Raw genomic sequence first — 72,089 nt, 5'->3', positions numbered from 1 at the left:
GAATTCCGATGATTCAGTTAGTTTCGGGGGATGATTTAAGGCCTAGGAGCGCAATCGGAATTAATTTTGGAGGTCCGGTGAAGAAATTAGCTCATTTTGACAAAGTTAGTATTTTGGCGATTTCCGGTTGATAGGTGAAATGTTGATCGGACGGTCGGAATGGAGTTTCGAGAATTTCTGTAGCTTCGTTATGCCATTTTGGATATGTGTGCAAAATTTCAAGTCATTCAGACATATTTTGGTCGAGTTTTGATCGAAAGCGCGTTTTGGAAGTTTTAAAGGAACTTAGACTTGAATTCGGTGTAATTCAATAATTTTGGTATTAGTCGAGGTATTTTGATAATTGGAACAAGTTTGAATAATATTATAAGATGTATTGGTATTTTTGGTTGAGGTCCCGAGGAACTCGGGATGATTTCGGATGGCTAACGGGAACTTTTGAAGTTGGAAATTTCATAATAGACGAAAGTTGTAAATGAGTGCGCGCAAGGCCTCAAGTTGAACGATAATATCTCTCGTTATATAAGGAGTTGTGTGAGCTACAACCTATTAAATTAAATCCCTTTGAGTCTAGTTTCCAACGAAACAAACTGTTAGTCATTTGGAAGTGTATACAGGAAGTTATGCCCATTTCACGGGTCAGGTGTCAGAGCGCGCGAAGTATCGCGCGAAGTCGCGCATTTCGCGCGTCTGAGGCAGAATGCTCAGCAAAACGCGCGAACAACGCGCGAACTACGCGACTGAAGGTTTTCAAGTACTCTAAAAATCGGAAATTAGAGGAATTGAGTCATTCTCAAGCCTAGGGCTTCCCCAACGCCCCAATTCGACCAAGGCACCCAATTGCACTCCTAAGGTAAGATTTTTGGAGTATTTTGAGTTGATTACTACTCCCAAACACTTATATTAACATGGATTGATCTTAAAACTCCTTATATTTTCAAGAAATTCCTTCAAGAAATCAAAGAAGGGTTTTGCAAGATTTCTTCCAAAAGGTAAATCCTACACCTTAGACTCACATAAATGGATATATTATGGAAATATGAGTATGAGTCAAGTATTACAACTTATTGTATGGTGGTTGGAAGCCATAAATTCCCTATTTAAATACATGAACATGGTAGGGATTTAGAGGTGTTTATTAGATGGAATTTTTGTTGGTTTGGGTGTGAATGGTTGATCACACATGTGATGTTAGGAGTATAAATTGTTAAAGAATAATAGTGTGATGAATTGTTGGTTAATGGTGATAGTTGGAGGAACCAATGCTATAGTTAAGAGGTGTAAATATTTATACCTACAAGATGTTTGATAATATGCCTAAATGGCATAATTTATGGGATCTAGTACTAATATTGGCCATATTGAGTGTTATATTGTAGATTGAAGTTACATAACTGTATGGGATCATTATAGTATCATTAAGGGGCGAATTTCAGATATGTATGGTTAAAACCCCGTCTTTTAGAAATCGAACTTCATCGAGGTTTGTGTGATTTTTGGCAGATTCGTCACACGAGGAGGCCAATTAGAGAGGCAAGGGCATAGCGAGCTAGAGGTGAGTAATAGATGTAAATATTGTTCTGAGGGTTTGAAACCCCAAACTTTCACATCGTAACGCCATGTTAAGGCATGACACGCACTCCATGGCGAGTGTGGGGTCGAATACTACTGGGGATTGTGACTTGGTCCACCCCGTGTGATGTTTATACTATACTGGTGATTGATACACATACTACATTGATATTACTGGGCTTGATGCCATGTTTGGGGCCTTGTGCCGATTTGTAAAATCCTTCGAGGATTGATATTACTGCTTAGCATGATTTGCATATCATTTAATTTCAGTCCAAGGTTTTAAATGTTGTTTTGTAAACTCAGCCATAATTCTAAGTGTTGAAAACTTAAATGATATTTTTAAATGTATTCCGGGTTGGGAACTTCTGTTTTGTAAATGCCCAAGGGGCTTATTATATTATTTTCTGGACTGATTATAAAGTGACTTGAAACAGTGGTAACAATGACACTGGATGATATACTTGAACAGTGGTAACAATGGCACTGTATGATATAAATTGGTCAGGTAACAATGGCTGACCGGTCAGGTAACAATGGCTGACCGGTCAGGTAACAATGACTGACCAAGATATTGCGCTTGGGCTGTAGGAGCCCCTCCGGAGTCTTTACACACCCCCAGTAAGCGCCGTCGATTATAAATAAATAGTGATGGCTCGGGCTGCACGCCGCAGTGGGTACGGGAATGTACCATTATATGCATTGCATTGTATTCGTGTATTTGTATCTATACTGTTGTTTAGCTGCTCAGTTCCATATGTTGCTGCATATTTGGATTTTAGCTTACTTTGTGTATTTACTGGGTTTTCTTATCTTCGGACTGTAGTTACTTTTATTACTCACTGGGTCGGAGTACTCACTTTACTCCCTGCACCTTGTGTGCAGATCCAGGGCAGTCTCAGGCACAGTAGATCCAATTGATCAACGGATCCAGCATTTTGGGGAGTATCAAGGTAGATGTACGGCGTTCGCAACATCGATTTCTTCCGTCCTATCCTATCCTATCCTATCCTATCCTATCTTTTTCTTTTTTTCTTCCGCATTATCAGACTTTGGATACACTATGTATTAGGATGATATTCTGTACTCTAGAGGCTCAGATTCGTGACATCGGATCCTAGTGAGATTATGTTGTGTATTTTGTTAAACTCTTTAGTACTTTGATCTTGAATTAATTAGTATTTCCATCTGCTATTTTTGATAAATTGGGTTAAGTGTTGAATAATGGTCGGGCTTGCCTAGTAGTGTGTTGGGCGCCATCATGACCGGGATTTGGGTCATGACAAGTTGGTATCAGAGCCTAGGTTACTTGGTCTCACGAGTCATGAGCCGGTTTAGTAGAGTCTCGCGGATCGGTACGGAGACATCTGTATTTATCCTCGAGAGGCTGCAGAACCTTTAGGAAAAACTTCATATTCTTGAATTCTTATCGTGCGTCCTTGATTCAGCTTGAAAAAGTAACTTTTACAATTCCTTCCACGTATTTGTATGCGCACATGAGCGCTCAGTATCAGATGTGCCTTGATGGCTTGTGATTCCCTGAATGAGGGGAGAGACATGATCTCTATTAGTTGATATTGGGCCAGTCTGAAGGACTTAATGCCGAATCTTCGCCTATGGCTTGAGCATCGAGGTGCTGATTTTGTGAGCAAGTACTTTGAACTCATATGTTCATTATTGTCCTTATTAGCCGGAATGGCGGTTGGATATCCACGTCATGAGTAATATGTATGGTAGTGGAAGGTATACCAAAAATAGTAACTAAAGGTAAAGCTAATGGGTGATTGGCTTATGAGGGAAATCTATTTGTCATACTAGTTAGATAAGTCTAGGAGCTGAGATCGCTTCTGTAAATGTATTATGACGAAATCTATGAGTCGAGGAGACCACCTTGAAGGTCGAAAACATTTAAAGAAAGAATATGTTCTTACTCGGTTGAATAGCCCAATAATGGAGGATTGAAAGGTATTTTCTATGTGTTATGATTCAAATAGGTACAACACATGTCCATGTATCAATTTTGATAGTATAATACATGTAATATTTATATTAATGTAATTGATATACGTTGTGATGCTTTGTCAAGTTGTGGATGTGTTGTTAGGATGGTTTTGGTGATTCTCTAGCAGGTGGATAAGCCCAATTACAAAGGAGACTCTACCGAAATTTTTGAAAAATTTGGGACTTAGTAAAAATTTGGTCCCCTAGAGAGTAGGCTTAACTATTATGTGAGTGAATGAAAGAAAATGCAGAAGAGTTAAAATTTCAGATGAATTGTGTTTCCACAAGCTTATGAAGAAGTGAGTTTAATCTCACTATGGTATTATCTCAGTCTGCCACACAGATGCCTCTGTCTTATTTGATCCGGAATCCACATATTCTTATGTGTCTTTATATTTTGCCCGTCATTTGAGTATGCCCTGGGAGTCTCTTACTTTACATGTTCATGTGTCTACCCCGGTGGGCGATACTATTGTTATGGACCGTATGTATCGGTCATGTGCTGTGATTATTGGGGGTCTGGAGACCCGAGTTGATCTACTGTTGTTGAGCATGGTAGATTTTGATATTATTCTGGGCATGGATTGGTTATCTCCGTATCATGTTATTCTAGACTGTCATGTTAAGACAGTTACTTTGGCTATTCCGGGTGTACCGAGGATCGAGTGGCGTGGCATAACTTATTATGTCTCTAGCAGAGTAATTTCTTTCTTGAAATCCCAGTGTATGGTTGGGAAAGGTTATGTATCATATCTGGCTTTTGTGCGGGATGTTGGAGCTGAGACTCCTAGTATTGATTCTGTCCCAGTTGTGAGGGACTTTCCTGATGTATTTCCTGCAGACCTGTCGGGCATGCCGCCGGATAGAGATATTGATTTTGGCATTGACTTAGTGTCGGGCACTCAGCCCATTTCTATTCTGCCATATCGTATGGCACCAGTAGAACTGAAAGAATTGAAGGAACAACTTCAGGAACTCTTAGATAAGGGGTTCATTCGGCCTAGCGTGTCCCCGTGGGGTGCACCTATTTTATTTGTGAAGAAGAAAGATGGCACAATGAGAATGTGTATAGGCAGTTGAATAAGGTAACAGTGAAGAACAAGTATCCTTTGCCTCGCATTGATGACTTATTTGATCAGCTTCAAGGAGCGAGGGTATTTTCTAAGATTGATCTCCGTTCGGGCTATCACCAGTTGAAAATCAGGGAGTCGGATATTCCCAAGACTGCTTTCAGGACTAGATATGGTCACTATGAATTTTTGGTTATGTCTTTCGAGCTGACCAATGCCCCAGCAGCGTTCATGCATTTGATGAACAGTGTATTTCAGCCTTATCTGGATGCATTTGTTATTGTATTTATTGATGATATCCTAGTGTATTCGCGTAGCCAGGAGGAGCATGCCCAGCATTTGCATGTAGTGTTGCAGAGATTGAGAGAGAAGAAGCTTTATGCAAAATTCTCCAAATGTGAAGTTTGGCTAAGTTCTGTGGCATTTTTGGGACACATAGTGTCCAGCGAGGGTATACAGGTTGATCCAAGGAAGATAGAAGCAGTGCAGAGTTGGTATAGACCGTCCTCAGTCACAGAGATTCGGAGTTTTCTTGGGCTAGCAGGCTATTATCGCCGATTTGTTCATGGGTTTTCTTCTATTGCATCGCCTTTGACCAAGTTGACTCAAAAAGGTGCCCCATTTGTATGGTCCAGCGAGTGTGAGGAGAGCTTTCAGAAGCTCAAAGCACTTCTGACCACAGCTCCAGTGTTGGTGTTACCATTAGCTACAGGTTCATACATGGTATAGTGTGATGCTTCCGGAGTTGGGATTGGTAATTCCTTCCAGAATTCGTTTTCCTTTTGTGACACGTTCGAATTAGTATCCTATTGGCATATTGGGGCATCATATGCAGCTTTTGATTATATATGAGGTGGCTTATTGCCTGGGCAGTTCGTAATGGGTGAGACAAGATCATTGAATTCGAGATCAGTGCAATCTGAGTATATAAAGTAAATTAAGGGGCTAAGACTATTGTCTGGTTCAGAATGAGGTGATAGTTTTTGCCAGAAGTATAGACCCAATGAATTATTGATTCGGCAGTGTTATAAATTTATACAGATCTTATCCGTCGTGTCGGTATTGTAAGAATTTGAACAAGACCTATATGTGTCATGCAGAGCATGGGATGTGTAATGGTTTTTCTTCTAGAGGGGATCAATGAAAGTTCTTGACTAATTGAGTACGTAAACATTCCTGATTTGGAAGGGGAGGTGAGGTCCTCATGTTACCTTAGGATGATATGGTATATGCGATATGTTGTGAAGGATTGAGAATTGCGTGTGTAAGGTCATGGTTCAGTCCTGAATGGAAATTCATAACATTCTTAGGCAGTACAGGCAACTTTGGGTGATTAGATAAATGAGCTTCAGATGATTAGGGCGAATGATTTTCAGATGATTAAGGAAATTTTATTTCTAATCATAGTGATTTGTAGAGGTTACATGTTTCAGAAAAAGGCCAATGTGATTAAGTTGATGGCACTTCAATAGTATTGGGGTAAGGTATGATGATGCGTGTGCTACATGGAGTTGGAGACTGGGAGTTCTCATGTACAGGCTATATTGTGGTTGTGGATCGTGTGCGTCGGTACTATTTAACGGCTATCAAAATTTGGAGGTTCGAGTAGATCTTTACTTGCTGGTATGTTAGATTTTGTATGTGATGTCAGAATTTAGACTGGTTGTCTTAGCGTCAGGCAATTCTGAACTATTGTGCCATGGGCTATGCCGGGAATGCCACGGGTTGAGTGGCGAGGTGAGTTGGATTATGTTCTATCAGGTTTGCGTAGTAGGTGTTATTTGTATCACCGTGGGTGTAATGATTTGCTCTGGCTCCAGCTATAAATTGAGCATGGTTGTCGATTTCAAGCATTGTGACTTGAGGTGTTTCATGTGGAGTGGTATTTGGATAAGATCGTGCGTTGCAGCAAAGATGTGTGGAAACATGACCTTGCTGGTCAAATTTGTGTGTCTTATTTCTATGATGTGAGACCGGGTCTCAGCCTTGTGTTGTGGCAGTACTAGAGTTTGAGGTACAACTCTCTCAGTTGAGTCATATTCATGATTTGAGTATGTTCGGACTGTTTCTTATGGGTGCGCGTATTATGCAAGTTGTGGCTTAGGCATGTATTGGGGTGTTATAACACCAGAGTGGTATGTTGGATTCGAGGTGATCATTAGGGGCAGTGATGAATACGAACAAAAATCGATTCCGGCTTGTTAGGAGGATAATATCGAGGTTCGGCTCGGAGATCTGTTGCGATATTAGTAAAAGAGGAAATGACTTTATAAATGGTTGATCTGAGAAATGGTTACGTTTTATCGCGTGTTTTATTTATAGTTGGCAGTATATGAATGTGTTGGAATAAGACTTTAGCTAACAAGAGGTTTCCTATCGGTATTTGGGTATTGTGGGCAACTGCTGTGAATAGAGACTATCGTTCCGAGTGTTGGATTGTGGGTTATTACAGCTGGTTCGTGTTAATTCTGGGTATGACTTCGGAAAGTACAATGTGGGTCTACGGTTTATGGTCTAAATGGCTATGAAATTCAGTTTTATTGTATTATCAGACCTACGTGAGATAGGATGACGTGAGTTCATCCCCAGATTTATACATGGTAAGGTTATTCAGCAATTGTTGGGCTTTTGGAACAAGTCTGGGCACGTTTGAGGACGAACGTTTGTTTTAGTTGGGGAGAATGTAACGACCCGAACCGTTGTTTCCTGTATTTTCGTCCTGTATTCCCCGTTAAATACTTATTCATGTTTTAATATGTGTACTTGGTGAATTTGAGTCAATTCGGATCGAGTTTGGTATGAAATGGGACAATTAGTCTCTTTAAGGAAGAATTAGCTTGGAAAAGTCAACCGGACGTTGAGTTAAGAGTTAGAGGGCTCGAAATTGAATTCTGATGATTCGGTTAGTTTCGGGGGATGATTTAAGGCCTAGGAGCGCAATCGGAATTAATTTTGGAGGTTCGGTGAAGAAATTAGCTCATTTTGGCGAAGTTAGTATTTTGGCGATTTCCGGTTGATAGGTGAAATGTTGATCCGACAGTCAGAATGGAGTTCCGAGAATTTTTGTAGCTTCGTTATGCCATTTTGGATATGTGTGCAAAATTTCAAGTCATTCGGACATATTTTGGTTGAGTTTTGATCGAAAGCGCGTTTTGGAAGTTTTAAAGGAACTTAGACTTGAATTCGGTGTAATTCGATAATTTTGGTATTAGTCGAGGTATTTTGATAATTGGAAAAAGTTTGAATAATATTATAAGATGTATTGGTATTTTTGGTTGAGGTCCCGAGGACCTCGGGATGATTTTGGATGGCTAACGGGAACTTTTGAAGTTGGAAATTTCATAATAGACGAAAGTTGTAAATGAGTGCGCGCAAGGCCTCAATTTGAACAATAATATCTCTCGTTATATAAGGAGTTGTGTGAGCTACAACCTATTAAATTAACGCCCTTTGAGTCTAGTTTCCAACGCAACAAACCATTCATCATTTGGAAGTGTACAGAGGAAGTTATGACCATTTCACGGGTCAGGTGTCAGAGCGCGCGAAGTATCGCGCGAAGTCGCGCATTTCGCGCGTCTGAGGCAGAATGCTCAGCAAAACGCGCGAACAACGCGACTGAAGGTTTTTAAGTACTCTAAAGACCGGAAATGAGAGGAATTGAGTCATTCTCAAGCCTAGGGCTTCCCCAACATCCCCAATTCGACCAAGGCACCCAATTGCACTCCTAAGGTAAGATTTTTGGAGTATTTTGAGTTGATTACTACTCCCAAACACTTATATTAACATGGATTGATCTTAAAAATCCTTAGATTTTCAAGAAATTCCTTCAAGAACTCAAAGAAGGGTTTTGCAAGATTTCTTCCAAAAGGTAAATCCTACACCTTAGACTCACATATATGGATATATTATGGAAATATGAGTATGAGTCAAGTATTACAACTTATTGTATGGTGGTTGGAAGCCATAAATTCCCTATTTAAATACATGAACATGGTAGGGATTTAGAGGTGTTTATTTGATGGAATTTTTGTTGGTTTGGGTGTGAATGGTTGATCACACATGTGATGTTAGGAGTATAAATTGTTAAAGAACAATAGTGTGATGAATTATTGGTTAATGGTGATAGTTGGAGGAACCAATGCTATAGTTAAGAGGTGTAAATATTTATACCTACAAGATGTTATACAATATGCCTAAATGGCATAATTTATGGGATCTAGTACTAATATTGGCCATATTGAGTGTTATATTGTATATTGAAGTTACATAACTGTATGGGATCATTATAGTATCATTAAGGGGCGAATTTTAGATATGTATGGTTAAAACCCCGTCTTTTAGAAATCGAACTTCATCGAGGTTTGTGTGATTTTTGGCAGATTCATCACACGAGGAGGCCAATTAGAGAGGCAAGGGCATAGCAAGCTAGAGGTGAGTAATAGATGTAAATGTTGTTCTGAGGGTTTGAAACCCCGGACTTTCACATCGTAACGCTATATTGAGGCGTGACACGCACTCCATGGCGAGTGCGGGGTCGGATACTACTGGGGATTGTGACTTGGTCCACCCCGTGTGATGTTTATACTATACTGGTGATTGATACACATACTTCATTGATATTACTGGGCTTGATGCCATGTTTGGGTCCTTGTGCCGATTTGTAAAATCCTTCGAGGATTGATATTACTGCTTAGCATGATTTGCATATCATTTAATTTCAGTCCAAGGTTTTAAATGCTGTTTTTGTAAACTCAGCCATAATTCTAAGTGTTGAAAAACTTAAATGATATCTTTAAATGTATTCGGGGCTGGGAACTTCTGTTTTGTAAATGCCCAAGGGGCTTATTATATTATCTTCTGGACTGATTATAAAGTGACTTGAAACAGTGGTAACAATGACACTGTGTGATATACTTGAAATAGTGGTAACAATGACACTGGATGATATACTTGAACAGTGGTAACAATGGCACTGTATGATATAATTGGTCAGGTAACAATGGCTGACCGGTCAGGTAACAATGACTGACCAAGATATTGCGCTTGGGCTGTAGGAGCCCCACCGAAGTCTGTACACACCCCCAGTGAGCATCGTCGACGATAAATAATTAGGGATGGCTCGGGCTACACGCCGCAGTGCGTACGGGAATATACCATCATATGCATTGCACTGTATTCATGTATTTGTATCTATACTGTTGTTTAGCTGCTCAGTTCCATATGTTGCTGCATATTTGGATTTTAGCTTACTTTGTGTATTTACTGGGTTTTCTTATCTTCGAACTGTAGTTACTTTTATTACTCTCTGGGTCGGAGTACTCACTTTACTCCCTGCACCTTGTGTGCAGATCCAGGGCAGTCTCAGGCACAGTAGATCCAGTTGATAAACGGATCCAGCATTTTGGGGAGTATCAAGGTAGCTGTACGGCGTTCGCAACATTGATTTCTTCCATCCTATCATATCCTATCCTTTCCTATCATTTTCTTTTTTTCTTCTGCATTATCAGACTTTGGATACACTATGTATTAGGATGATATTCTGTACTCTAGAGGCTCAGATTCGTGACACCGGATCCTAGTGAGATTATGTTGTGTATTTTGTTAAACTCTTCAGTACTTTGATCTAGAATTAATTAATATTTCCATCTGCTATTTTTGATAAATTGGGTTAAGTGTTGAGTAATGGTCAGGCTTGCCTAGTAGTCTGTTGGGCGCCATCACGACCGGGATTTGGGTCGTGACAATGAGAGTATCCTTGCGCAACTAGCCTTGCTTTGTTTCTGTGACGACCCAGCCAGTCGTCTCATGAGTTACCTCTCTGTTTCCCCCATTTTTGCTTCTTATTGCTTTGTCTATTGGTTCTAGGTATGATTGGGTTAGTTGGCTCGGGTTCGTAAAGGTTTTGAGAAGGTTGAGACACTTAGTCTCTTTTGAGAAAGCTTAAGTTGGAAAAGTCAACCGGATATTGACTTATGTGTTAAAGGGCTCAGATGTGAGTTTTGATGGTTCGGATAGCTTCAGCATATAATTTGGGACTTAGGAGCATGATCGAAATGTGTTTTGGAGGTTCGGAGTAGATTTAGGCTTGAATTGGTGAAATTGGATTTTTGGCATTTTCCGGTTGATAGGTGAGATTTTGATATAGGGGTCAGAATGGATTTCCGAGAGTTTTAATAGTTCCGCTGTGTAATTTGGGATGTATGTGCAAAATTTCAGGTCATTCGGACGTGGTTTTGTTGGTTTTTAATCAAAATCGTAATTTAGAAGATTTTGGAATTATTAGGCTTGAATCCGATGCGAATTCAGTGTTTGATATTATTTTGAGCGTTCCAAAGATTGGAATGAGTTTGAATAAGGTTATGGGTTATGTTTTTGTTTTTGGTTGACGTCCCGGGGACCTCGGAGTGATTTCGGATGGTTGACGGAGAGATTGGGAGTTTGGTGAAACTGCAGATTTTTGTTGTTTCTATTGTTTCCGCACTTGCGGATTGGGGACCGCAGGTGCGACGCCGCAGATACGGGAAAACCAGTCACAAAAGCGGAAGAGCCTAGGAAGGCAAGGAATGCAGAAGCGGTTGGGGAGCCGCACCTGTGATGGCGCAGGTGCGGGCAATGCATCACAGATGCGATTTTGGCCGCTTAAGTGAAAACCGCTGAAGCGGTCCATTGACCGCAAAAGCAGTACCGCGGGAGCGGGATTTTGGCCACAGATGCGAAATCCCTAGGCCAGAAGGTATAAATTATTTCCTTCGCGGTTTTTGAGCTATTCCACCTTTTCTAAGTCGGCTTGTAGAGCTTTTTGGGCAATTTGAAGAAGGATTTTAAGAGGGTTTCATTGAGGTAAGGATTTTGGACCTAAAACTCGTTTCTATGGTATTATTTCACGGATTAGAGCTGTAATTAATGGAATTTAAGGGTTAAAATTTGGGAAAACTAGGGCTTGGTATTGGAGACCTAGACTTGAAGATTTGAGGGACCATTTTTGGTCGGATTATGATACTTTTGATATGTATGAACTCGTGGGGAGATAAAGAATCTATTTGTTACACCCCACAATATTACATCAATATTACGTCTCGTAGTATTACATTACGACAATGTTACCTCTGCAGTAATATACGATGATGTTACGTCTAGCAGTATTAAGTTACGATAGTGTTCTACCCAGCAGTATTACATTACGGTGATGTTACCCTTCGCAGTAATAAGTTACGACAGTGTTGCACCCTGCAGTATTGTATGTTGAACCATCTAAATCTTCCCCCATCTAAATCTTAGACGTTCTTAGACGTTCAAGATTTGTACTACCAGTCCTTGGAAATTATTTTGTATTAAAATTCAGTTGTCTCATCTTTGACTCACATCAGTATTATTATATTTTATTTTATTGTTAATTGGCTTACCTAGCGGGTTGGGGAAGGTGCCATCACGACTAGTTGGATTTTGGGTATTGACAAGTGGTATTTTGGAAATCGTCTAAACACTCTGCAATAGAGGCTAAAGTTATAGTACTTAAACAAGGCCGTTGAAGAAGCTGAATGGCTTCAAAATTTCTTGAAGATATTCCATTTTAACCCACAATATTGGCACAGATATGCATACTTTGCGATGATCAAGCGACAATAATATGGGGCTGGAAGCAAGTGTGATTTTCTCTGTTGATTGCGTTCGCTGAAGTTCTGTGATTTGTAATGCTGCTATTGCAGAATAGTTGTTATGTTCTATCATGTGAGGAATTAATCCAACAACCTTGGGCAATAGTGAGGTGATTAAATACCTTCAGGAAACACAGTTTTCTTTTGGGCTAGAAACTTTTTCTCTTTTTATTCATCAGCATTTCTATCTCTTTTTTGTTTTTTAGTATGCAGAAATTTTATGTTTTCGAGCATAGTTTTACTAACAGTATGCACGGCTGGCAATAAAAGAAACACCCAACTTTATTTGGCAGTTATTATTTAAATAATATTGTGTATATGTTGTGAACAAAAAGAAAAAAATTTGAGGTGGTCATACTTTTTTTTAAGTGAGTAGAAAACGGCACGTGCTTCAACTTCGAACTAAAGGCGAACAACCGGCTTCGCAAGCAAATAGAAGCCCTATCCATTAGAGCCGAAAAGTGTACTGGTTGTTTGAATCGTGAAATGGTCGCATCACCTTATACTTCAGACCCATGGCAAACCTGATAGATTTTCATCAATCACTGTTATAAGCTATGTTTGTACATAATTGACTTGTCCTTGACTTTTTTGATTTTGAAACACAATAAACAAAAATTCATAACTAACGCAGGTTCGGTCGAATTCAGTAGCTTTGGTTCAAATTCTATATTTGTCTTAAAGTTTTATGAAATATACATCAATTATTAATTTAGAACCCACTAACTTAAAAGAATTAGAATTCTGAACCCATAAGGCTCAAATCCTGGCTCCGCCTCTGAACAAAGTATTAAATGTAGGTAATAAGTTTTCTAATGAATCCTATATATATATATAGTAGGGGAATAAAACCCAAAATATAGAAAAATAAAAGGAAAAGTCTAATATGCTAAAACATAAACCAAAATACAGAAAAATAAAAGGAAAAGTCTAATATGCTAAAACATAAACCAAAAACCCTAAAGATTACATAAACAAAGACATAATTAAGTCTAATCAAGGGATTCATGGAACTCTTCTCCATCAAATTCCCATTCATTTTCTTCGAACGGCATCTTCTTCCTCCTAAGTGTAATCACATTCAATATTGAAAATATTTCGAACAGCCACGTGCGACTTGTTCTTTATATCTTGTCAGCAACAGCCTGACCACAATGACTGAACAAAGCCTTAATGTGAAGGAAATTCGCAGCAAATATGATGTTGACGAGTCTTTGCATCTTAACGCTAACGAATTCCTTATCAAAGTCCTTGCTTTTTGTTTTCTTAATTTCTTCTTCATCTGAACCCGAGATTTCTGCATGCTTCTTGAGGTACTCGATAATCTTGACTAGGGTTTCAGTGTCAACGTTGGGTATGTTGAATTATGTCAAATTTCCATCCCACATCGGTGGGTTAAGGAGTTGGTGGGAAACTTTTCCCCTATAAAAGAAGGCTTAATGTTTAGGATTTAAATACACCTCTCATTTGCCTTCTCATCTGTTTAAGGCATTTGTATCTTCTCTTTTTAGTATTATTTCACTTGTATTTTTGGAGTGAAATAAAATATTGGTTGTGTCCGAGGAGTAGGCAAAATTAGCCGAACCTCGTAAATTCTGGTGTTCCCTTTATTGTTGTTTTATTGTCTTATTTATTATTTGGTGGCTGTCATAATTTTTGGTATAGTAGTTGTGACTTATTCACACTATATACATTTGGCTTCCGCAACAATTGGTATCAGAGCCAAGGTACTGTCTAAGTATGCTCTGTGGTTGCAGCATAGTCTGATCTTCCACATCAGAAAAGATTTATCTTGGTAACTGAGTCAAGGTTCTGTCTGAGTATGCTCTGTAGTTGCAGCTTAGTCTGATCTTCTACATCAGAAAGGAAATAATCTTGATTTGTGTCGTCAGCTATTAAATAATATTTGTGTCAAATATGGGGGACAATAAACAAGAAGAATCTACATCAAGTGTCAACAATACGTCATCACTAGCATCTTCGCTTATGACAAGAATTGTGTCAAATGCGAAATTTGCGGTAGAAATTTTTGACGGGTCCGGACATTTTGGGATGTGGCAAGGCGAGGTTTTAGATGTCCTTTTTCAACAAGGGTTAGATCTGGCCATTGAAGAAAAGAAACCAGATGTTATTGGAGAAGAAGATTGGAGAATTATCAACCGTGTTGCTTGCGGTACCATTCGATCCTACCTTGCTAGAGAGCAGAAATATCCATACACAAAGGAAACTTCTGCAAGTAAATTATGGAAAGCACTGGAGGATAAATTTTTGAAGAAAAACAGTCAAAATAAATTGTACATGAAGAAGAGACTGTTTCACTTCACCTATGTTCCTGGTACCACGATGAATGAACATATCACCAGTTTCAATAAGTTGGTCACAAATTTGCAAAATATGGATACAACTTATGATGATGGTGACTTGGCCTTAATGTTGTTGGCGTCACTTCCTGATGAGTACGAGCACCTTGAAACTACTCTACTCCATGGAAATGACGAAATTTCTCTCAGAGAAGTTTGTTCAGCTTTGTACAGCTATGAACAAAGAAAGCGAGAAAAACAGAAGGGCGGAGAAGGAGAAGCACTATTTGTGAGGGGTCGTCCTCAAAATCAAACGAGGACAAAGAAGGGAAGATCCAAGTCAAGATCCAGACCCAGCAAAGATGAATGTGCCTTTTGTCGAGAAAAAGGGCACTGGAAGAAAGACTGTCCGAAGTTGAAGAATAAGGCCAAACATAACAATGGAAAGGCCATTATGGATTCAAATGTAGCTGATTGTGATGATTCAGACTTCTCATTAGTTACAACAGAGTCATCAACATCATCAGACATATGGTTGATGGACTCGGCTTGTAGCTATCATATGTGTCCCAACAGGGACTGGTTCGTGGAATTTCAAGAAGGAGAATATGGAGTCGTCCACACAGCGGATAACAGCCCTCTTACCTCATATGGCATTGGTTCAATACGATTAAGGAACCATGATGGAATGATCAGAACATTGATAGATGTTCGATATGTACCGGATTTGAAGAAGAATCTCATCTCTGTGGGAGCCCTAGAATCAAAAGGGTTCAAAATCATTGCAGAAAATGGAGTGATGAGAGTATGCTCCGGTGCACTAGTGGTAATGAAGGCTAATCAGAAGAATAATAATATGTACCGCTATCGTGGCAGTACAGTTATTGGGACAGCGACAGTAACATCCAGTGACGACAAAGAGGCAGAAGCAACCAAGCTATGGCACATGCGCTTGGGACATGCTGGAGGAAAATCCTTGAAAACTCTATCAGATCAAGGATTGTTAAAAGGAGTAAAGGCTTGCAACTTGGAGTTTTGTGAGCATTGTGTTAAAGGGAAACAGACAAGGGTTAAATTTGGTACAGCGATCCATAATACTAAAGGCATTTTGGATTATGTACACTCTGATGTTTGGGGTCCTTCCAAAACACCTTCATTGGGTGGGAAGCACTATTTTGTAACCTTTGTTGATGATTTTTCCCGAAGAGTATGGGTGTATACAATGAAGAGCAAAGATGAAGTGTTGGGAATTTTTCTCAAATGGAAGACGATGGTGGAAAATCAGACAGGCATGAGAATCAAGTGTATTCGCACAAACAATGGAGGTGAATACAAAAATGATCATTTCAATAAGGTCTGTGAAAATGATGGCATCATCCGACACTTCACTGTTAGACATACACCACAACAGAATGGAGTGGCAGAACGTATGAACCGGACCTTGCTGGAGAAGGTACGGTGTATGTTGTCCAATGCTGGCTTGGGCAAAGAATTTTGGGCTGAGGCAATTACATATGCATGCCACCTCATTAATCGTCTACCATCTGCTGCTATTGATGGCAAAACACCATTTGAAAAATGGTACGGAAAACTTGCTGTAGATTATAACTCTTTGCACGTGTTTGGCTCAACTGCATATTATCATGCGACGGAGTCAAAATTGGATCCAAGGGCAAAGAAGGCTATTTTTATGGGAATTACTTCTGGAGTCAAAGGATATCGCTTATGGTGTCCTATGACAAAGAAAGTAATATTCAGCAGAGATGTTACCTTTGATGAATTTGCTATGGTAAATAAGGTAACAGAAGATACCAAACAAAATGAAGGTGCTTCTAAGCAGGTGGAGTTTGAGGGAAAATTTATTTTTCCTACACAAGAAGCAGAGGAGGAAACAAATGAAGATTACCCTCTGGAAGGAGAGCCAGTAGAGGAGATTCCAACTCAGGAATCTCAACAACAACTTGAATCAATAGCAACCAGCAGGCCAAAAAGAACAATAACGAAACCTGTTCGTCTCATAGAGACGGTTGCTTGTGCAACCTCAATTGTAGCTGATGATGTTCCTACTACTTATAAAGACGCTGTCCAAAGTTCAGAAGAACATAAGTGGAGGATTGCCATGAATGATGAAATACAGTCCCTTCATCAGAATCATACATGGAGATTGGCCAATCTCCCGAAGGGAAAGAAAGCAATTGGGTGCAAATGGGTATTTGCAAAGAAGGAAGGATTTCCTAACCAAGTAGATGTTCGCTACAAAGCAAGATTGGTGGCCAAAGGATATGCTCAAAAGGAGGGAATTGATTACAATGAAGTGTTTTCTCCAGTTGTAAAACATTCCTCCATTAGAATTATGTTGGCTTTGGTAGCACAATTAGATTTGGAACTAGTTCAGATGGATGTAAAAACTGCGTTTTTACATGGAAACTTGGAGGAGGAAATCTACATGACTCAGCCAGAAGGATTCAAAGTTGCTGGAAAAGAAAATATGGTGTGCAAACTTGAAAAATCATTGTACGGATTGAAACAATCTTCTAGACAATGGTACAAGCGATTTGACGAGTTTATGTTGCGGCAAGGGTACAAGAGAAGCAAATACGATCATTGTGTGTATTTGCACAAGCTTAAAGATGGTTCCTTTGTATATCTTCTCCTATATGTTGATGATATGTTGATAGCTTCCAAGAATTTGGAAGAAATTGATAAGTTGAAGATTCAACTGAAGAAGGAGTTCGAGATGAAGGATTTGGGTGAGGCAAAGAAAATTCTTGGCATGGAGATAATTAGAGATAGACGTTCAAATAAACTCTGTTTATCTCAAAAGGAATATTTGAAGAGAGTACTTCAACGTTTTGGCATAGATGACAAGACTAAGCCAGTTAGTACTCCACTTGCTTCCCATTTTAAGCTAAGTACTACTATGTCGCCAATGGATGAAGTTGAACGAAAGTATATGTCAAAGGTACCATACGCAAATGCTGTTGGTAGCTTGATGTATGCAATGGTTTGCACAAGGCCTGACATTTCACAAGCTGTTGGAGTTATTAGCAGATATATGCACAATCCAGGGAAGGAGCATTGGCAAGCTGTGAAGTGGATTCTACGGTATATTCATAATACTGTAGATGTCGGGTTAGTTTTTGAGTAGGAAGACAATCAGTCTGTAGTTGGGTATTGTGACTCAGATTTTGCGGGTGATCTGGACAAACGAAGATCAACTACTGGTTATGTGTTTACTTTTGCAAAGGCACCAGTTAGTTGGAAGTCTACTTTGCAGTCAACAGTTGCTTTGTCTACAACAGAGGCAGAGTACATGGCTATTACAGAGGCTGTGAAGGAGGCAATTTGGCTTCAAGGATTGCTAAAGGAGCTTGGTGTTGAACAAAAAGGTATCACAATTTTTTGTGATAGTCAAAGTGCTATTCAATTAGCAAAGAACCAAGTTTATCATGCAAGGACGAAGCACATTGATGTTCGGTATCATTTTGTACGAGAAATCATAGAAGAAGGTGGAGTCACGATGAAGAAAATTCATACTACGGAGAATCCTGCTGATATGCTGACAAAGGTGGTGACTGCGGTCAAGTTTCAACATTGTTTGGATTTGATCAACATTGTTGAACACTGAAGATTGAAGATGAAGACACAACCAAAATTTGTTACCGAGAGAAAATTGAAGATGTGGAATTTTGCCAAGGTGGAGATTTGTTGAATTATGTCAAATTTCCATCCCACATCGGTGGGTTAAGGAGTTGGTGGGAAACTTTTCCCCTATAAAAGAAGGCTTAATGTTTAGGATTTAAATACACCTCTCATTTGCCTTCTCATCTGTTTAAGGCATTTGTATCTTCTCTTTTTAGTATTATTTCACTTGTATTTTTGGAGTGAAATAAAATATTGGTTGTGTCCGAGGAGTAGGCAAAATTAGCCGAACCTCGTAAATTCTGGTGTTCCCTTTATTGTTGTTTTATTATCTTATTTATTATTTGGTGGCTGTCATAATTTTTGGTATAGTAGTTGTGACTTATTCACACTATATACATTTGGCTTCCGCAACAGGGTAGTGGTATGATTTTGGATGCATCATGATGTTCTACCATGTTCTTGAATGTTACAGACACGGCCGACTCCAATGTTATGGAAGGTAAGGCTTATGCCTTAGGCTGGGCCTATTTTTAAAAAATAATAGGTTTAAACTATTTAAAAAAATAATATTTACTACTTTTAATATAAAAGTTTAATTATTAATATAAAAAGAAAGAAAACTTGTTAGATATATAAATAAAGTAATAACTTAACTTACTTAAAAATGGCAGATGAATAGTTTTCCTAACGTTTCAATTTTTCACTTTTTACTCCTTCGTTAGATAATGTGTAAAAATCTTACTCTTTCTTATATTCTCCAAGTCAATCTTTCTTATTCCCAATCTCTTCATATTTCAAAAATCCTACATATTTTCTTTCTTTCTCTTTGATATTCTTACTTACCTTCTTTCTCCAAGATTTCATTAGTTCAAGTGCTCAATAATACTTTTAAGCTTCCAATAGTTTTATAAAATCTTATTTAAGATCAATAATTTTTCAAGAAAGATTAAATGATGAATTGGCTATATTATCAACTGAAAAGGAATAATCGATTTTAAAATGATTATTAACAATTTTGTATCTTAAAAAGTAAGAAGAATAGACTTTAAATAAAACCAATCTTATAACTTGTTTTTAAATATTTAGGCCCCATACTAAATTTTGGCTTTAGGCCGCCCCACATGTTCTTTAGCCACCTCTGATTACATACCCGATGGCGATGGATTCTTCTAGTTGGAACTCGTTGCCGTCGCTACTCTTCAAGATTCAAACCTTATTCTCTGTTGCAGGTGTTGTTGAAGATGAAGCCATGAGAAAGTTTTTCGGAGGAGAATATTTGAAGAAAAAGCTCCAAAGGAGTGAATGATGAGGAATTGGTAAATATAGGGCTAAAGCTAAAGCAAAACATATTTGGCTTTAGTTCTTGGTTTTTCTTTAACCAACTTGGTCTCGGAAACCAACTTTATAACTGACTTCAGCCTAAAAAAAATCCAAAACTAGGTTTTTTTCCTTTTCATTTTTCTCAAACCAATTCAGAACTAAATATTCAAAACCAAATTCAAACACGTTCTGGAAAGAAAACTAAAACCAACAAAGATGCCCAAGTTTGAGTTATTTCTTTAGTATTTTAGATCTATAAAGACAGTTATGATTTCCTCCTACTACTTATGCAGAAAAACAAAACCTCATATTTTCTTAAAATGGCCTTTCATTAATTATGCCCTTTTGGACCATTATTATAACTACCAATGCCTTGGGAAATGCTTAAAGGAGAAATATATATGAATTTTCCATTCATCACATATTTATTGCCATGCATGAAAACCATAGGAGTCGTAAGTATGAGGAATTAGAAAATTTGATAATAAAGTAAAGTCGTAAAGTATCAGAAATGGAAGAAATATAATGTTCGATTCAATTTCTTTAATCCCATAAAGTTACCCAAATAATACAAAAATCAACCCACCCACCCCCACCCTCCAAATGCTAGCACTACGCACCCTTGACATAATATCACTAATATATTTCCCCTATTTTTATCTAAGATGGTCAATCTTAGATTAAATAGTGAATTGAACAGAACCCTCAGCAGCTACTGCTTGCAGCAACCTTCAAATGGGATTTATGAACTCAAAAACTTATGTCTGAATCTATTTGCATCTGTTGGAATATAAAGCAAGATATAAGCAAAGGAATAAAGGAGATATGAATATTCTGGTCATTAATTTTATTCAATAATCAAAGCCATATTTATACAAGAATTTATAACTGAAAAGCTCTAAAGAAAAGCAGAAAAATCAGCAACAGATTATCCCTAACAACTATATCCTAACAAATAGCAACAGAAAGATAAGATTCTGCTAACAGTTACAAGGCTTATTTATCTCAACAACTTCCTTGCTTTGAGCAGATTTTGAACTTCAGCAGTTATGCAAAATTTTCAGCTGTTGAGGCAGTAATTTCAACACTCCTCCTTGACTCAAAAGCAGCAACACCAAGTTTTTCTCTAAGAAATTCAAATCTGGATCTAGGTAGAGCCTTAGTTAAAATATCAGCAATCTGAAATTCGCTTTTGCAATATAATACTACCTCTCCATTCTTATGCACTTCTCTTAAGAAATAAAGCTTGATCTTGAAATGTTTTGTCTTCCCATGGAACACAAGATTATTTGTAATAGAAATTGCAGCTTGATTATCAACAAAGATTCCAGTGCTTTTCTTTTGCTCCATGTACAAATCTGCCAGCAGTTTCCTATCACAGCTGATGTAGCTGCAATATACTCTGCTTCAGCTGTAGATTGAGCAACTACATCTTGCTTCTTTGAACACCAAGAGAATGCACCGGAACCAAAACTGAAACAATAACCTGAAGTGCTTCTCATATCATCTAAGCAGCCCGCCCAATTGCTATCAGAATATCCACGAAACTGAAAGTCTAAGGCTCTTTTGAACATGATTCCAAAATTAACAGTACCTTTGACATATTTAATAATACGTTTAGCTGCTTGAAAATGAATTTCACTAGCACAGTGCATATACCTCGAAAGTAAGCTCACAGAATGAACAGTATCTGGCCTTATTGCAGTCAAGTACATCAGGCAACCTATCAAGCTCCTGTAAAGTCCTATATCAATCTTTTCAGCTCCATCTTCTTTGCAAAACTTCTCCTTTTGATTCATAGGAGTTGTCATAGGCTTGCAATCCTCCATTTGAACTTTTTCAGTATTTCTTTGGCGTATTTCAGCTGGCATATAAAAATCTCATTTTGTTTTTGCTGAACCTCCATCCCAAGGAAGTAGAACAGCTCACCAAGTATGATTTATCTTTTTGCAATGAGGGCAGGGTGGATGAGCTCCTCCCTGATTGTTATTGTTATTGCTTTGCCTTTGCTTCCTGTTCTTTTTTCTGCCTTTATTTGAATCAATGTTCTATGATTTAGCTTGAAAAGCTCCTTTGACAGAACTTTCCTTCCTTATTATTCTCCTTTGCGCCAATGCCTGCAAAGCTTTAACAAGTTCTGTCAAGGTGATACTTGACAGATCTTTGGAATTCTCTAAAGAAGAAATCGTGGCTTCATATTTCTCAGGCAGTGTTACAAGAATTTTTTGAACAAAATTCCTTACCAAACAATCTCACCTTGTTGGCTATGTTAAGCAATTGGTCTGAATAGTCCTTTATAGTTTCTGATTCTTTCATTTTCTTCATTTCAAATTCTCGAATTAGATTCATCACTTGCATATTCTGCACTATTTCATTTCCTTTGTATTTTGTTTTGAGATACTCCCAAATTGCTGCTGCAGACTGCATTTGCATAATTCTAGTGAGAATTGACTGTGATACTGTAGAGAAAAGACATGTTTTGGCTTTGGCTTTCCTTGTCTTTTTCTCCTTGTGAATTGTTATCTGATTAATTGTTGGATTATTTCCAAGAGGAGTTACTTCGTTATCCTCTTCTACTGCTTCCCAGAGATCCAGTGCTTCAAGATGAACTATCATTTTAATTGCCCAAGCTTAATAATTTTCACCATTGAAGACTGGTGGAGTTAAGAAGCTCGATTCAGAATCCATTTTCTATAAACTATTTAAAATAACAGTTTAAAGAATGTATTGTGATGTGCTTTGAGTGGAAGAATTGATATTTGGTTTACTCTCTACTCACAAGTCCCTCAAGATGGCAGGCTCTAGATACCAATATGTTGGAATATAAAGAAAGATATAAGCAAAGGAATAAAGGAGATATGAATATTCTGCTCATTAATTTTATTCAATAATCAAAGCCATATTTATACAAGAATTTATAACAGAAAAATCATCAGCAGATTATCCCTAACTGCTATATCCTAATAAATAGCAACAGAAAGATAAGATTTTGCTAACAGTTACAAGGCTTATTTATCTCAACAACTTCCTTGCTTTGAGCAGATTTTGAATTTCAGCAGTTATGCAAAGTTTTCAGTTGTTGAGGCAGTAATTTCAACAGCATCTGACATCTGTAACAAATGGTGGATATGGGGCGCATACCATTTCACCCTCTCGACGTGTTCTTTTTTTTTTAACAAGACTCTTGAAATCCTATGAGTCTATATATTAGGGTTGCTTGGAAGTTAGTCCACCCTAAACCTTAATTCACACCTATATAAAGGGATACATATTCCCTTGAAGAGGCATCTCAAAAATCTCATAAACTCTTGGGATATCACAAGAAATCAAAATATGGCCAGATACTTCTTGACAATCAAATAGTTCAAGAGGAATAACGGAGATAATGAGGAGAGAAGAATCAAGAGAATTGTACTCGCAATTGAATAGTAAAAATATTTTTCTCTTATTTTGTGATTGCACTTTATTTTTCATGTCTTAAAAATTTATTGCAAACATATTTAATTTTATTAAATCCAATCACTCATGTTCTCAGTACGTGAGGTGTTGGGGGATTTGGCGAGACCCCTACCATGTCTATTCCCATAAAAACGATTACGTACAATGGAGGGGGACATGAACCTTACCTCCTCAAATGATGATATGAAAGGCTAAGCAATGAAATATATATATATATATATATATTCCTGGGAACTACTGGAAAGTGTAGTTAACTTTTTGCTGCATTTATTGCCAACACATCAGCCATTGGTTTGCTTCTATGAAGTAGTGCGTAATGTTAACTTGGACATGGTTCATGAGCCTATTAATGTCTTCAATCAAACCTTTGAGATGAAGGTTGTCGGTGTTCCTAGCAATGATCATACTGGCTACTATCTGAGAGTCAATCTCTAGATAGAAGTCATTATACCCCTGTTGTATACAACTTTGAACTCCTACATTAGCGACCACTGCTTCAGTGCTATTGTTGGTATTGCATTGGACTGGCAAAGAGAAGGCCATTATCAGATCACCTTGGTCATTTCTCACTGTGCCTCATATTCTAGCTCTTCCCATATCTTTTAGAAAGCTTCCATCGGTATTGACTTTAATCCTTCCAATGCAGGTTTTTTCCAGGTTACGTGATGCACTATTGGAGTTGGGTTCCAATACTCTACTTTTTTCAAAAAACATAGGTTATGGACATGTAACTTTGTATTTGGGGAAGGCCAAACTCAGAACTGCTTGAGTCCACATTACTAGTTCTCTTCTTTTGTTTAAAGAATTAGGGATTAAATTATTGAGAATCGTCTCCATATATGAGTGTGATTATATATGCTTAATTTATTGAGGTGAATCTCTGGTATATAATGATTTCTAAAGTGAAACTTTAATTTATACTCAATGAGATATTATAAATTATCTCTTTTTCAGATATTCTGAAATTGGTATCAATTTTTCTTGATCAGGAAAGTATTCTCCAACGTCTACAATACTCATCTCAAGAGGCCGCGGAGATGAGAAGCAAAGCTTATATCATGGCCCTATCATTTGTGTCCATTTTATGAACAATTACTGTTGTCATAGTAAACATAATCTTTCCTCTAAAAGAGGTTTTGTAAAAATATCAGCAAGTTGAGATTCATTACTAATAAACTCTAATACAATATCACCTTTGGCAATATGATCACGGATAAAATGATGCTTGATTTCTATATGCTTTGCACTAGAATGATGCACAAATTTTTTTGACAAACATATGGCACTAAATTATTACAAAATATAGGAGTAGAGGTAAGAAATAGATCGTAGTCGAGAAGCTAATACATTATCCATAGAACTTGTCTACAACAGCTTCCAACAGCTAAATATTCTGCTACGGTTGTTGATAAGGCAACACAATTTTGTTTTTTGCTTTGCCAAGAAACTAGTGCATTTTCCAAAAGTTGACATGTGCCACTGGTACTTTTTCTTTTCTCTATTTAGTGTTTCTGTAACAACTGTGTAGACTCTTCAGACTTGTAATAGATTGATAGATGCTCATGACTAGTGACACCCCGATGTCGGGCCGTGTTGGTTTTAATTCTGCAAACTGTGTTGTTCACTGCTTATTTTAGGATTTTATCATGTTTAATGACTTAATTTGTACTACTTTAAATTGCTTAAAATGAGTAGGGAATATGTTGGTTGGCCTTGTCTTCACGAGAAGCGTCATCACGACCGGGTCCGGGTTTAGGATCGTGACAGTTTCGAATTACTTGTCCAGATTCATTCAGTTTATTCCTAAACACGCATTTTGTTCCTACAATAGATGAGTTTGAAGGTTTTGTGACCATTTCCCGCACTTTATTTCTCTCCAACTGATCAAGTTCATCTGGCATTGCTTTGATCTAGTGAACATCTTTCATAGCTTCATCCACTTTCTTTGGTTCATGTTGAGAAATTAAAGCCACATGTGATTTGAGCTTTTAGGATCTTCTAGTAGTGATTCCTTCCTTTGGGTCTCCGATAATGAATTTGTGAGGATAGTCATGTTCACTTTTCCATTCATTTGAAGTGTTTAAGGAAGGTTCTCTTTCCACATTAGTCGACTGATCTATTTGGGAAGGTTCGTGATCTTCAATATGCTCTTCAGTTGACTGAGTTTGCTAACCAGTTGGCTCATTTTGATGATCGTTTCCTACAACAACAAATTTAGGGACAATAGAAATTTTCTCATCTTCTGGAAGTTTTTCATTCCTTAAGTGAGGGTTAGTATCAACGAAAATTACATGAATTGATTCAATGCATACAACAACAACAACGACCTAGTGAAATCCCATTAGTGGAGTCTAGGGAGGGTAGTGTGTACGCAGACATTACCCCTACCCCGAAGGAGTAGAGAGGCTGTTTCCAAAAGACCCTCGGCTCATTGAAACTTAAATTTAGATCTAACAGTTGGTTTGTTATTTAAATTTTGTTAATCTGCTCCCTCGTAGATATAGACTTGTTTAATCCCGAGAAAACATTCACATTACTAAAATAGTTAATTTCTTAGTTAGGATATAGTACCTAAGATGACTCAAGCTCTTCCAGTATTCGCTCTTTTTAACTAAAAACAAAAATCTATTATTTCTAACTATTTAAGAAACTAAGCATACAACACATGCTCTTGAAACTATTGTCTAGGCTACCAAATGTGTGGCTGTTGCGCCTTTTGCCACCGCCCAGGGACGGATTTAGGGGGCGTAAGGAGGTTCACCCAAATCTTTTTCGCGAGAAAATTACACTATATATATAAGGCAAAATACATGTTGTGCCTTTATATATTATATTTTGAATCTCCTTAGCACAACCCAAAAGCATAGCTCAATGGTCAAGTGAATTCAAAACCTTTGTAAGGTTGTTAGTTCAATTTCATTGGTCACAGTCTCTTTTAATTTTTTAACTTTTTCTTTTTTAAACCCCTTAACAATTTTTAAATATTTCTTTTTTGAACTCCCTTAGCGAAAATCATATCTCTACCACTACCACCACTATTTTGGTTCCAGTCGTCCTGACATATGCCAAGTCACATCCATAATGTGTCAAACATTGAAAACATCAACGGTGGCAACAACCTTTTTTACAACTCTTTTCCATAATGTTGCGCAGTGCTGTCCAAGCACGTTTTAGTACAAAAATAAAGTTTCCTTAATGTCTGTTGTAAGTTTTAAAATGCAAAACCTTAGAATAATGCTTATAAAGAAAAATAAAGAAAATATAACCTTATACCTTAACAGCTTGTTTGGATGGTGGTTACATATCGTTTCATATTTATTATATTATATTATATAGTATTATACTTTATCGTTTAATTTGATGAATACATTGTTTGGATAGATTGTGTTGTTTGCCATTGTTTCATTATATCACGCACCAGCAATATGAAGAAACTTACAATATTATAAAGAAAAATTATGCTAATGGGTACAATTACTATATAAAAAAATAGGATAAGTGATAAATAAAATTTATTACTATTAATGAAGGGTGAGATTGAGAGGAAAAGATAAGGTAATGGCGCGACTATACCAAACTGGTTGTTACACAAAGAGGCACACGATAGATTTAACGATACAATACAATAAAATTTAAGTAACAATCAAAACAAACATCGTATTTAAAGTAACAATACGATACAATACAATGGGTAACAAGGGGTGACGGAAAAACTTTAAAGTTAAAGCCTACTCTAGAAAGCCGTCTGTATTTCTTTCAAAAGCCCATGCATGCTTATCACGCCCAACTATGCCTTATAAAAAGGACAAAGCGGTCGCTATAAATATAAATCCGAGTATTAAGCCCAGAGTCGAATTCACAGAGAATTAACCTACCAATTACTCTTGTTAGACTTACTAAATTCTTCGTAATAAACTTCCCAAATATTTTGAATAACAAATAGAGATGTTTTTACTAACTATAACTGAATGAAAGCAAGTAAAATAAAAGTTAACTATGACTGGGTTGTATGCAAATAAGAGAAGGATCTAAGGTTATGATTTTCCCTATCGATGGAATCCCTTCCTATTATGTTTTGCATAGATTTACCTAATCGTCTCTATAGATCATGAGCACTCTTACTACCGTAAATCTCTCCCGAGTAATTATGATAATTTACTAAACGCACTCTTCTGAGTTACGCTAGCTGGCTTTTATTACAGCTCACTTTAGATCGCACTCAAGGCTTCGTTATCCCCAATCCCGCCTTTAAACCCTCGGTTATTGATCCCTCATATACTTTGGGAGTGGTATTGTTCAACAATTACCTAAGTATGCACTCTCTCCCGAGTAATACATACTAAATAGGCACAGCTAATTGAGGATCATATCAAGTAACTACAACAAGAATGTAGTTGAACAAATAGAGATTAAACCGGGCAAATTATATTAACATAACATGAAGTTCATCCTTCCAAAGGTTCCATAAAAACTCTAGACTAAATATTTAGCTACTCATAGAAAAGCAAGATAAAACAAAAGTATTCATAATTGTCACACCTCCTTTTTCCGCCCCCGCGAGGGGGCGTAGGGAGTTTTCTCCAATTAAAGGACAGTCGAAACGGGATTTGTTTGTTTGTTTCAGAGTCGCCACCTGGGAATTTTAAGGCGTCCCAAGTCACCAGTTTTAATCCCTGAATCGAGGAGAATATGACTCTGTTTGTTATTCTGCGAACCAGAAATCCTGAGTAAGGAATTCTGTTAATTCGGGAGAAGGTGTTAGGCATTCCCGAATTCCGTGGTTCTAGCACGGTCGCTTAACCATTTTTATATTTGGCTTAATTATCTTGATTTACTAAATACCTTTTTTCTTGTTGCCCGATTTTATTACCGCTTTTGTTTAGATTGTTTACAATTATATAAACGAATCACGCGTACGTATATTCGTATTATATACCTTTTATAATTGTAGAGAATCGTGCCACGCATACGTGTACACAAAAAGGTTGATAATATTTTTATATTTTTATTATAAAAAAATTTATTTGATATTCGAAATTGTGCTTAAAATAAAATTAAGAACATTCGCCTTTCTTAAATAATGGACCGCACATCTCGGGTTTTATGAAATTAATTTAATATCCTCCAACGAATCTTTTTTATTAAAATTTTGGCTCAAAGTTGCGCGAACGCATAATTCGAACTGCCTTAAAAAAATGTAATTTAGGTCACGCGAACGTATCCCTAATTTCACAAAATATTCTTGATAAAATTCTCTACAAATTGTTTATTGCATCCACTTATTTTTATATGAAAGCCATAGAGAAACACTGATTTAGACGTCTCTAAATTTTCTTGAAAAGAATTCAAAAGTTATTATGTGTTGACCGCAAGTCTTATTTTACGCGTATGAATTATATACCTCAAAACTATTCAAATTTTAAAGAATTAATGATATGAAAAAGAAACAAACAACATGTAACTAAAAAAACTACCATTTTTATCGTGGATACAACATTAATATATCCAAAAATCGAATCGCATATAAAACTGGAAAAGAATTAATTTGATAAACAAATTAATAGCTTCTGAAGAATTTTCATTGTTATATTTAATGCGAACTCTATTTCTACATATCCTTGACATAAAATGTTGCAATTCGTGCTTATAAATCCCATATCCTTCTCATATACTTGTTTTTAGTCCAAATTTATAATTGTTTGGTTAATTTGTTTACAATGGTAGATAAGAATCAAGTTGATAAGAAAGAAAACTATTATACAAATTGATTCAATAAAATTGCATCACATGCAATATAGTTGTACGTCTGAACCATTCCTAATATTCTAACCTCGTAACGAATTATATCAACTCACCTTTCACTTATGGTTATACATGTAACTGTTATCATGCCATGTACGAACAACATACAACTTACATCAATCTAGTTTTAAATAAAATCGGACTTTTGTGACAAAATATGCTAGTAATGTAGTTTCTTGATAGTTCCATATTATTCCATACTTAGCCAACAATATCATAAGATTTAATTAATGGCTAGCTTTCTGCCATGTTCCCTATCTTATAATTTGAATATAGTTATACTTAATGAAATTCTGAAATAAATAACATTATTACAAAGCTTATGCGAATTTCAAAGGGATGATTAACTAACAGTTCTCACATCAAATGTAAGCTACTATATTAATCAACTGAAACAAAACTGAAATTTAAACTAATAGATTTAAACGAGTAAAAGACATAATTATAATTCCGAACTTCATTTATTTGGCAATGTTGAAGCTTTCCACAACATGAGTCTAAAATATATACCTGATATTGGAAGCAAAAGAAAATGAAGATGAAAATCAGCAGCAGTAATAACAGTACAGCACAGCAGCAACAACCCAGCAACAGTAACAACCCAAGAAAAGAGTTTGCAAACCAGTAGAGCAGTAATCCCAAAAACAAAAGCTTCAAGCTTTGAATGAAACAACAACAATTAATTCTGATTTCAAACAAAGAAAGCAGAAGATTTTTTTTTTAGTTTTTATTTTTATTTTGAAAGCTTAAATATTTTTCGGAATTTTTCTTTCTCTTAAATGTTCAGCCATTTTTTCTCTCTATTTCTGTATTCTCTCTTTTCTGTTCTCTTCTTTTCAGATTTGTTTCTCTTATCTATGTTCTGTTTCGTGTGTTTGTGTCTCTCTGTCTTGTGTTCAAGACTTCCTATATATAATCCATCCCATAAATCTTTTAATCAATTAAAATCAACCCATTTTCTCTACCAAACCCATTATCTTCCCACTCATCCCCATTACATTAAATAAATATATCACACCACCCCATTATATTTTGTCCCCATGCCTAACATAAACAAATACAAGATTCCCGCACACTAAAATTTGTCTTGTCCCCCCTTTATATTAAATAACTATATCACAACTCACCCCATTTCATTTTGTCCCCCATGCTTCATATAAAAAATTACAAAATGTACAATTCCTAAACTACCCCTCCGACCTTATTGCAAATTACTATTTTACCCCCGAACGTACTACAAATTACCAAACTACCCCATCAGCTATAACAATCAATTAATCAAACTTAACCAAAATATAGACAATATGATCAATTTCTAACAATGTTTAAACAACAAATCACATGAACATGATTTCTTCAATATTTCAACAACAAATCACATGAACATGATTTCTTCAACATTTCAACAACAAATCACATGAACACAAATTGAACAATAAAGAACAACTAAAATTTGATTGAACAATATTTTAGCAACAAACAATCCTATTTTCGGATTCAACAACAACAACAAACAAGTATATTTAGATTTCTAAATTCAATCATATTGAACTTAAAATTAACTCTAACAATATTACAACCAACAATTCCTATATTAAACTTAGACAAGATTATGAAACAAATTCAAGAAATAATCACAAATAATAAATAAGAAATCAAACTATACAAATTTCGGATTCAAGATCATCCAAACAAAGTATGAACATGAATGAATCTATTTTTTTTAAAACAACAAACATGACGGATTTAAATGACTCAAACAACATTAATAATTTCTGAAAAATATATAACAACATGAAACAAATTGAAGAAATAATCAATTAAATTTCAATTTGAATCTAACAAACATTAAACTAACAAATATTTATCTAAACAATAATACGAACATGAAATAAACATGAAAAAAACAACTAATTAAACTTCCATTTGAAATCTGAAAATTAATTTAACAAAAAACATGAACATGAACAAAACCAAAAATCAAATATCTACCGATTTTAGATTCGAGAAATATCAAAACGAAACACGGACAAAAAATAAAACTCAAAACCAACTAACCGGAGATGAATCAACGACGAACTCGATTGTAAACAAAACTCGAACCAAGACTGACTGCTAACGATCTAGCGGATCTTGACTTCAACGACAAACCCATCTTCCTTTTTAATCTTGATGAACTCAAAACGACAAACGACGACCTTGACGGATTGATCTTGAAGAACGATGAGACAGCAGCAGCATTTGGATGCCCCACTATGTGTGTGTATGTTGTCGTTCATGGTTGGAGGTCACAGACTAGGTAGTAGTCATGGACTGGCTTGGAGTAATGACAAAGAAAACGAAGACGAGGAAGCAGCAAGGATGGAGTGGGGCTCGACGCAGCAGCAATGGACTGGTTTGGGATCGTTCGTGGTGGTTTTATGGAGGCGATGAAGCAGAAGCTCACTGGAAGTCGACTGGGCAGTGTCGACGTTCATGGAGCGAGGGAGAAGATGATAGGGGTTTGACAGTGGTGGGGGCAGTGGGGTTTCTGCCATTGGAGGGAAACCATGGCGGCTTGGGACGAAGAGACGGAGCAGCAGCAATGGCGGAGCTGGACGTGAGGCTGCTCCAGTGATCGTGAGGATGTGAAGGCTGCTCCAGTGGTCACTTGGTTTTGACGACGAGGCGGGGTTGTTGGTTGTCGAAGACGAAGCAGCGACGGGGTTGGAGAAGGTTGCTGGTTCGGTCGAGTTCGGAGGTTGTTTGGTTGAAACAGAAGCAGCAGCGACATGGACGTCGAGGACGGGAGTGGTCGTCGACGAAGAAGGGGTTAGCCATGGAGGTGAAGGGTTGAGGGCAGCCATGGCTGATGCTTTGGAGTTTTGGAGGAGAAGAAGCAACAGTGGGGGGGGGCGGATGGCTTTTTTTTTTTTTTAGTTTTTTAGGGTTTTTGTCTTGTTTTTCTTTTTTCTTTGTTTTGTGTTAGGACAAAAATAAAAAAGGGGTGTTGGGTTAATGAAGCGGGTCGACCCAGTTCGAAATGGACTGGGTCGTTTGGGAAGATTGGGTCATTTTTGGGCCTGTGGCTTGAAATCGAAGAAGAGGCCCAATTCCGACTTTCTTTATTTTTTTGCTCTCTTTTCTTCTTTTATTTTTCTAAAACTAAATTATAAAAATACTTAAACTATTATTAAGAATTAAATTAAGTTATAAAAGCGCAAATTAACTCCCAATAACAATTAACGCACAATTAAGTAATAATTAAGCATAAAATTGTATATTTGGATATTAAATTCTAAAAATGCGAACGATGCCTATTTTTGTAATTTTTATTTTTTGTAAAACAAACTTAATTACTAACAATTGTATAATTAAATCCTACATGCAAAATGCGACATATTTTTGTATTTTTAATATTTTAACAAATAAACATGCACAGACAAACATACAAATAGTTACACAAAATATCACAAAAATTGCACACCAAGAAAAATTATTTTATTTTTGAAAATTTTTTGGGAGTAATTCTCATATAGGGCAAAAATCACGTGCTTACAGCTGTCCCTCTTTGGCCGAAGACACGAAGGGTTTTCGTGCAAAGATAAAGCGAGCGATTTTTGCCCATCCGAGTACTCCGTGTGAAGCATTTTTTTTTTTGAAAAGACTTGACCGAACCTTTGCTTCAAAGGTTTCCTACATATCCTGGGCTAAACAGGAATCAGGTCAATGTAGTTCAGGAAGTTTTGGTAGCTGGGACTACCGTGGGACTGCAATGTTACTGTTGTTGCATGTTATTACTACTGCTTACCGATCTCCTTGTTACACCGTGCTTAAAAGAAAATAAGAAGCTAGGCTAGACTGCAATTTGTTCTTGTTGCCTTGCTTTCTTGTCTGCTTGCATTTCTTCCGGTGCTTTTCTTCGTTTCGACACATGCACTTGAGTTTTTGCTGGGACCTCTTATTGCAACCTTCTGCTTCCCAGTGTTGGGGATTTTTTATTGTTTCCTGCTGGGGATTCCTGTTGTAACCCTCTGTTTTATTGTCCTCTGACTTGATCTTGAAATGTATGCCTCTGTTCTATGGGCGGGCTCCCAACATCAACACTTGAAAATTAAAGACTAAAATGTATGCCTCTGTTATCTGGGCGGGCTCCCAACTTCAATACTTGAAATGTAAAGACTGAAATGTATGCCTCTGTTATCTGGGCGGGCTCCCAACTTCAATGCTTGAAATGTAAAGACTGAAATGTATGCCTCTGTTATCTGGGCGGGCTCCCAACTTCAAATAAACAACTTTTGAAATAAACGTCATTCCTCTCTTCAGGCGGGCTCCTGACTTCAACAACAACTTTGAAAATAAACGTCATTCTATTCTTCAGGGGGGCTCCTGAATTTAGCCAATAAATCGTCATTCTATTCTTCAGGGGGGCTTCTGACTTCAATAACTTTTCAAAAATACCATTCCTTTCTTTGGATGGCGAGATTTCAACAACCCTTTTTTAAAAAACGCCTTTCCTTTCTTCAGGCGGGCTACTGACTTCAACCAATAAATCGCCATTCTGTTCTTCAGGGGGCTCCTGACTTCAACCAATACATCGCCATTCTATTCTTCAGGGGGGCTCCTGACTTCAACCAATAAATCGTCATTCTATTCTTCAGGGGGGCTCCTGACTTCAACCAATAAATCGCCATTCTGTTCTTCAGGGGGGCTCCTGACTTCAACAACTTTTCAAAAATGTCATTCCTTTCTTTGGCTGGCAAGATTTTAACAACTTTTAAAAATAAAACGCCTTTCCTCTCTTCGGGCGGGCTCCTGATTTCAACCAATAAATCGCCATTCTGTTCTTCAGGGGGGCTCCTGACTTCAACCGATAAATCGACATTCTATTCTTCAGGAGGGCTCCTGACTTCAACAACTTTTCAAAAATGTCATTCCTTTCTTTGGATGGCGAGATTTCAACAACCCATTTTTAAAAACGCCTTTCCTTTCTTTAGGCGGGCTCTTGACTTCAACCAATAAATCGCCATTCTGTTCTTCAGGGGGCTCCTGACTTCAACCAATACATCGCCATTCTGTTCTCCAGGGGGGCTCCTGACTTCAACCAATAAATCGCCATTCTATTCTTCAGGGGGCTCCTGATTTCAACCAATAAATCGCCATTCTATTCTTCAGGGGGCTCCTGACTTCAACCATTTTTTTTTTCCCATTCCTTTCTTTAGGTTGGCTCCTGACTTCAACCAATAAATCGTCTTTCTGTTCTTCAGGGGGGCTCCTAACTTCAACCAATACATCGCCATTCTGTTCTTCAAGGGGGCTCCTGATTTCAACCAATAAATCGATATCCTATTCTTCAGGGGGGCTCCTGACTTCAACAACAACTTTAAAAATCCCATTCCTTTCTTTAGGTTGGCTCCTGACTTCAACCAATAAATCGTCATTCTGTTCTTCAGGGGGCTCCTGACTTCAACCAATCAATCGCCATTCTGTTCTTCAGGGGGGCTCCTAACTTCAACCAATCAATCGTCATTCTGTTCTTCAGGGGGGCTCCTGACTTCAACCAATACATCGCCATTCTGTTCTTCAGGGGGCTCCTGACTTCAACAACAACTTTAAAATGTCATTCCTTTCTTTAGGTTGGCGAGATTTCAACAACTTTTAAAATAAAACGCCTTTCCTTTCTTCAGGCGGGCTCCTGACTTCCACCAATAAATCGCCATTCTATTCTTCAGGGGGGCTCCTGACTTCCACCAATAAATCGCCATTCTATTCTTCAGGGGGGCTTCTGACTTCAACAACAACTTTAAAAATGTCATTCCTTTCTTTAGGTTGGCTCCTGACTTTAACCAATAAATCGCCATTCTATTCTTCAGGGGAGCTCCTGACTTCAACCAATAAATCGCCATTCTATTCTTCAGAGGGGCTCCTGACTTCAACAATAACTTTAAAAATAAAATGCCATTCCTTTCTTTAGGTTGGCGAACTTTTTTTTTTCAAATTCAAACTTTTTCTTTTTTTTTCAAATTATCCTAGGAGAAAATTCATCAGACTAGATTTTGATCCTAGGAGAAGATTCATCCGACTAAGATTTTATTATACTATCTTGGGAGAAAAATTTCATCGGACCAAGATTTTTACTCTAGGAGATAAATCGTCAAACTAGGTCCATTTTGTTGTGATCTTAGGAGAAAGATTCATCGGACTAAGATTTGATATCTTAGGAGAAAATTTCATCGGACTAAGATTTGATATATTATCTTGGGAGAAAAATTTCATCGGACCAAGATTGTGACTCTAGGAGATAAATCGTCAAACTAGGTCCATTTTGTTATGATCTTAGGAGAAAGATTCATCTGACTAAGATTTGTTATCTTAGGAGAAAATTTCATCGGACTAAGATTTCTATCTTAGGAGAAAGATTCATCGGACTAAGATTTGATATCTTAGGAGAAAAATTCATCGGACTAAGATTTGATATCTTATCTTGGAAGAAAACTTTTATCGGACCAAGATTGTATCGGGAAAGAAATTCATCAGATTAGGACTTTTATCCTAGGAGGAAAATATAAAGATCAATGATTTGAGAAACTTACCTTCGTAATTTCTTCTTTTCTTTTCTTTTTCCTTTGCGCTGCTTTGTTCTTGCTTGCTGGGGATAATACCACTGTGGGAGTCTCCTTTCTTCCCCTCCTTCAAATTCAAATTTATTTTATTTTTTTGGTTTTTTTTGGTTTTTTTTTATTTATCACTGCTGGGGATAAAAGTGTTATCTTCTTGGGATAACGTTGTTGAGGATAACGCTGCTGGGGAATTTTATCCCTTCAAATCGATGCTTCATTCTTCTGGAAGCTGCTGGGGATGATAATGACTTTTTGCTTTTCTGAGCACAAGCGTCATCCCTTTATTCTGTCTGCTGGGGATAACTTCCTCCATTGAAACTTATTATGTTGGGGCAACACTGGTTCAAAGACCACTTCCCTTGAGACTGGTGTTATCTTTATTCTTCCTCGAATGGGTACCTGATTTCCAGAAAATTTTCTAACTGAAAAGAAAATTTTCTGCCCCAGTTTGACAGTCTCCCTTATGGCATGTTCTGTCATCAATGTCATTTCCTTTACCTGTTTCAAATCAAAAATTTGTTAGCTTAAAGCGTGGTAGTTGGCTGTGATACTCCACTGGGATGGTTTTCCCTTTCTCCTTCCTTGATCTGCGTCCCACAACTTGTTGGGGATGATATTATTTGCTGGGGATAATCTATTTCTGCTGGGGATATCCCTCTTCTTTCGTGGCATGGCTCGGAAACTTGCATTTTTCCGACCTTTTAGTCTTGCATGAATTTCCCAAATCATGCTTATTGCTCTTCTTAATTTGTCCACAGGCCTTGGCCTTGAGGTTTATAACCTTTAATTTCGGTAAGGGTATCCCTCTTGACACTCGTTGACCCTTTTGTCAATCTCCTTTTTGCTGGGGATATCTTTCTTGACACTGGCCTCGCGCTTGTTCCTTGCTGACTATACCACTTGGATGTACTAGTCAGATCTCCTCTTGCATGATTGGAGAGTTGATGGTCTATTTTGAAGTCATTTCTCACTGGTTTTGACCAAACAGACTCTACTAGGAATTTTCTATGAAAGGAGAAAGATAAAAAGGAACAGAATAAAAGACAAAGGAAAAAATGACTCTTTAACAAAAGAAACTATAAATAAAAACCGATCAAACGCAGACACCGACTCTAATGGTCATGACATGTATATGTGGCCTATCCTCTGCCGTCAATCGTCTTTCTAGACCTTCAATTGGCAATTCCCCATTTGATTCCCAATCTTATTCGACTTGTAGTGCCCAAAAGGTTTTCACCATCAAGTCTCTCTCATTTTGGTTTTTCTCTCACTTTCATCGCCTTATGGTGTACGTGAAGATTTTCACCGATAAGACTCTCTCATTTGTATCACTTTCCAGCTGGGGATTTGGAGTGTTGCCGGTATGACTTTCTCTGCTGGAGATTAGAGTTCTTTCTGCTGTGGAACAGAATGTTATGTTCGCCGGTAAGACTCTCATTTGTCTGACTTGGCATCTTTTGCAGACTGGTCAGAAGGTCTTTCTTTGGACCGTAATGTGGGTTTTTGGACAGGCTAGAAAGAAAGGGTATTAAAGGCTCAAAAACAAAATAAATTTGGAGTTTAAAATTACAACCTTCGGAACCAATTTTGCTTACCACAAGCGCAACCCTTGCCCCAGTTTCTTGCTTGGGGATTATTTATTTATAAAAAAAAAAAATTTATTACACCAGGCACACTATGACCATTGTGGTCATTATGCAGCTTATGACCGAGCCGTGAATCGCCTACGTATCCTCTTTGAGGAATCAGGTCAAACGTAGTTCCCAATTCCTCTTTTTTCATTTGACTTTCTTTTGTTTTTTGTTATCATTTTTCTCTTCTTATTTTTTTCGCTTTTTTTTTTAATTTTTTTTACACCTTCCAGGTCGTATTTCCTAGTCGTTGCTATTGATTCCGAACGAGGGGTATGAAAGAAAATAAATAAGGCTCAAAAGGGGTAACGAAGGATAAAGTGTTTAGGTAGCAGAACAAAATGCCTTCGTCATTCCAGTCTTCAAAACATGTCAAGTGCAAACAACATAATTGAACATAGATTTATAGTCTCTTCCGACGGTGCTGGACTTGACAATTATATTCACACGTTTGCTTTTTCATTTGTCATTTCTAAAGCACCGTTGGGCGACACTCTCACTTCTCATTATCATGAAGACCCTTATGTCAATTTGGCGAATCTTGCCTTTAACGGTTTTCTTTATGTTTTACTTGCCCCAGTTCCACATGACTCGAGCTCCGAATAATTTCAAACCGTCCTTATTTCCTTTAAATGTTCTGATCACCTCTCCAGGGTTTTATGATTAACTTTAAAGACTAGGCCCAAACTGTGTGCACATGTCATGTCACTAGAATCAGCGTTGAATAAAAATGATAAAAGTACTAAACAAAAGGAAAACTGGAAATAATAAAGGACCGGATTTGCTTTAGACTACCGGTGAGATGGTTTGAATAACAAAACAAACAAAACAACCAGAATAAAATCCTAACACAGCCTGGACAAACTTAAACAAACCGTAATGACAAAACGGAAAGATAAGACAGTTTGACACAAGACAATATCTGAATTACAACCCTAATAATCCGAACACCAGAAATGACAACAAAATAAGCCACCACAAGCTTCTCTCTTGCTGACCAAGGAACGGAGCGTCTTCCCACTTTATCAAAATTGACATCTTAGCCACTGAGCTTCGAATCAGTATTGCCTAGACCATTACCAACTTCAATATCATCAACCTTAGTCAACAAGTGCCCAATAGGATTTGAGTGCTTCTGCTATCAGGCCTGATCCCCGCAAAATGTGCTTCTGGGTCTTGTATTTCCGGCTTACCACAAACCAACCACCTTCTTTCTTTGTGATTCAAAACAACAGGTTAAAATGGACTCAGTCGGTCCTCATTATTAACAACATCTTTTCCTCTTTTTTTCATTTTTTTTTCCTTTTTTTCAATTTTTTTTTCTTCATTTTTTTTTTTGATTTTTTTCATTTTTTTCTCATTTTTTTGTTGTGGTCGAATCTTATGGAGATTGCCTACGTATCATGACCCCACATGAATCAGACCTTGCGTAGTTCGGACCAATAACAGATAAACAATAATAAACATTTTTTTTTCAATTTTCATATTAAAATAAACTGGGTTTCAATGGTTTGAAGATGACCTACAAACTTGAAAATCAAACAACCCACATATTTTAATCAAAAGATTTATACTCTCAAAACAAAAAGGTCAGCTTCCTTTCCCCGTTTGACAAATGCAACCAAACGGCTATTTTTTTGCAAATGTGGCCACTTCCAAATCTCACATGAATTTTGAGGCCGGGAGGATTATTTTGACACTTTACAAACTTGTCCATTCTTTTACGAAAATAGCCTTTCGACAACTGAAAGATACTCTAAGGCTATTTCGGCAAGAACGGTTTAAGACGCGGCCGAAGCTGGCTCGACTTATTTTGACCAAAAATCCAAAAGGTATTCACCTGACCGTTGACTCTTTGTTTTTTTTTCAAAAACAATAAAAATCGGGTGTTGCAAACACGTCCCTTCAGCGCCTCGGGGACGAAGATTTTTAAGGCTGTGTGGGTCAACCGGACCAAAAATCCTAAACATGACCCAAAGGTGGTTGTTTATGCAAAGTCAGCATTCCGGCGTCCCTTTCAGGAATATTCGGCTATGTCTTGATAAAACAGCGTCACCCGACTTCTTTATGACTCTTAAAATTTGACATATTATTTTTGGCTATTTTTTTAGCAAAAGGGGAGGTTGGACACCGCCCGATTTATTTATGACAAAATTAAAATTTTGACACGTTTTTTATTTATTTATTGGTTTTTGTCTATTTTAGCAAAAAGGGGGTTGGACCCGATGAGGGTTGCCTACGTATCTCACATCCGGTGAGAATCAAACCCGCGTAGTTCGGGCCAATTAACCGAACTATTTTAAAACAGGATTTTTCTTTCTTTTTTAGCAACAAATAACAAAACCACTTTCAAAGCACGACTCTTTTCATTTCATTTTGAATTTTTCAAAAACAAATAAATAAAACTATTAAAAGTAAGACTCTTTTTCATTGTCATTTTCAGGGGAAGACAAACTATTTTCCTTTTTATATTTTTTTTATTTTTTTTATTTTAAAAAAAAATAAGATAGAACAACGACTCTTTTTTTTCTATTTTTCCTTTGCTTTTAGTAAAACAAACTAATAAAACATTTTTTTTTCATTTTCTCAAAATTTCGGCAGAGTTTTGACAGTATTTGGGCATTGTTTTTTTTTTTCAAAAATAAACAATCAATTCCCTAACCGCTATTTCCTTTTTTTTCAATTTCAAAATATTATTCCTGATATTCAAAAGTCAGTCAACACACAAGTCCGAATCAAATAAATGCGCAAGTAGCAGCAAGTAAGATGCATCAGGATGGTCATTTTCATTTTTTGGTACACCTGTCCTAGACAGACCCAACCCCTGTGTTGAGCCTCCAAAGTCAAATGCACGTGATGCAAACAAACGTTCCTACTAGGGATCCGGCATGAAGCTGAGTTATTCTAAGTGAAAAAACCTGAGGCATATTGTTCTAGCCCTGGCTTACCCAAGTGGACAGCTTGAGCCGAAATGGGGGCAACGTACCGGGAGCACGAAAGTCTACCCGGCCTAGTTACTTGTCCCAACTTCGTTTTATTTGGTATGACTTTTAACAGAAAGGTGGGCCACGCGAACGTGTACACCATAAATTCAGAAGACTCAGAAAGAAGAAGGGTTTCGTAGCAGTTGTATATACACAATTCAGATAATATTAAAGTGGTAAAAGCATCATTTAGCACATTAGGCATATATCATGTAAAAATCAGATAATAAATAAAGCCAACTATAACAATTATTTTAAGCTCGAATTCTTGAACCCTGAACCAGTGGTTCTGGGTTTTTTGTCCCCAGCAGAGTTGCCAGAGCTGTCACACCTCCTTTTTCCGCCCCCGCGAGGGGCGTAGGGAGTTTTCTCCAATTAAAGGACAGTCGAAACGGGATTTGTTTGTTTGTTTCAGAGTCGCCACCTAGGAATTTTAAGGCGTCCCAAGTCACCGGTTTTAATCCCTGAATCGAGGAGAATATGACTCTGTTTGTTATTCTGCGAACCAAAAATCCTGAGTAAGGAATTCTGTTAATTCGGGAGAAGGTGTTAGGCATTCCCGAATTCTGTGGTTCTAGCACGGTCGCTTAACCATTTTTATATTTGGCTTAATTATCTTGATTTACTAAATACCTTTTTTCTTGTTGCCCGATTTTATTACCGCTTTTGTTTAGATTGTTTACAATTATATAAACGAATCACGCGTACGTATATTCGTATTATATACCTTTTATAATTGTAGAGAATCGTGCCACGCATACGTGTACACAAAAAGGTTGATAATATTTTTATATTTTTATTATAAAAAAAATTATTTGATATTCGAAATTGTGCTTAAAATAAAATTAAGAACATTCGCCTTTCTTAAATAGTGGACCGCACATCTCGGGTTTTATGAAATTAATTTAATATCCTCCGACGAATCTTTTTTATTAAAATTTTGGCTCAAAGTTGCGCGAACGCATAATCCGAACTACCTTAAAAAAAATGTAATTTAGGCCACGCGAACGTATCCCTAATTTCACAAAATATTCTTGATAAAATTCTCTACAAATTGTTTATTGCATCCACTTATTTTTATATGAAAGCCATAGAGAAACACTTATTTAGACATCTCTAAATTTTCTTGAAAAGAATTCAAAAGTTATTATGTGTTGACCGCAAGTCTTATTTTACGCGTATGAATTATATACCTCAAAACTATTCAAATTTTAAAGAATTAATGATATGAAAAAGAAACAAACAACATGTAACTAAAAAAAACTACCATTTTTATCGTGGATACAACATTAATATATCCAAAAATCGAATCGCATATAAAACTGGAAAAGAATTAATTTGATAAACAAATTAATAGCTTCTGAAGAATTTTCATTGTTATATTTAATGCGAACTCTATTTCTACATATCCTTGACATAAAATGTTGCAATTCGTGCTTATAAATCCCATATCCTTCTCATATACTTATTTTTAGTCCAAAGTTATAATTGTTTGGTTAATTTGTTTACAATGGTAGATAAGAATCAAGTTGATAAGAAAGAGAACTATTATACAAATTGATTCAATAAAATTGCATCACATGCAATATAGTTGTACGTCTGAACCATTCCTAATATTCTAACCTCGTAACGAATTATATCAACTCACCTTTCACTTATGGTTATACATGTAACTGTTATCATGTCATGTACGAACAACATACAGCTTACATCAATCTAGTTTTAAATAAAATCGAACTTTTGTGACAAAATATGCTAGTAATGTAGTTTCTTGATAGTTCCATACTATTTCATACTTAGCCAACAATATCATAAGATTTAATTAATGGCTAGCTTTCTGCCATGTTCCCTATCTTATAATTTGAATATAGCTATACTTAATGAAATTCTGAAATAAATAACATTATTACAAAGTTTATGCGAATTTTCAAAGGGATGATTAACTAACAGTTCTCACATCAAATGTAAGCTACTATATTAATCAACTGAAACAAAACTGAAATTTAAACTAATAGATTTAAACGAGTAAAAGACATAATTATAATTCTGAACTTCATTTATTTGGCAATGTTGAAGCTTTCCACAACATGAGTCTAAAATATATACCTGATATTGGAAGCAAAAGAAAATGAAGATGAAAATCAGCAGCAGTAATAACAGTACAGCACAGCAGCAACAGCCCAGCAACAGTAACAACCCAGGAAAAGAGTTTGCAAACCAGTAGAGCAGTAATCCCAAAAACAAGCTTCAAGCTTTGAATGAAACAACAACAATTAATACTGATTTCAAACAAAGAAAGCAGAAGATTTTTTTTTTAGTTTTTATTTTTATTTTGAAAGCTTAAATATTTTTCGGAATTTTTCTTTCTCTTAAATGTTCAGCCCTTTTTTCTCTCTATTTCTGTATTCTCTCTTTTCTGTTCTCTTCTTTTCAGATTCGTTTCTCTTATCTATGTTCTGTTTCGTGTGTCTGTGTTTCTCTGTCTTGTGTTCAAGACTTCCTATATATAATCCAACCCATAAATCTTTTAATCAATTAAAATCAACCTATTTTCTCTACCAAACTCATTCTCTTCCCACTCATCCCCATTACATTAAATAAATATATCACACCACCCCATTATATTTTGTCCCTCATGCCTAACATAAACAAATACAAGATTCCCCCACACTAAAATTTGTCTTGTCCCCCCTTTATATTAAATAACTATATCACAACCCACCCCATTTCATTTTGTCCTCCATGCTTTATATAAAAAATTACAAAATGTACAATTCCTAAACTACCCAATCCGACCTTATTGCAAATTACTATTTTACCCCCCGAACGTACTACAAATTACCAAACTACCCCATCAGTTATAACAATCAATTAATCAAACTTAACCAAAATATAGACAATATGATCAATTTCTAACAATGTTTAAACAACAAATCACATGAACATGATTTCTTCAATATTTCAACAACAAATCACATGAACATGATTTCTTCAACATTTCAACAACAAATCACATGAACACAAATTGAACAATAAAGAACAACTAAAATTTGATTGAACAATATTTTAGCAACAAACAATCCTATTTTCGGATTCAACAACAACAACAAACAAGTATATTTAGGTTTCTAAATTCAATCATATTGAACTTAAAATTAACTCTAACAATATTACAACCAACAATTCCTATATTAAACTTAGACAAGATTATGAAACAAATTCAAGAAATAATCACAAATGATAAACAAGAAATCAAACTATACAAATTTCGGATTCAAGATCATCCAAACAAAGTATGAACATGAATGAATCTATTTTTTTTAAAACAACAAACATGACGGATTTAAATGACTCAAACAACATTAATAATTTCTGGAAAATATATAACAACATGAAACAAATTGAAGAAATAATCAATTAAATTTCAATTTGAATCTAACAAACATTAAACTAACAAATATTTATCTAAACAATAATACGAACATGAAATAAACATGAAAAAAAACAACTAATTAAACTTCCATTTGAAATCTGAAAATTAATTTAACAAAGCACATGAACAAGAACAAAACCAAAAATCAAATATCTACCGATTTTAGATTCGAGAAATATCAAAACGAAACACGGACAAAAAATAAAACTCAAAACCAACTAACCGGAGATGAATCAACGACGAACTCGATTGTAAACAAAACTCGAACCAAGACTGACTGCTAACGATCTAGCGGATCTTGACTTCAACGACAAACCCATCTTCCTTTTTAATCTTGGCGAACTCAAAACAACAAACGACGACCTTGACGGATTGATCTTGAAGAACGATGAGACAGCATCAGCATTTGGACACCCCACTGTGTGTGTGTGAGTTGTCGTTCATGGTTGGAGGTCACAGACTAGGTAGTAGTCATGGACTGGCTTGGAGTAATGACAAAGAAAACGAAGACGAGGAAGCAGCAAGGATGGAGTGGGGCTCGACGCAGCAGCAATGGACTGGTTTGGGATCGTTCGTGGTGGTTTTATGGAGGCGATGAAGCAGAAGCTCGCTGGAAGTCGACTGGGCAGTGTCGATGTTCATGGAACGAGGGAGAAGATGATGGGGGTTTGACAGTGGTGGGGGCAGTGGAGTTTCCGCCATTGGAGGGAAACCATGGCGGCTTGGGACGAAGAGACGGAGCAGCAGCAATGGCGGAGCTGGACGTGAGGCTGCTCCAGTGATCGTGAGGATGTGAGCGTTGCTCCAGTGGTCACTTGGTTTTTACGACGAGGCGGGGTTGTTGGTTGTCGAAGACGAAGCAGCGACGGGGTTGGAGAAGGTTGCTGGTTCGGTCGAGTTCGGAGGTCGTTTGGTTGAAACAGAAGCAGCAGCGACATGGACGTCGAGGACGGGAGTGGTCGTCGACGAAGAAGGGGTTAGCCATGGAGGTGAAGGGTTGAGGGCAGCCATGGCTGATGCTTTGGAGTTTTGGAGGAGAAGAAGCAACAGTGGGGGGGCGGATGGCTTTTTTTTTAGTTTTTTAGGGTTTTTGTCTTGTTTTTCTTTTTTCTTTGTTTTGTGTTAGGACAAAAATGAAGAAGGGGTGTTGGGTTAATGGAGCGGGTCGACCCAGTTCTAAATGGACTGGGTCGTTTGGGAAGATTGGGTCATTTTTGGGCCTGTGGCTTGAAATCGAAGAAGAGGCCCAATTCCGACTTTCTTTATTTTTTTGCTCTCTTTTCTTCTTTTATTTTTCTAAAACTAAAATATAAAAATACTTAAACTATTATTAAGAACTAAATTAAGTTATAAAAGCGCAAATTTACTCCCAATAATAATTAACGCACAATTAAGTAATAATTAAGCATAAAATTGTATATTTGGACATTAAATGCTAAAAATGCGAACGATGCCTATTTTTGTAATTTTTATTTTTTGTAAAACAAACTTAATTACTAAAAATTGTATAGTTAAATCCTACATGCAAAATGCGACATATTTTTGTATTTTTAATAATTTAACAAATAAACATGCACAGACAAACATACAAATAGTTACACAAAATATCACAAAAATTGCACACCAAGAAAAATTATTTTATTTTTGAAAATTTTTTGGGAGTAATTCTCATATAGGACAAAAATTACGTGCTTACAATAATGTGCAAATAAAAATAATAAAGAGAAGATTGAAAAACTCTAATGGTTGATTGCTCTTCTCATACTTGTTCTTGCCTCCAATTCAGTCTAAATCAAGCTTAACCTTTGTCTGGGCGAGTTTGTTGAGTTTATAAAGGGTTAGGATAAGTTTTCCCCGATTTACACTTTAGTCCCAAAATTTCTGGGTGATTACAGAGTCGACCGCGACCGCGATAAGTCGCAACTATTCTGCCTCAATCTTTTGGCCTATGGCGGTCGACTGCGGTCGCGGTGGCTTCTTGTCCAGTCCCCCTTTGCCTCTTTCTTGCTTATTTTCATTTGTGTTCTTCTTGATTGGCCTTATATCCATATTATTGACTCCAAAATACTCCATAGTCTCTTCCTAACTTGGATTAGTCCCTCCAAAGCAAAATAACACCAATTAGAGTATTTTTTTAATTATTTAGCCTTTAAAACTACAATAAAGTATGGTACATTTAGAGTGTAAATAGTGTCTATACAGCCTACTATCAACACCCCACACTTAAACCGTTGCTAGTCCTCTAGCAACAAACCACACTCTATAGGCCTAATTGTCATTGGGTCACTTCCCTACTCCCTATACCAAGAATAGTTCACATGGATAGACTACTTCAGCGCAACCTCCTCGCCTCAAGAGTGGACTCCTTTCTAGCCACGCAATACCCCTAAACAGCTCTCCTACTCTCAGTCAGAGGTCCAGACTTACCTTCCCTTCATGAATCATGTCCCTACTCACTACAAAAAAGACTTATATCGTTTACAAACCACACACTGAGGAATTCAAATACAATATTTCACTCACCCTCAGAACAAATTCTTATGCCACAAACAACACACCATAGGCTTGCTAGTGTAATACTCGACTAATCGAGCTCATTTGGTCTCGAATCAAATAAGACTTTATTTGGTTGAAATGTTGGCTACGGGAAGGGTAGGATACATCTGGGTATAGTGACTACACCTCCCTAAGCACTCCACTACATTGTGTATTTTTAAGCTCTTAACTTTGTCACACCTTCCTTCCACCATTACATTACTATGTTAACCCTTTTTTTTTTCTTTAAGCACACTTTTTCTTTTAATATCTGCCACCACTTTGAGGCTTCTCTTTATTTTTCGTCTTTTTTCTGGTGGCCTCTAATATTGTTTATCAACTAGTGCACTTTTTTTTCTTTTTTTTCTTCTTGTCCCCTTAATTCCACTTAACAGCCCAACCAACCACCCCGCACTTATATTTTTTCATATCCGTTATACTTTGAGTGCTTCTAAGAGGTGATAGGGTTCAACAAGATAGGCTATTTAAACTCGGGTTAGGCTTGTAATGTGGTTGCCAAGGAAAATAGGCTTACAGGCTCAATGGGGTTGACTAGGGTATACACAGTTAGGTGGGAACAAGCATACATAGAAGGGTTAAGCAAACAAACGCCTATATCGCTTTCCAGACCAAACAAGTCTACCATTTCGCTTTGCACACACACAGGGCAAGTTCCAGGCATTAAATGTTAACACAGAATACAGAAAGCCTCACTCACACACGACACATGACTTAATTCAGTTAGGATCATCAAACACTCTGTTCTAAGTACTTGAGCCATTCAGGAACACACAATTTAAGGCCTTCTTTGAGTCAACTAAAGAGCCTAAGTGACACACTAAAGCAGTCTTTATTCAAGGTACCATAGAATTAAGGGTCCCTATTTCTATTTTTGTTTCTCGGCCAAGACTTTCTAAACTAAAAAGAAAAACTAACTACACCCGGTTCAAATAGAAACCCTTGAAAAAGAATCGTGGTTTAAAGAAAAACTAAAGGGGAGTTGATACACTACCCAATTAAACGAAAATCTTTTTTTTTGTTTTTTTTTGTTCGACTTATATCCCTCAAGAGACCCGTCGAGAGGTGTCCATCTTCGGGCCAACTCGAAGTTAACTAACATAAACCAACAATACCAAACAAAAAAACAATACCATAAAAGTTATACAATTTTACAACAACAACCACCCCCACCCCACACTTAAAGCTTTGGCATGTCCCCATGTCAATGAATATAAAGCATAGTAAGGTGAGGGGACTTCCCTGATGCTCAATCCTGATCAGATACGGTGCTAGGATCGAGGTGACACGCTCATCCTAGTGCCCGAAGCCAGCCCATGATCTTTTACTCCGACTTGGCATGTTGAGTTGTCAAATTGTCAACTTTGGTGCCCAGGTCAGTGATTGAAGTGCGGAGGCCAGCCATTTCTTTCTCCAGGGCTATCATGTGGGTACTTCGGCGGGCGTGTGATGGGCCTGCCTCATTAGCTCTCGGCTGTGGTGGGGCGGCAGCGTCCTCAGCATCCTCATCAGCATCATCATCATCATCATCAACAACCATCACTACCCACTCTCTCCCAACTGTAATTTTGCTAGCCCGGAATGGGGCTTTCAGTGGCAATTTCCCATCTACTCTAGGATTTTTAGGAACTTGTGCAGCACGGCACAGCTTGGTAACCAGAGAGGGGAAGTAAAACCATTTGAGTACTTCTGGGTAGCGAATGAACATCTCATCATGAAAGAGCTTGGTGATATCAAAATCATGGTGGGTCATAAAACAGTAGATAGTTGCTGCTCGTGGCCCATTGACATCGGTAGTGTTGCTGGAGGGCAGCAAACGGCTGTTGATAATTGTGAGCCAACATTTAGCCTCCCAATTGAGATACTGGGAGTTCAGTGTGATCCGGTGCTTTATCCATATATACTCCCTGTCAGGCACACATATTGCTTCAAGAATCGATGCCCACCAGACAGTTGGGTGGTGATAAGCAAAGTAATGATCTGTATCCCTAGTGAATACTAGCAACTGGTACACTCGGCGTATGGCCTCAAGGGACGCATTTACCCTGGTGTTTCATACTGTGACCACCCCATTAACATGTTCCGGGCAGTTTGCGTAAAATCCCTTACCATCGATACATTCACCTCATCTGGTTCATCAAAGAAGATGTACAGCTGACACCTCCTCAACTCTGCAAAGATACTTGGGCATTCCACTTGCAAGGCTTGCCGGTCAATATGTAATTCAAGTAACAATTTCTTGGACGCCTTGGCATTATACCTGTCCTCAGCTGGTTTGGAGACAAACCTAGCGCGATCAAATTGTTCCGCACTAGCTTGACCTTGAGTTCTAGAAGAACTACCCGGTCCACTAGCGGAGGACCCTATGGTACGTCGCTTCCTAGATTGATGCATTGTACCTGCCAAAAATAGAGGCTCCCATTAGTGAGGGTTTGAGTTGTGTGAACCCTGGGTGGTTACTCAGACTTCACCACCACCATGGTCACATTAGTCATTACAACCCCATTGGGGCAATTTCACAAACACATTGTGAGCATGGTCTCTATTCTAACACACCTAACCCCATGGAAGCATAACTCATCCCCCAAATAAACCATTCTCACTTACCATTCCACCCCACCACAATTAATTTTACACAACAAAACCACACTCTTCTCTACAACCTTTTTCACATAACCCACTAAAAAGCACAAAATAAAAACAAAACAAAATCGGAATAGAAATACTACACACTTCCAATATAAAAATTGCAAGAAAAAAAATAAAGAAACACAAGAAGGGAGAGAAGAAGCTTGACATACCTGGGTTTGTAGAAATTGAGATTGATGGAAGATGGAGTCTTGTAGAAGTGTGTGTGTGTGTGACAAGAATAGGTCAGGGCTTGGAGAGAAGAAGAAGAAGAAGAAGAAAGTGAGAGAGAGATATTGGGTAGGGTTTGAAAAGTGAGAGAAGAATGGGGAAAGTGAGGGTGGGGCGGGTGGTTTTAGTGTTTAAGAGTAGAAGAAAAGAAAATAAATAAATAAAAAATCTTTTTAAAACGTGACTTACCTGGGCGACAAACCTGTTGCGAGTCACTGCGGTCTACCGCGGTCCCATGCGCGGTCGCGGTGAGTGAAGGGGCGTGAAACAGAATAATCGTGTTTCACTGCGGTTGGGCCACGGTCCCATCGCGGTCACAGTGGATCGAGAAATCTTGAGACAGAATACTCGTCATTTACCATTATCGCATCGCGGTCCAACCGCATTCGCGGTGACGAGCATTTTTTTATTATTATAAGGATGTTAGTTTCCTATACATTTGGTACAACATCAAACAACAAAAAAGAAAAACAACAAAAATCATGGGTTGCCTCCCACGTAGCGCCTAATTTAACGTCGCGGCACTACGTAGATAAGCACATTAAGGCTTGCTCGACCTCTGAGGTTCAGTCATATGGATCTCTGACACTTCCTTTCGTTCATCCATTCCCACATATGGTTTCAATCTCTGCCCATTGACTCTAAATGTATGAGAGTCTTTTACTGAGGCAATCTTTACAGTACCTGAACGGAATACTTCGACCACTCGAAATGGTCCAGACCATCGTGACTTGAGTTTACCCCGAAATAGCCTTAATCTAGAGTTATAAAGCAATACCATGTCTCCGGGATTGAAATTTCGCTCAACAATGTTCTTGTCATGCATCCTCTTCATTCTCTCCTTGTACAACCTCGTGCTCTCGAAAGTAAGATATTGGAACTCGTCGAGCTCATGTAATTCTGTGACTCTAGTTGTGCCCGCAGCCTCAATGTCCGGATTCAACTATTTCATTGCCCACCAAGCTCTATGTTCTAGTTCCACTGGCAAGTAACAGGCCTTCCCCAACACCAACTTATATGGTGAAATGCCAATTGGTGTTTTAAAAGCAGTTTTGTAGGCCCAAAGTGCATCATCTAGCTTTTTTGCCCAATCAGTTCTTGTGGCGTTCACAATCTTGGTTAGTACACTCTTTATCTCTCTATTAGACACTTCAACCTGTCCACTGGTCTGAGGATGATATGGTGTTGCGACCTTGTGGCGCACATCGTACTTTGCTAGAAACCTTTCTAAGGCTCGATTGCAAAAGTGAGTTCCCCCATCACTAATAATAGCTCTCGGGGTCCTGAAACGGGTGAATATATTCTTCTTCAAAAACCCCACCATCACTCTTGCATCATTGGTGGGAAGTGCTGAAGCTTCCACCCATTTGGACACATAATGTACAACAACAAGTATGTACTTATTGCCGAAGGAAATGACGAAGGGGCCCATGAAACCTATCCCCCAAACATCGAACACTTCAATCTCTTGAATTGGGTTCATGGGCATCTCATGGCGACGGGAAATGTTCCCGGTTCGGTGACATTCATTACAGCCCTTCACCCGTTGATGTGCATCCTTAAACACTATTGGCCAGTAGAACCCGGCTTCTAGCACTTTTGTTGTCTTCCTAATTCCTCCAAAATACCCGCCATATGCCGATGCGTGACATGCCTGCAAAACAGAAGATTGTTCTATCTCGGAACACACCTCCGATTCATATTGTCAACATATATTCTAAATAGATAAGGTTCATCCTAGTAATACATGCGGCAGTCACGCTAAAACTTTTTCTTTTGCACAGAGGAAAGGTCATAGGGAACTATACTGCTTGCTAGGTAATTTACAAAGTCTGCATACCATGGCACTTCCTCAAGGCTTGTAGCAACTAGCTGCTCGTCTGGAAAGGTTTCTAGAATATTCTCAACCTCAACTGAATTTTCAGCTCCTTCAAGTCATGATAAATGATCAGCGACTTGGTTTTCTGTGCCCTTATGATCACGAATCTCAAGGTCGAACTCTTGCAGTAACATCACCCAATGAATTAGGCGCGACTTGGACTCCTTCTTCTCAATCAAGTACCTGAGAGCTGCATGATCAGTAAATACAATTACCTTAGAGCCAATCAGGTATGACCTGAACTTATCGAATGCAAACACCACAGCCAGCATTTCCTTTTCAGTCACAGTGTAGTTCAGCTGGGCTCCACTCAATATTCTACCGGCATAGTAAATTGGGTGCATTATCTTGTCTTTTCGTTGTCCTAGCACTGCCCCTACTGCATAGTTACTGGCTTCACACATGAGTTCAAATGGTTTCTCCCAGTTGGGGGCAACAATGATGGGTGTTGTGACTAGCCTCTTTTTCAACTCCTCGAATGCTACCCTACAATCATCAGAAAACAAGAAAGGGTTATCTTTTTCTAACAACTTACAGAGAGGGTTGGTAATTTGTGAGAAGTCTTTTATGAATCTCCGGTAGAAACCGGCATGCCCGAGGAAGCTCATGGTTGCCTTGACTGAGTTGGGGGTGGCAGCTTTGCTATCACATCATCTTTAGCACGATCCACCTCGATTCCCTTGCTTGATATCGGTGCCCCAAGACTATGCCTTCTTGTACCATGAAATGGCACTTTTCCCAATTAAGTACCAGGTTAGTCTCAATACATCTTTTCAACACTCGGGTTAGATTTATAAGGCACTCGTCGAACGAGTTTCCCACCACTAAGAAATCATCCATGAACACCTCCATTATGTCTTCGACCATGTCAGTGAATATGGCCATCATGCACCTTTGGAATGTGGCGGGTGCATTACATAAGCCAAAGGGCATCCTCCGAAAAGCATAAATGCCATATGGGAAAGTGAAGGAGGTCTTCTCTCTGTCCTCTGGTGCAATGGAGATTTGATTGTACCCTGAGTACCCATCCAGAAAACAGAAGTGGGACCTCCCTTCCAATCTGTCAAGAATCGGATCAATGAAGCGGAGTGGGAAGTGGTCTTTCCGGGGGGCCGGATTTAATTTTCTGTAGTTCATGCAAATTCTCCAACCTGTGATGTTTCTTGTAGAGATCAGCTCATTGTTATCATTTTTTTCCATCGTCATACCACCCTTCTTAGGAACACAGTTCACCGGGCTAACCCAGTTGCTGTCAGAGATGGGGAAAATGATTCCCGCATCCAACCACTTAATCACCTCTTTCTTCACCACTTCCTTCATGTTGGGGTTCAGCCTTTTTGGTGCTCCCTGGAAGGTTTGTGCCCTCTTCCAGCAGAATTTTGTGCATACAATATGCCGGGCTGATCCCCTTAATGTCTGCCATGGTCTACCCAATGGCAGTCTTGCACTCCTTGAGTACCTGCAAAAGTTGTTGTGCCTGCACATCTAACAAACTAGATGAGATAATAACAGGTAATGTGGAGTTAGGTCTTAGGAACTCATAATTGAGATGGACGGGTAGTGACTTCAACTCCAACTTTGGTGGTTCTTCTATGGATGGCTTGGCTGGAGGAGTTTCTCTATTTTCTAAGTGCAGTGGCTTGAATTCAAGTGTTCTATCCCAAACCCATCTGCCCTCTAAATCCAGCACCCATTCTGCCAATTCTTCCCCATTCACCTCATCTAAATTCACTAGACATGCAGCAAGAGGGTCTTCAATAGTCAATGTCTCATTATATACTTCTACGATTACATCCACGGCATCAATAAGAGAATAATTGGCGAATTCACTTGGTCGCCTCATAGATTTCTGCACATTGAATGTTATCTCCTCATCGTTCAACCTCATCTTGAGCTCCCCAGTTTCACAATCAATGAGAGATCTCCCTGTGGTCAGGAATGGACTTCCCAAAATTATTGGGAATTTCTCTATCCACCTTGCAATCTAGAATCACAAAATCTGCAGGGAACACAAATTTCCCTACCTAAAGCAACACATCATCCAAGATACCAGAGGGTCTTTTCACGGTCCTGTCAGCCAGCTGCAATAACATAGAAGTGGGTCTAACTCTTCCAATCCCTAATCTCTTATAGATCGCCAGGGGCATAAGATTTATGCTAGCCCCCAAATCACAAAGTGATTTGGCAAAAGCAAAGTTACCAATGGTGCAGGGAATTGTGAAACTCCCTGGGTCAGACAGTTTCTCAGCAACTGGTCTAGTCACCACAGCACTACAGGCCTGAGTAAGAGTCACTATGGTCAAGTCTTGGAAATCGAATTTTCGGGACATCAAGTCCTTCATCATTTTTGTATAACTAGGCATCTCCTTCAACGCATCGATCAATAGAATATTTACCTGGATTTATTTCAGCATCTCCAAGAATTTCTTGTATTGTTCCTCTTTCTGGTACTTGGCCAGCATCTGTGGGAATGGTACTAGAGGTCTCTTCTTTCTAATGATTTGGGTATTTTCTTTGTCAGACACCACCTCAACTACTAGTCCCTGGGCTGTCTCAGCTGCTTTCTCAACCTCAATCTGTGTGTTGGTTTCTTCCTGGGCAGGCTGTACTATCACCTCTATCAGCTTCATTGCATCATCTAGCTCAATGGGCACTGGTACAAGTATCTCAGCTTGTCTGCTTTCTCGAGCTCTATCTTGCTCTAAGTCTAAGTCTCTGCCATTACGTAGACTCACTACCATCAGCTGCTTCGGGCCTTGATCTTTTGGATTTATTTGAGTGTCTGCAGGCAATGTCCCATGCGGACGATTATTCAAAGACATCTAAATCTGGCCCATTTGCACTTCAATATTCTTTATAGCTGACTCATGTGCATCTACCCTTTCACTTATTTTTGCATTTGACCCAATAACCTGCTGCATCATTGCCTCGAGTATGGCAAACCCATCTTCATGTCTTCCACCATGTTGCTACTGAGGAGAATGATAACCTTACTGCTGATTTTGATTGTTATATCTATGTGGCCTTTGGTAAGGCACCATAATATTGTGAGGTCGCATACCTCCCATATTTCCATTGTTGAGTTGTGGCTGGACTAGCCTATATGGTTGATTTTGTTGGCCCCAATTCTGACCACCCTATCTCTGGCCCCCATAATTAAACACATAATTCATATCCTCAGGGTAATGATGATGCTCACTTTCTGCATTCCACTGGTTACCAATTGGCTAACTAATGCAAGATGTGCATAAGCCCCCATTAGTAGTATCAACAATGTATATCTGCTGCTTCTGCCCTGACTCTTCCACTTTTTTGGTGAGTATACTCATCTGTGTCATTAATGTGGCCATATTTTCAGCAAAAGTATTGGATAGATCTAAGGGCACTGAGTGAACTACTGGAGTGATAGGTACATTCCTGGTTGTCCACCCCGAATTCTGTGTCATCTTGTCAAGCAGGTTCTGGCTTTCTCTCCATGTTTTGCTCAAGAACGCTCCAGCAGCTAAAGCATCAACATTAGCCTTCACACTATCTATCAAACCCATGTAAAATTATTGCCCCAATATCTGATCTGGAATATCGTGGTGCGAATATATAACCAACATCTCTTTGAATCATTCCCACGTTTCTTGCAGTGTCTCCATTGATTTCTGTTTGAAGCTCAAAATTTCATCAATTTGCTGAGCAGTCTTGTTGGGTGGAAAAACTTATTCACAAATTGCTTGACTAACTCCTCCCAAGTCGTTATGGAATTAATGGGGAGTGAGTTTAGCCAAGTGTGGGCAGCTCATGTCATTGAGAATGGAAACAACAACGTTTTATTGCTTCCTAAGTTACGTGAGGCTGCCTTTGAGTTTTGTAGATGGACAGGAAATTCTTCAAATGTTGTTGCGGATCCTCAATGTATGACCCCGAAAATAGTCCCTTGTTTTGCAACAAGTGCAACATGTTGTTCGTGATTTGAAATGACTCGGCCTATATCTACGGGACTAAAATTGTTGTGGCCAAGTTCTCTGTTGTGGGTTGTGCCTAGTCATATAGAAAAGCCTCTGGCACAAGAGGTGCCACTGGCGCTAATGGCGTAGCTGGGTCTACCACGTTATCCCCCATGTCTGGTTCGAGTTGTTCAGTTGATTGTTGTTGTTTGTTTTTCCTGTTGGCCCGATTCAAGGCCTTGAAAAATTTTTCGGGATCTAATAATTCTTCAAATACTTCACTAGTTCTCGATGCGTTTTTAGGCATGCACATGTACAACCAAGTCAACAAACGTTAAAATTTCAATGTATAGATTGAAAATAAAGAAAACTGACTATACTAAGAATTTTTGTATTTCTTTTAACTATAATTGATAACACCGTTAATTTCCTGGCAACGGTGCCAAAATTTGATCACTCCCAACTATGCCTTATAGAAAAGACAAAGCAGTCGCTGCAAATATAAATTCGAGTATTAAGCCCAGAATCGAATCCACAGTGAATTAACCTACCAACTACTCTTGTTAGACTTACTAAATTCTTTGTAATAAACTTCCTAGATATTTTGAATAACAAATGGAGATGTTTTACTAACTATAACTGAATGAAAGCAAGTAAACTAAAAGCTAGCTATGACTGGGTTGTATGCAAATAAGAGAAGGATCTAAGGTTATGATTTCCCCTATTGATGGAATCCTTTCCTGTTATGTTTCGCATAGGTTTGCCTAATCGTCTCTATCGATCATGAGCGCTCTTACTACCGTAAATCTCTCCCGAGTAATTACGATAATTTACTAAACGCAATCTCCCGAGTTACGCTAGCTAGCTTTTATTACAGCTCACTTTAGATCGCACTCAAGGCTTCGTTATCCCTAATCCCGCCTTTAAACCCTCGGTTATTGATCCCTCGTATACTTTGGGAGTGGTGTTGTTCAACAATTACCTAAGTATGCACTCTCTCCCGAGTAATACATAGTAAATAGGCACAGCTAATTGAGGATCCTATCAATTAACTACAACAAGAACGTAGTTGAACAAATAAAAATTAAACCGGGCAAATTGTATTAACATAACACGAAGTTCATCCTTCAACAGGTTCCATCAAAACCCTAGACTAAATATTTAGCTACTCATAGCAAAGCAAGATAAAACCACAAAAGTATTCATAATGTGCAAATAAAAATAACAATAGAAGATTGAAAAACTCTAATGGGTGATTGCTCTTCTCACACTTGTTCTTGCCTCCAATTCAGTCTAAAAACAAGCTTAACCTTTGTTTGGGCGAGTTTGTTGAGTTTATAAAGGGTTAGGATAAGTTTCCCCCGATTTACACTTTAGTCCCAAAATTTCTAGGCGATTATACAGTCGACCGCGACTGCGGCAGAACGCGGCGTGACCGCGGAGAATCGCAACTATTCTGCCTCAATCTTTTGGCCTACCGTGTTCCAGCCGCGGTCGACCGCCATCGCGGTGGCCTCTTGTCCAATCCCCCTTTGCATCTTTCTTGCTTATTTTCGTTTGGGTTCTTCTTGATTGGCCTTATATCCACATTATTGACTCAAAAACACTTCATAGTCTCTTCTTAACTTGGATTAGTCCCTGCAAAACAAAAGAACACCAATTAGAGTATTTTGTTATCATTTAGCCTTTAAAACATCAATAAAGTATGATATATTTAGAGGGTAAATAGCGTCTATATAGCCTACTATCACATGTTCCTATAAAATCGTTCTCTTTCTCTTTCTCATGCAACTTGTCCTTCGTCCTATCTGCAACTATCTCCAATTAGCTAAGGCAAGTAATGTAGCGATAATTCGAGTAAGACGGTGCAATAACAGAAAGTGCTACTTACATGAAACAATAACTAATGTATGTATTCAAAATAATCACTAAAGTGGTCAAACTAGAATATTTAATATAATTAATAGTCACCCAATCATAAAAAAGTGATTAAATAATATATTTATCAATCAAAAGATGAACATTAATTAAAGCGTCTGCTTATATCTGTGTGCATTTCTATTATACATGGATGTGCATAATTTCAAGAATAGAGCATACTAGAGTTCTATCAAGCAATATTTAGGGAAGAAGGCGGTGACTTATCTTTATTGAAAGATATCTATTGTGATCTAGCAGACTTCAAGCTCATAGGTTCAAGATTTTAATTATTTTAAGTTATTGGGTTCTAAATTAATAATTTGAACATATTCAATGAATTTTTTTAGACAAATACATGGTTCGAACCAAAGCTACTGGGTTCGGCCGAACCCACACTCGGCTCTCTAGCTCCGCCCTGCTCATTGCTTACTATCTAGCCGAAATCTTTTCTTTAACCCTAATCATTCTTAAAACATGGAATTGAATGCTTCTCACCCCAAAAGTCAATAAATAAAAGAATGAGGAGGAATATTTTTGGCAGAGCAAGACCGATTAACTCATCTGCACATTGTCGGGTACTTCTTATGGTGCCTTTCCCTTACTGTGATTGGTTTCGCTTTCCCTTAATACAATATTCAAATATATTATATATTAAGATCAATAAAATCCTGATTTGAAAGAATGGTCTTTTTCTAGCTTTAATAAAATCCTGATTTGAAAGAATGGTCTTTTTCTAGCTTTATAGCCTTTGCTTGGAAATATGCATGTCCTCTATGCTACAAGAATACAGAACTTTCATCCCGTGAACTACCTTAGTCATAACATTGTAGTGAAATAACAAGAAGAGATTCATAAAACGCACTATCATGTTTCATTTTATATATAAAAAAAAAAAAAAATAAGATAGTTATAGTATTCATCAATTGATGACTAAATTACATTTGATGCATGCAAATTTTTAATTAGCAAAGATATTTTAAGGAAGAAATTTATACCAGAGGGATTTCCTTCCATGATATCATTTAGTGTTAATCTGATTAAGGAATTTTTGCATCATTATTATCAATTACTATTTGGTTAGTAATTTAAAACAAAAGAATATAGAAAATTTCTTTTCTCATAAATTTTCTTTTAGATCATAAGATTGGTAGATTGAGCAAAATGTCATCCTAGTTTATAAGTACGTAGTAATATATAAACATGTAATTATTTCCCACTATCTAGTACATTTTTAATTTTAACCTCAAATATCGAAGCTGATATTTGTTGTTGATGACCCTATGCGGGATTTGAGTCCAAAGAACTGCTTATTAATAAATTAAGTTTAAATATCTTTTATAGCATAAAAATCAGGAAATGAATTAAATGAACGTGATTGACTTATAGTATTCAATCACATACTTATATTGTGATCCATAAACAGATTACAAGTAAAGATAATTCTAGCAAGAAAATTATGACAGAAAGAATTCCTTCCATATCCTTTAAGTATGATCCGATTAAGAAAATCTCTTGTACCATTATTTATACATCAGTTGGTTCCCAAATGTTTCATCCAAGAAGAAGAAATAAAAAGGTTGACCAGTTCTTATCAACATCATCAACAACGGGAGAGAAGAAGATATTGACATTGAAGAGCGGTGACAATGAAGAATTTTATCTTGAGGAATCTTTGGTCTTATAATTACAATCTGAACTTCTCAAGAACATGGTGAAAGAGGAACGTGTTTCCAGCATCCCATTGCCTAGCATCAAAAGCAAGACGCTGGTTAAAATTATTGAATACCTCAAGAAGCATGCAGAGCTCACTCCCTCGAACAAAGAAGACTTCAAGAATTTCGAGAAAGAGTTTGCGAACGTTGTCTTAGGGGAACTGCTTGACATAACAGTGGCAGTAAATTATTTGAAAATCAATGGTTTGCTGGAATTCTGTTGCCAGGCTGTGGCTGACAGAATAAAGGACAAGAGCGTTAAGGCCGTTCGGAAGATATTTAGAATTGAAAGTGATTTCACCCCCGAGAAGAGGCAGAGTTTCGGAGGGAAACTCCTGGGGCCTTTGAAGGTGATCTTGATGATACCATCAACTAGGGTTTTATGGTAGTGAAGGGAACATTTATATTTGATCTGAATAATCATATAGAAATGATTTCTTTCGTACCGATCGATTTGGTGGATATCTGTTTCATTTTTTAAATAAAGCTTTATGCTAAAGAAAAAGGTAGAAACGATATAATATAGTAAAGGGTATTTGATAGTATTTATCTATTCCTTGAAAACTTTGCATTCGATCATTTATATGCTATTTATAGCTATTTTGTCTTCGTGTTGGTTCGAGTGATATATGAATTAATCATAATAGATCTCTTTCTCGTATCGATCAAGCTAATATCAGTTGAATTTTGGAAAAAGATAAAGTTAAGCTAATAAAAGGAAAATCATAAATAATTTCTTACTTAAGGATGGTTGAAAATATTCAGTTCCAGAAAACCTTTGATATGTTCAGTATACTATAGCTATCTTTTGTTTTCATGTTGGTTCGATTGATTTATTTGAATGAAGTAGCTATCATTTGATAATGATTAAGAAACAATCAGATATATGTGACGGCAATGGCTTAAATATAATCTCGTTTATACACTACTCACCAATTATCAATTTTGTTTTGACACATTAAGTGTCAATAGATCAGCTTGGTGTTAATTCCACACAAACCAGCTAGTTATTCGGGGTTATACACCTGTTGTTTTTCTTGAATTTTTTATTTTATTTCATGAAAAGGTTTTAGCATATCTTTCATCAAACGGTTTTATTTTATTACGGATATCAAGTGTCATCAAGGAAGTATCATTTTGAATGAATTGTTGTAAAATAACCAGGGGTGTTCAAACTGAACCGAAAAATCGCACCAAACCGAAAAATCAAATCAAATCGATTAAAAAACCGACTAGGTTTGGTTTGACTTGGTTTGGTATTGAGTAAAAAAAACCCGAACCAAATCGATATATAAATATATAAATTTTATTTATATTTTTAAGACTTTATAGTGAATTTTATTTAGAAAATGTAGAAATAATTGGGATCCTCTCATGTATTAACCTTGAAAGCGTAAATTAACGAAAAATTATTGTTAGACGACTACGAAAATAACTATCATGTATTAATAAAAAATTCTCTTATTAGAATATTTTAATAGATCATCTTTGTCAATTTTTTTCCATATTTACTAAACATATATTCACTTATCAAAGTTTTATCTATAATTTAATAAAGTAAGATTGAAATAATATTCATGTAACAAAAAAACCCGAAAAACCTGACAAAACCGAACCAATCCAAACCAATATAGTTGGTTTGGTTTGATTTTGATAAAAATCGAACCAACCCGGTCCATGTACAGCCCTAAAAATAACCATATATGAGATTTTTCAACAACTATATTTCTCAATCTACTTTAAATTCTATATACTGTGTAAAAATATACTTATCCAGTCAGGTGATTTCTAATATAATTATTGGTAAATCTTTATAATTAACAACAAATGGTTAACCTTACAAAAATTGTACTCCACTAAACATGTTGTTTAGATGAGTCTCAAATGTACTTTGACAATTAGACAAGATGCAATTATCTAGTGTTAAATTTGGATATGATAAAGCCAATTTCTTGGTAAGCTAGGATTTAGATGCTTGTAGGAGCTTAGGATATTTTGTGCACTAGTCCTCCTTTTTGAATAATGGCAGATAGAACCCAACTTTGGTTTAGCAGTTATAATTAAAAAGAAAAATTGGCGTCGTATATGTTCTGAAGAAAAAGAAAAAAAATCGAGGTGCCATATCTTTTTACTTGTGTTTGAATTGTGTGAAAAATGATATCTACTTTTACTTCTAAACTAAATGCTAACAGCCGAAATTGCAAGCAAATAGAGAGCAGTAGATTGTCATCAATCACTGTTATAAGCTTCATTTGTACATATATATTGACTTGTCCTTGACCTTTTGATTTTGAAATATAACAAACAAAAATTCATAACGAATGGATACACAACGAAGTGTTGAGTTTATAGGCAATAAGTTTTCTAATAAAATCCCATATAAGTAGGGTAATGAAACCGAAATTATTAGGACAAAAATTCATATAGAAAAATAAAAGGAAACACCTAATATGTTAAAACATAACCAAAAAACCCTAAAGATTACATAAACGAAGACATAATTAAGTCTAGTCAAGGGATTCATCGAACTCTTCTCCTTCAAAGGCCCATGCATTTTCTTTTCGAACGGCCTCTTCTTCCTCCTTAGTGTAATCACATTCAACATTGAAAATTTTTCGAACAGCCACGTGCGACTTGTTCTTGATCTTATCAGCAATAGCCTGAGCACAAAGATCGAGCAAAGCCTTAATGTCAAGGAAATTCGCAGCCAATATGATGTTGAAGAGTTTTTGCATCTTAACGCTAACGAATTCCTTATCAAAGTCCTTGATTTTTGTTTTCTTGATTTCTTCTTCTTCGTCTGAACCCGAGATTTCTGCATGCTTTTTGAGATACTCAATAATTTTGACTAGGGCTTCAGTGTCAACGTTGGGTAGCGGTATGGTGTTGGACGCACAATCATCTTCTACCATGTTCTTGATTGTTACAGACCCGATGGCGATGGATTCTTCTAGTTGGAACTCATCGCCATCGCTACTCTTCAAGATCAAAACCTTATTCTCTGTTGCAGGTATTGTTGAAGATGAAGCCATGAGAAAGTTTTTCGGAGAAGATTTGAAAAAAAAAGTTCCAAAGAAGTGAATGATGAGGAATTGGTATAGGCATTGGTATTTATAGGGCTAAAGCTAAACCCAAACATATTCGGCTTTACTTCTTGGTTTTTCTAAATCAACTTGGTCTCGGAAACCAACCTTATAAGTTATAACTGACTTCAGCCTAAAATAGTATTTCCTCTTTTTTTCCGCGTATTATAGAACTAAAATTCCAAGTAGATAACAAATCGGCAATAAGGATAATAAATCATAATTATATTTATACATTAACAGATTTACACCTTGTTCGCAACATATTATAATTCTTTAATCACATAATTATCTTTTTTCAATGGAGCACATATTTGATTCAATTTCTTTAATCACATAAAGTTCCCCAAATAATACAAAATTCACCCCCAAAAAATGCTAGTAATTACTAAGCACCCTTGACATAACATCACTAATATATTTCCCCTATTTCATCTAAGATAGTCAATCTGGATAACATTTCATAGTCCACATGCCAGAAATAGATTAAATAATGAATTGAACAGAACCCTCAGCAGCTACTGTTTGCAGCAACCTTCAAATGGGATTTATGAACTCAAAAACTTATGTCTCAATCTGCTTGCATCTCACATCTGCAACAAGATGGCGGATATGGGGCGCATACCATTTCACCCTCTCGACGTGTTCTACTGATACCTCCCAGTAGTGACCTGTTAACAGTGAAATGTTCGATTAGCTATCTCGATGTGATTTACTTCTCCAAGTTTCTAGCCAAGGCTTAACAGCAAGAATGTAACATAATCCTGTTGATATAAAGTCGGAAAAACTATACCTTCAGATCTAGTAATTTCTTGGATTGACTCGGAAACATAGTTTGTCCAGACAGTTTCTTCAGAATCTTTGACATTGCCATGGATGTGCAATATACCACCCTTGTCTCTGCATGTCACACATTAGGTTAGAGATTAAATCAACAGGAGACTAGCAGATCGAGGAAGGCTTATTGCGTGCTATGAAAGAATATGCCAGGCACTACATTCAACAAAAGTTTTTGTTGTTGTTCCCTAATTTTCATGCAGTTATTAGAAAAGAGAGAATTTTAAAACTAAAAAGGAAGAGGATTTCGCTTGAATTTCATTTGCAAATGTTTTTTTCCCCGCATTTGTTTGATAGCAGGACGAGAGACAGAATAGCTAAATAAAGGAGAGAGATCACACAGTATTTCCATTCCCTTCAGCTTCCACAGGTCTTAATCTTCTATGTCAGTCAATTTATTAAGGGAAAAACGAGATTCTAAACCACATTCATAACATTTTCGAGATATACATACCTTAATGCTCTGACAGCAGTACCCCAACTACCCTCGCTTATGGGAATGAGACCGAGACATACTCTATCAGCTACACCCTGCAAAAGTGAACAATAGGGATTGAACACAAGAATCAAACTAAGCAAGTGAAGCAATTTCTTTCTTTTTTGTAAAAAAAATCAACCGACAAGACAAGTTAGCTGATAGATATATTTACAAGCATAAAGATATTAACAAAACTAAGAAAAAAGGTGGCATTGGCAACGATTGAAGTTGCATACTTTTGGTGCTGTAATTCTATTATCTCCTTCGAGTAATACACAACGATCAGCAACAAGATTGGCTTCAAGGTTACGACGAAGTGCCTCAACTGCGTGGGGGTTCCATTCACAAGCATACACGAGCTTGGCTTTGGCCCTAACAAAGTACATTACAAATACAATAAATCTCTGACATGATATCAAGGAAAGAACAAAGGTATGATTAGCAATTCTGGAATTTTAGGCATTAAGACCAATCAATGGATTGCATCATGACCATAACATATCTACTGCCTCGTGCAAATCATGTACACGTAAAATCACCTTGAGATGCGAAAAGTGAAAAAAAATTTATAAATAAGGCTTAAATTAACACCAATTGAATATCCAACTCTGTTTTTGCTCGAGGTTTATACAGCCGAACTGAAGGCAGAGATTGAAATGATTTTACATAAAGAAAGTGAAAAGGAGATAAAAGCAACAAAGAATCACCTCACTAAGAAGGGTAGGACAAAGTATCCAATACCAGCAAACAAATCTACTATAACTTCATCTTTGCAGTCAAAGTGGCCCATTCGAAGCTTCTCAGAGAGATTGCCCCATGAGAACATGCACTTAGTAGCATCAAAAGAATAAAGAATACCATTTTCTCGATGGTTGACCCAACCGTCATCCCCAACAAGCATCTCCAAAGTACTGTCCCTCGTACCAGTTGGTGCAATTCGCCCCTAAAATAATTAAGCGCACACCATTAACAACATATGCAACGAAAGCAATCAACTAGAATGGCCGTGGAACATTTCTAACTTTGGAAAAGCAAGTAGACCTTTAGTCGGTGCTTCAACTACTACCTAGAATGGCAGTTTTCAGGATAAATTAAGCTGAGCTCATAAGAAGTCACCCCAGGAGCAGGAAATAATGCTATGACACCGCTAACACTTCAAGAATCTGAGAGGCTATTCACGGTGTTACAGAAGTTCTGAAAGAGGACTAGACATATTAAATATGCTACTCCATCAATTATAAATTAAATATCACCAAAAATAATTTTAAGTTTCTTGAAATCATATACCTTTCTACTTGTACACAATTAGTTGACGAGACCTCTCATATACCAAACAGTTAAAAGAAAGTAACTTATCACTTGATACCCACTTGTCATAGTTGTTGAATTATCTAACCAACTCATCTAAAACCTAAGCTATAAGAGATGACACTTTTATTTGCTTAATTGTGGCTTTAACACGCCTCTTTTCATGCGGGTATGATTCTTTTTCATGAAACATGCAAGCGGAAGTCCATTTTTATAATGGGTAGGGGTGAAACTCGAATCTAGGACTTTTTACTGCTCTAGTACCATTTTGAATTGTGCAACCAACTCATCTAGAAGCTTAAGCAATTTTAGAGAGCACATATTTAGAGTGAACATTCATCTCTTCCCCCCTCCTTAAACCAAATAAAAAAGAAAGAAGAGATGAAAGAAGCTACTTTTGTTTCTCATCAGAAGTAAACAAAAGCCACGCCCTCGGTAACCAGAGCTCAAAATTGAAATTATTCACATTGTGAGATAATACTGGGCATGTTGTTGTTGTTGTTGTTGAGTCCATTACAAAAAAGAATAATTTGAACAAGGTAACACCGTAACAGGGAACATACTTCTCAAATCCCAAAAATTTCCTAGCACTCAACCAATAATGGAATTACGACAAATGAGTGACATACAAAAGGAATGTCATTTGGGTCACATCTTACACTAATAGTTAGGTATGCATAAGCTATTTTTGTCTAAAATACCAGTAACTAAAAGCACGCATAATACTCCTACCTATAGTTTAAGTAATACACTATCACTAACTTACTTGTCGAGCAAGGCGATGAGCCCCGAGGGATTTTGCGACCATAAACCAAAGCTCCTGGCCAATCAAGTCCCATGCTGAGTCCTTGAAGGATGTTATAGGAAGCACAACAATATCACCAAGTCGTTCCCATCTAATGAGAGGAAGGATGTTAACTTGTCACCTTATATTGAAAACTTAGAAAACAACAATTAATTCATTATTCTCAGATAAACGAAGTGGAAAATAACATAAAATGAAACCTTGAAGGTAACTCCTCTAAAAGTTGCAACGGCAGACCTCGGTCACTTAACAGAGAGGCTACAGCTTCCGTCATCACTTTGAATGGAGAATGTGAAGCTTTTTTAACTCTGATGATTTCATCAGCTAGTATAGTTGCTCCACATTCAATCAGAATATTCAACGCTGTTGAAATGCAGGTATCTTTCATTGGTGTTCCCTCTTGACAAACAGATTCAGGAACATCTCCCAGGCTATTTCTCTGGTTGAATAAAGAGCAAAAGTTTTCTGTGACAGGGAAACAGATATCCTTTCCATCATCCTGTGAATGGACCTTTCTCCCAAGATCTAACCATCCAAACTTTTTCAGCATATCCTTTGCCATTTTCGCATCTTTCCTTTTAAGCCGAATAACCCAATGGGAAGCAACCATCTGACTTCTAGCAATTCCAGAATCTCTACCCTCTGAATTCTGATGAAAGCTTCCGTTATTTACTGGTTCCACTTCGTTCTGTGGAAAACAAGAGGAAATGTTCATTTCTCTCATCGTTTCTTCCTCTTGATAAATGGCATGCTTATTTTCCTCGTGTAAATGCATGGGACTTTCTATTAGTGATATCAAAGGTAACAGATCTAGTTTCACTGGTTCACTGAACTTTGTTCCAAATGCATAACAGGCTGCACCACCACCAATCATTATAAGGTCATTATCAACAATATTTGCCGTACTACGAACAAACAGGCCTTCACCAATAGAACTGATAGTAATATGTTTCCACAAATGAGATTCCAAATTGAGTAATGATAATCTCTGGTTCTGTTGACTAACAGGGCAGCCCCCAATGATCCCGAGATATTTCTTATAAATAAACATAGAATGAGAAAATTTTGCAGCTGGTCCTCCAATCATCTTTTCTTTCTTCCAAAGACATGTTTTCACATCAAAACTATACAGGTCCCCTAGAGCCTTTTGGCCATCATATCCCCCAAATACAAATAATCGAGTCCCATATGCTGCCATTGAATGAGAATGACGTGCACATGGCAATTCCCCTTGAACTTGTACTTCGCTCCATTCAAAGTTTTGTGTGTCGATGACATACAGTGATGAGAATGTTATATCATTCTGAATTCCCCCAAATATATAAATTCTTGAACCTACAGTAGCTGCAGCATGTCTATGCCTGTACTGCACAAAAGTAACTGACTATCTTAGAGTATGAGGTTAAGAGATAAATTATATATAAGAGATTCTAACACATATAAAAGGAAAGCAAAAAAAAGAGTATAAACCTCTGAAAGCTAATATTTCTGCTAAAGAAGACACCAGAATATATAAATATATATAGAGCAGAAACACTCCACACAGTAGCCATTGAAGAAAAGATGACACAAACAGCACCTTGGAAGGAATGGACTGTCTGAACACTCTAACAGCCGCCAATCTTTCTTTGTCACGTTAAAAACCCACACATCGTTCAGAATATTTAAAGGGTCAGCTCTTCCTCCAATCACATACATTGAATCTCCAATCATGGATGATGTATGACCCACACGTGGACATGGGGCATCCAAGACATCAATCAACTCCATCCTTCCACTTTCTAGATCAAGAAGCAACAGATCATCTCTTCGTGCATGTCTTCCTATTCCTCCAAAGCCACCAAATATGAGAACCTTCTTGTTATCCAATGTAGAAGCAGAGTGACCCCAGAGGAATAGCCTCTCAATTGATTCACCAGAAATCACCAATTTAATAGTGTGTAGGTTGATTTCAGGGGCTACTTCTGATCCTGTCAATTAATTAAATATTAGGACTTGTTGTCACATTCAAGCGAATATATCCTGCAATCCAACATACATTAGCGGTCAGAGTACTACCACGCTTATGCATTCGCAACAATTAACCAAAGTTGCACTGGTATATTAATAATATATTCGAATTTTAAGGGCAATGAAACAAAGAGAATATAGGAGTCAAGATGTTGAGCTTAGAGTAAACTACGATGCATATCTTGAGGTTTTCAAGCCTCTAAAGTTGATTAAACATGCATTGCATTGCATTCTTATCAACATAGCAGGTTCTACATATACTTATGCACTTCCCTTTTTTAACTTATAGAGTGCCGACATTTAGCATAATAAAGCATTTACACTCACCTGCATAATCAACGTGCAAGTTAAAACATCATGAATCCTCCCAGATACAGCACTCAATCATGGCCTGTGTCAGATGGACTCAATCATAGTTGTATATAAAATGAGGGTGTGTGCAAGTGTTTAGCAGGGGTGTACACGCACTTTTTTTTGCTTTATTTTGGTTTATTTTGAATAATCCACATCAAAAACTAATACAATGTGACATGTTTCCTATCATTTTATGACGCTTTCCAATATACGGATAAGATTCTGCACTTTCCTTTAATTATTAGACATTCACAGATTACCAAGATGAACAGAGACAAAGTCACAAGTAAGATCAATTTCTTCCAATTCTAGTGGACTACTCTATGATAAGATTTCCTGACAAGTGACAACAATGTAAGAAAACTAGATTCACCTGCCATAATGTATAATACAATGTCTCACACAGTAGATTCGCAATCACATGATGATACAACAACATTATCTGATCGGCGACATATGCACAACAATATCTTATAGAGTAAAAAAAAAAAAAAAAAAAAAACTCATATCCTTAAACTACAAAAGCAAAATTGTATTGAAATGTGATATGGATCAATTAGGATATACAGAGAATAATTACCAGAACAAGAATCATCTAAGTCTCTTCTTTTAGCATTTCCATTTCCACTAACACCATTACCCAAAGAATTTTCCAAAAATTCAGACTCCTTGGTATTAAAACAAACTGGAACCTCATCACATTCCACCTTTCCATTATCTAAAAGCTCCCCATTACTAATATGTGTACCCAAAAACCCGTTTTTCAACAATGCATCAAGAAAGATATCAGTTCTTTTTTTATTAGTCTCCATTTTCTCATTTGCTAACATAACAAGGTACTCTACATATTCAGGAGACACCATTAACTTATCAGTATCCCCTAACGGCACTTCCAATCGAATCGAACACCGTATAGCAATGATCACTCTTTTCTTGTTAACACTGGTAATACCACTCTCCCTAAACCCACATGAAATAGCTAATGACACCAAAAACTGAGCTGACTCTATGTCCTTACACTCCACTGCAATAATCAAAGGCTCAAACCTGAACACGAGGCTATGTAGCTGAGTCAACTCGTTGACTTTTTGAGTTGACTCGGTTGGAAAAAGGAGGGGTAAAACCAAGTGGGGTTGAATTGGGTCGTGAGAAATGAAGACCCATTTGCCTCCTTTAGCTTTTTTCCTAGTGTGGTTGTTGAAGGGGTTGGTGGGTGTTGAAAGAATGGAGATACGGCCAGAACAAGAACTGGTGGTGAAATATGAAGGGTGTGAGTTAAGGGTGTTGAGTAAAGGGATAATTGGTGCGTCTATGTTGCCTTTTGGTGATTTGTCTGGTTCTGGTGAATTGATTGAAGCTAAAGTTGCTGCCTTTCTCTTCTCGAACTCCATTGAATTTGACTGTATTCTTGCTCAGTAGCTGAATTAGGGTTTAAGCATTATGGACGATGATAGGGGGACTGTGTGATTTGGGGTTTAGGGCATGGTGTTTGATTTTGATTTTCATTTCGGGCTTGAATGAGTTCGGGCCTTCGACCTGGCCCATAAAGACGATATGTTGGATCAAGTGTTACATGTCTATGTTTGCGTAAAATTTTAATTTTAGGAAAAATGGCACAGCATAGTCACTCTTAAAATAATAGCCGAATTTTATAATAGCCGAATGTAAATAATTTTTTGCACTGGTTAAAAGTAATAATACCCCAAAATTCTAACGGCGCCCTATTAGTCGCATCCTTTTAACTTATACTCACTTTTTAAAAAATATTTAGTTAGTATCCAAAATATAAATAACTTCTGTATTTTACAGTAATGAGCTGATGTGACGCTCTTCTCTTTGCTATTGCTTAGAGTTTCTTTTTCTTCTTCCTCTTAGTTGCAAAATGAGATTGTTAGATTTGTTGTTGTGTTGACAAATTGATGATTGAGGATTGTTCTGTGTGATGTTTAAAAGTTATGTTTCAAATTTAAGCTCATTTAGGTGTTGAGTTGTTGAAATTCGAAAAATAAGTTTCTATTTTTTAGCCATTTACACTTCACACTAAAAAGTCTTAAATGCAAGCAAAAATTAGCTACACTTCATATCCATTAAAGTGTTAAGTGCATCTTAAATGTAATTTTTGTACTTCAAGCTAAAGGACTTAAGTGTATGCAAAAATTAGCCGCACTTCAGACTAAAACAGTCGTAAGTGCATTTTAAATTTGTAACTTCAGACGCGAATTTTTCAACTTCAAAGCTGCTAAGTCAGAAGTTGACACTAAAACAAGTAAATTTATAAATTTTTAAATTTTTATACAATGCAGGTATAACTTCAATGGTGATTCAAAAAATGAGCACGTATATAAATCCCCTCATGCTTAGTTGGTCCTCAATTGAAGCCTGGTTACATGGAGAGGAAGTGCACTTTTGGGACCCCTATTTGCCGAAGTTTGCCAACGTTAATTGCATGTTAAATAATTTGAAAACCTGAATATAACTTAAATAACAGGGCAAAAACTGGATGCTGAGTATAATTCCCACGGCTTACATGTTAGGGGTGGCTCAATGGCGAAGTCAGAAATTTACTCAAGGGTGTTCAAGCTTGAAAGAAGTGAAAAATATTCTTCGAGAAAGAGTGTTCAATATATGTTATATACTTCTAAAATCTAATATTTTATCTATATACGCAGTGTAATTTTCCGACGAAGGATGGTCAGTTGACCACCCTTTATAACATGTAGCTTCACCCATGGGGTGGCTTATGAAACCTTATACTAGATAGGATAGCGGGAGAAATTCAAAAATAGCCAAATTTACAAGTAGTCATTGAAAAATAGCCATAGTTTTAAAAGTAATTTAGCACTTTTCATGTAAAAAAAAATTCTGAACGAAAACACTGTTCAAAATTCGAAAAATATTCCAGCATACTATACTAAAATTTCAGTATAATATTCTCGAACTCTAGTATTATACTGGAGTTCTAGTATAATATATTGGTCCAGCATAATATGCTAGAAGTTCATACACATGTGCTCCAATCTCCATTATATTATGCTGAAACTTTTCGCGTGTTGGAGTTTCAGCGTAATATGCTGGAAGTAGGGGTGTACAAAGGAAACCAACAAACCGCACCAACCTGATAATCCAAATCAAACCGAGGAAAAAAAACCCGACTAAGGTTTGGTTTGATATTGGAAAAAAAAATCCGACCATAATTGGTTTGGTTTGGTTTTAACTAAAGAAAGTCAAACTGAAACCAAACCAACCTGACATTACATATATAGAAATTTCACATATATTTAAATGTACTTATTGTGATGTAATTTATAAATATTTCTTAAAATTTTATATAATTTTATCTTTTTAGGTATTATTTCAAGGTTGGACTTAGAACTCTTGAATGTTCCAATAAGTTTTATAGCCGTTAATATTAGTAAATTAAATAATGCTAACAAAAGCCCAAACCAAAATCAAATCAATACTAATGCTAACAAAAGACATTCAATTCAATACTACGAATGGGAATGTATTGAATATCTATTTTTTGTTTTGCAATAATTTAGATAAAAATGCATAACCTATTTTTATTTTTTCTTTAGTGTTTAGTCATGTAATTAATACTCCCTTATTAGTCTACTTACTTAGTATGACTTAGTACTTTTAGATTATGTTTATTTTTATTATAACTTTTAAATTAGCAATATTCATATTACATAATTTTATTGTTTTTATTGTTGAATATTTTAGGATAATGCCATGACACATATCATATTTTGTATTATTTTCTCGAAAAATACTTTATATAGTTGTATCTTACTAGGATTAAAGAAATATTTTGAGCACAAGTTATATGTTTGTTCTACGAAAATTTTACCGGAAAAAAACCTGAAAACATCCGAATAACCCGAAAAACCGAGATTGAAAACCCCGAGTTTTATTGGTTTGGTTTGATTTTTAGATTTAATAACCCGACACAATTGGTTTGGTTTGGTAATTATAAAATCCGAACCAACTCGACCTATGTACACCCCTAGCTGAAAGTTCATACACAGGTGTACCAATCTCCAGTATATTATGTTGGAACTTTCCGTATTGCAGCAAAATAGCGGTTGTTTTTCAATGATTTTGCAAATGCTTGCTATTTTTCAATTACCAATCCGGAAACTAGCTAGCCCGTGCTATTTTACCAGGATAGCAGAAGAGTTTAGAGAGTTTGAAGTCTAGTGAAAAATGGGCTACATTTTTAATGTTCATGTGGTCATAATTCTCAAGTTTCGTCCTCATAAGGACAGTGAATAAGTGATGACGTCCAAATCCACTACTAAGAAGTAAATGGACACGGTCGCATGCAATATAATATACCCAACTATGAGTCAGGGTCGAATCCCATAGAGAACAATATGTAGGCGATTAGGAATGTAAGAGAATTATCACTTGTTATGCAATGTCAAACACTTAGAATTGATTTGAGAAAATATTTATACCTAAATGCGGAAATATAAACTAACCTAAAAAGCAAGTAAAATGATCAATGACTACAAGTATGGATGCATCGGAAATTACACTCAAGTAACGATCCAATGTATTTCATGATTTTACAAATATGAGCGAGTTTATGTTAATTAGTCATGGGTAATAATTCTATATTAGCTTCTTCCAAAGACTAACAAGACTTCTTAATTGAATTATCCCTAAAACAATTAAGAGAGTAAGCACACCCGGAATGGCTACAAGTAGTTCAATCCTATCCCTAGGTAGAATCTATAAAACGAGGGTTAAAGCGTCAAGTTCTTGTTAATTAATCTTTCCCAACCCCAAATAATCTTTCCCAAAATTAATTTGGAGTTAATGGGCGAGTCCTAGGGTTAGCTAATCCCTTTTGAAACATTAAAGAACAAGAATAATT

At 37.1% G+C, this 72,089-nt stretch overlaps 4 protein-coding genes across 5 annotated transcripts; 1 reads left to right on the top strand and 3 right to left on the bottom strand.

Moving 5' to 3' along the window:
* Nucleotides 1-49,826: 49,826 nt before the first annotated feature.
* Nucleotides 49,827-51,166, bottom strand: LOC142166055 (uncharacterized). The gene is made up of 3 exons (XM_075224466.1): nt 50,978-51,166; nt 50,417-50,537; nt 49,827-50,239 (listed from the first exon to the last, which is right to left on the bottom strand). Exons 1-3 carry the CDS (start codon nt 51,164-51,166, stop codon nt 49,827-49,829), a joined length of 723 nt encoding a protein of 240 aa, XP_075080567.1.
* Nucleotides 51,167-58,325: 7,159 nt separating this feature from the next.
* LOC107811193 (SKP1-like protein 11) lies at nt 58,326-58,718 on the top strand. The gene has a single exon (XM_016636081.1). It carries the CDS (start codon nt 58,326-58,328, stop codon nt 58,716-58,718), a length of 393 nt encoding a protein of 130 aa, XP_016491567.1.
* A 1,966-nt stretch (nt 58,719-60,684) lies between these two features.
* Nucleotides 60,685-61,440, bottom strand: LOC107811202 (SKP1-like protein 11). Its single transcript, XM_016636088.2, has one exon. The coding sequence runs from the start codon at nt 61,359-61,361 to the stop codon at nt 60,837-60,839; it is 525 nt and encodes a 174-aa protein (XP_016491574.1). The 5' UTR covers nt 61,362-61,440; the 3' UTR covers nt 60,685-60,836.
* Nucleotides 61,441-61,664: 224 nt separating this feature from the next.
* Nucleotides 61,665-68,718, bottom strand: LOC107811207 (tRNA wybutosine-synthesizing protein 2/3/4-like). Of its 2 annotated transcripts, XM_016636095.2 has the most exons (9): nt 67,785-68,718; nt 66,420-66,810; nt 65,041-66,201; nt 64,802-64,931; nt 63,435-63,670; nt 62,964-63,099; nt 62,704-62,780; nt 62,206-62,312; nt 61,665-62,083 (listed from the first exon to the last, which is right to left on the bottom strand). In XM_016636095.2, the coding sequence occupies exons 1-9, from the start codon at nt 68,593-68,595 to the stop codon at nt 61,977-61,979; spliced, it is 3,156 nt and encodes a 1,051-aa protein (XP_016491581.1). In that variant the 5' UTR covers nt 68,596-68,718; the 3' UTR covers nt 61,665-61,976. The 2 variants fall into 2 exon arrangements, with proteins under 2 accessions (XP_016491581.1, XP_075081649.1); XM_075225548.1 differs by lacking the exons at nt 61,665-62,083; nt 62,206-62,312; nt 62,704-62,780; nt 62,964-63,099; nt 63,435-63,670 and adding an exon at nt 63,764-63,921 and having other exon boundaries at nt 67,785-68,714.
* Nucleotides 68,719-72,089: the final 3,371 nt, after the last annotated feature.

The sequence above is a fragment of the Nicotiana tabacum genome, chromosome 11 (assembly GCF_000715075.1).
Source record: "Nicotiana tabacum cultivar K326 chromosome 11, ASM71507v2, whole genome shotgun sequence".
Classification (NCBI taxonomy): Eukaryota; Viridiplantae; Streptophyta; class Magnoliopsida; order Solanales; family Solanaceae; genus Nicotiana; species Nicotiana tabacum.
This window is presented reverse-complemented; position numbering and strand designations above follow the sequence as displayed.

What these genes read in the sequence shown, in the direction of transcription:
- LOC107811202 (XM_016636088.2), bottom strand. Translation starts at nt 61,361, where the DNA reads ATGGCTTCATCTTCAACAATACCTGCAACAGAGAATAAGGTTTTGATC.
- LOC107811193 (XM_016636081.1), top strand. Translation starts at nt 58,326, where the DNA reads ATGGTGAAAGAGGAACGTGTTTCCAGCATCCCATTGCCTAGCATCAAA.
- LOC142166055 (XM_075224466.1), bottom strand. Translation starts at nt 51,166, where the DNA reads ATGTGTGAAGCCAGTAACTATGCAGTAGGGGCAGTGCTAGGACAACGA. An exon ending in CATACCTGATTGGCTCTAAG is followed by an intron (nt 50,538 to 50,977) that starts GTAATTGTATTT and finishes TCTGTTTTGCAG; the next exon opens with GCATGTCACGCATCGGCATA. An exon ending in ACATCAACGGGTGAAGGGCT is followed by an intron (nt 50,240 to 50,416) that starts GTAATGAATGTC and finishes AATGGGTGGAAG; the next exon opens with CTTCAGCACTTCCCACCAAT.
- LOC107811207 (XM_016636095.2), bottom strand. Translation starts at nt 68,595, where the DNA reads ATGGAGTTCGAGAAGAGAAAGGCAGCAACTTTAGCTTCAATCAATTCA. An exon ending in CTTAGATGATTCTTGTTCTG is followed by an intron (nt 66,811 to 67,784) that starts GTAATTATTCTC and finishes ATTAATTGACAG; the next exon opens with GATCAGAAGTAGCCCCTGAA. An exon ending in CTCATCGCCTTGCTCGACAA is followed by an intron (nt 63,671 to 64,801) that starts GTAAGTTAGTGA and finishes TAATTATTTTAG; the next exon opens with GGGCGAATTGCACCAACTGG.